Source organism: Lactuca serriola, chromosome 1 (genome assembly GCF_051521515.1).
Source record: "Lactuca serriola cultivar US96UC23 chromosome 1, Lser_US96UC23_V15, whole genome shotgun sequence".
NCBI lineage: Eukaryota > Viridiplantae > Streptophyta > Magnoliopsida > Asterales > Asteraceae > Lactuca > Lactuca serriola.
The window spans coordinates 35,380,787-35,452,875 of NC_136408.1; the positions used below are offsets into that span (position 1 = coordinate 35,380,787).

General features: G+C 35.7%; 5 protein-coding genes and 1 long non-coding RNA gene across 9 annotated transcripts; 3 read left to right on the top strand and 3 right to left on the bottom strand.

Annotated features, from left to right (window-relative positions):
* The first annotated feature begins 24,068 nt into the window (after window positions 1-24,068).
* Window positions 24,069-25,978, top strand: LOC145082867 (elongation factor 1-delta 1-like). The gene is made up of 8 exons (XM_079023342.1): window positions 24,069-24,172; window positions 24,570-24,676; window positions 24,766-24,882; window positions 24,966-25,059; window positions 25,137-25,257; window positions 25,332-25,445; window positions 25,551-25,712; window positions 25,814-25,978. Coding segments are annotated over exons 2-8 (693 nt in total). The 5' UTR covers window positions 24,069-24,172; window positions 24,570-24,593; the 3' UTR covers window positions 25,816-25,978.
* A 2,904-nt stretch (window positions 25,979-28,882) lies between these two features.
* Window positions 28,883-30,362, bottom strand: LOC145082884 (large ribosomal subunit protein uL22y-like). 2 transcript variants are annotated; one of them, XM_079023344.1, is made up of 8 exons: window positions 30,225-30,362; window positions 30,111-30,147; window positions 29,971-30,011; window positions 29,678-29,878; window positions 29,482-29,584; window positions 29,328-29,395; window positions 29,176-29,242; window positions 28,883-29,029 (listed from the first exon to the last, which is right to left on the bottom strand). In XM_079023344.1, exons 1-7 carry the CDS (start codon window positions 30,225-30,227, stop codon window positions 29,207-29,209), a joined length of 489 nt encoding a protein of 162 aa, XP_078879470.1. In that variant the 5' UTR covers window positions 30,228-30,362; the 3' UTR covers window positions 28,883-29,029; window positions 29,176-29,206. The 2 variants fall into 2 exon arrangements, with proteins under 2 accessions (XP_078879470.1, XP_078879469.1); XM_079023343.1 differs by lacking the exon at window positions 28,883-29,029 and having other exon boundaries at window positions 29,058-29,242.
* Window positions 30,363-33,708: 3,346 nt separating this feature from the next.
* Window positions 33,709-39,453, bottom strand: LOC145053595 (uncharacterized). Its single transcript, XM_079001666.1, has 10 exons — window positions 39,318-39,453; window positions 39,147-39,215; window positions 39,045-39,060; window positions 38,583-38,770; window positions 38,232-38,489; window positions 37,994-38,123; window positions 36,837-37,567; window positions 35,688-36,519; window positions 35,302-35,522; window positions 33,709-35,168 (listed from the first exon to the last, which is right to left on the bottom strand). Exons 1-10 carry the CDS (start codon window positions 39,451-39,453, stop codon window positions 33,709-33,711), a joined length of 4,041 nt encoding a protein of 1,346 aa, XP_078857792.1.
* Window positions 39,454-40,013: 560 nt separating this feature from the next.
* On the top strand, window positions 40,014-48,201 carry LOC145082910 (uncharacterized). 2 transcript variants are annotated; one of them, XR_013697419.1, is made up of 5 exons: window positions 40,014-40,653; window positions 40,805-40,898; window positions 40,982-41,041; window positions 42,811-42,906; window positions 48,093-48,201. It is a non-coding gene; the product is annotated as an uncharacterized LOC145082910 (long non-coding RNA). The 2 variants fall into 2 exon arrangements; XR_013697413.1 differs by having other exon boundaries at window positions 40,014-40,898.
* A 1,548-nt stretch (window positions 48,202-49,749) lies between these two features.
* On the top strand, window positions 49,750-52,571 carry LOC145082926 (SWI/SNF complex component SNF12 homolog). 2 transcript variants are annotated; one of them, XM_079023347.1, is made up of 4 exons: window positions 49,750-49,934; window positions 50,136-51,795; window positions 51,951-52,041; window positions 52,130-52,571. In XM_079023347.1, the coding sequence occupies exons 2-3, from the start codon at window positions 50,216-50,218 to the stop codon at window positions 52,012-52,014; spliced, it is 1,644 nt and encodes a 547-aa protein (XP_078879473.1). In that variant the 5' UTR covers window positions 49,750-49,934; window positions 50,136-50,215; the 3' UTR covers window positions 52,015-52,041; window positions 52,130-52,571. The 2 variants fall into 2 exon arrangements, with proteins under 2 accessions (XP_078879473.1, XP_078879471.1); XM_079023345.1 differs by having other exon boundaries at window positions 49,751-49,934; window positions 50,144-51,795.
* A 1,126-nt stretch (window positions 52,572-53,697) lies between these two features.
* LOC145082952 (DNA polymerase I A, chloroplastic/mitochondrial-like) lies at window positions 53,698-59,137 on the bottom strand. The gene is made up of 11 exons (XM_079023348.1): window positions 58,536-59,137; window positions 57,087-57,990; window positions 56,801-56,992; window positions 56,012-56,688; window positions 55,463-55,916; window positions 55,283-55,378; window positions 55,089-55,181; window positions 54,821-55,015; window positions 54,439-54,744; window positions 54,264-54,353; window positions 53,698-54,166 (listed from the first exon to the last, which is right to left on the bottom strand). Exons 1-11 carry the CDS (start codon window positions 58,688-58,690, stop codon window positions 54,005-54,007), a joined length of 3,324 nt encoding a protein of 1,107 aa, XP_078879474.1. The 5' UTR covers window positions 58,691-59,137; the 3' UTR covers window positions 53,698-54,004.
* Between the last annotated feature and the right edge of the window lie 12,952 nt (window positions 59,138-72,089).

A 72,089-nucleotide genomic window follows, 5' to 3' on the forward strand; every position in this document is an offset into this window, starting at 1 on the left:
TAAGTGCTCAGTTGATCACCACTTCGAGACTTGTGACCCACACATTTGCACAGAGCACCGGTGAAAATTTTCCATCTTGGGGTCATACATTGGCGCAGAATAAGAGCTGATCGAGCACCAGCCTTTGAGTGATCATATCCCAGTTGATCGAATAGACGTCGACAGCGTTCAATAGAAGGAAGTTCAGAGAATGGTTCAAAGATAGGTAACCTGAGTGCAGCACTGAGGAGTTCTGCGGTAATAAAGACAGAGTGTCTTCCACGGCCAATAGTCCTGGTGATGACATTGTCTTCATCATTGACTGTTGCGGTGTAGTAGAACTCACAGACTTGTTCAGGGAAGAACTCTGATGGAATGTCACTGATGGCGTATCGAAGGCGGCAAGAGGCTAAGAAGTTAACAAAATCATCGAGTCCAAGACCTCGATGAACATCTGGAATATCAGGGTTGAAAACAACGTTGGTGGCTTTGATGTATATTGGGAGAGGAGGAGAGTTTGGGGCAGGGATTACCCTTCGTGAAGTAGAGGAGAAAGTGAACAGAGAAGCTGCCATTAGAGAGTTTTTAGGGTTCTAGGATTTTGAATATAAGTGAAGGAAGTTTAAATTGTGGAAGGAAAGTTTGAAATAAGAGTGGAAAAAGATTTAAATATGGAATTAAACGGGCCTTTAAAAAGGTAATGATTATCTTCTTCAAAAATAACAACGTATCGTAACAACCTGTCATATCAGAAAAATAGTCGTTGGATAAAAGAGCCGTTGACTGAAGATGAAACGTCAATCAGTGTTTGCGGAAGCGCTGAGATCAAAGTCACAAAAGTTACATGATGAAGATGATTCTCTGTCAATTCAAGGTACAACTTGCTTGATTGAGGCTAGCAAGGAGATTGGTGCGTGTGATAGATACTAGTTGTATTATCTAACCATCGGCACAGAGTGTTGTCTCTTTATCAGTGAGTGGTTTGTCTTATTGAATCATTAGACACTGAATGAGAAGAAGGTAAAGAAAGGATTGTTGCGTGTGATAAACCTTGGTGTTTTGGTCTAACCATCGGCAAAGATTGGAAATTCTCATCAGTGTGTATTTTGTCACACTGAATCATGGAATCAGTGTAAGATTGGTAAGAAGAGATAGTTGCGTGTGATAGATCTTGGTGTTTTGATCTAACCATCGGCAAAGAGTTTCAAGTTGTTATCAGTGTATGGTTTAATACAGTGAATCATTTAACTTTAGTTTAGAAGAGTTGAAGAGGAGAGAAGGATAGGAGATCAAACCAAGTACTCAGTATGCAAATATCACCAGCATGTCATCATCAGCACAATGTACATTAGCTTATAAGACAATACCAAACATTAGCGAAATTAATCAGCAAAATTAATTACAAAGTAATCATTCCAAGTTCTCCAATAATGTAAGCAGTTGTTTGAGAATCTAGTGCCTTGGTGAAGATATCAGCAAGTTGCTCTGAAGTCTTGACATGTTCAAGAACAACCTTTCCCTTCTCAACATTATCTCTGATGAAGTGATGTCTGATTTCGATATGCTTCGTCTTTGAGTGCTGAACAGGATTTTGTGTGATTTGAATGAAACTGGTGTTATCACAATATATGGGAGTCTTTGAGAACTTGATCCCATAGTCTAGAAGCTGATTTTGAATCCATAAGAGATGTGCACAACATCTCCCAGCTGCAACATACTCAGCTTCTGCAGTCGAGATGGCTACTGATGTTTGCTTCTTGCTAGACCAGCTGATGAGACGATTTCCAAGGAAATGACATCCACCAGACGTACTCTTTTTGTCTAAGTTGCATACTGCATAGTCTGAATCAGTGTATCCAAAAAGTTCAAATGCTGAGTCACGAGGATACCACAGTGCTAAGTTTTGAGTTCCTTTCAAGTATCGAAAGATACGCTTGACTGCCATGAGATGAGATTCCTTGGGATTAGCTTGGAATCGAGCACAGATAATGGTTCCAAACATGATATCAGGACGACTTGCCGTGAGATATAAAAGAGATCCAATCATTCCTCAATACAAAGAGTGATTGACATCAGTTCCAGTTGGATCAGCGTGCATCTTGTCAGTCTTGGACACTGGAGTAGAGGCTGGTTTCCAGTCACTGAGAGAATACTTAACAAGCAAATCAGAAATATATTTACTTTGGCAAATAGAAATACCTGATTTTTGTTGCTGAACTTCAAGACCTAAGAAAAAGGTCATTTTCCCCCATCATGCTCATTTCGAACCTTTGAGACATGATCTCTGCAAATTCCTTGCTTAGTTTCTCATTTGGAGAGCCAACGATGATGTCATCGACATAGATTTGAACAAGAACCATGTCTGAGCCTTTGTTTTTGATGAAAAGCGTATTGTCGATTGCTCCTCGTCTGTATCCATTTTCAAGAAGATACGATGTCAGCGTCTCATACCAAGCCCTGAGTGCCTGCTTCAGTCCATAAACAGCTTTGTCTAATCGGTACACATAATCAGGGTGATCTTTGTCAACAAATCCTGGGGGCTGATTGAGTAATACTTCTTCTTCTAACACACCATGAAGAAATGTTGTTTTCACATCCATCTGATAAACAATGAAATTCATGTAGGATGCATATGCGAGAAACAATCTGATTGCTTCAATGTGAGCAATTGGAGCAAAGGTTTCCCCGTAGTCGATGGATTCAATTTGAGTAAACCCTTGAGCGACAAGCCTTGCTTTGTTGCGAGCAATGATTCCATCTTTATCAACCTTGTTGCGATAGACCCAACGAGTTCCAGTGATGGTTTTTCTTGATGGTCTAGGAACAAGAGTCCAATCCTTGTGCCTTTCAAACTCATTCAGTTCTTCTTGCATGGCTTTAATCCAGTCAGCATCTTGAAGAGCTGAGTGTATCTTGTCAGGTAAGATCATTGAGACGAAATTAACATACATACAAAAGTTATTATATACACGAGATCTGGTTCGGACACCATCATGAATATTCCCAATGATTTGATCAACAGGATGATATCGATGTTCAGAAACTGATGCTGATTCCAGAGAATTTGACACTGACGAGTTATCAGTTGCAGGAGAGTCTTCAGCTTCAAGGGTTTCATCAACACCTGAGAATTATTTGATGATCTGCCTTCAATATCTTGATTCAAGGAACTTGGAACTGGAACGATAGAATCAGAAATATCAGCTTCATCTCCAGCAAGAGGAACTTCGTCAAATGGGCAAGAGAGAAGCTCCTTAAAAATAGAGGAAGAATGAGTGACTTTTTCATCAGTGTATGATTCCTCATCAAACTTCACATGAATGGATTCTTCAATGCATTGCCTGTTCACATGAAAAACACGAAAAGCCTTTGAAATAGATGAGTACCCAACAAAAATACCTTTTTCAGCCTTAGGTTCAAATTTAGATCTTGGGTCACGCTGATTTAGAATATAACAAATACATCCGAACACGTGAAAGAAGGATACGTCTGGCTTTCGACTTTTCATCATTTCATATGGTGTCTTCTTGTGAATCCTGTGAATTAGAGATCGATTCTGAGTAAAGCACGCTGTATTGACAGCTTCAGCCCAAAACGACATAGGAAGACCAACATGAATCATTAAGGTCCTTCCTGCCTCAATCAATGTTCTATTTCTTCGTTCAGCAACTCCATTTTGTTGAGGAGTACGAGGAGCTGAGAAGTTTTGCCCAATGCCTTTATGATCACAAAATTCTTCAAGAGTTGAATTCCGGAACTCAGTACCATGATCACTTCTTAGTTGCTTAACTTTGAGACCTGTCAGTGTCTCATTTTTACGAATCAGTGAGATAATTTCCTGTGCAGCATGACTTTTCTTCTTCAGGAAAACCACCCATGTAAATCGAGTGAACTCATCCACAACCACTAGAGTATACTTATTTCCACCTAGAGAACGGACAGGAATAGGTCCAAACAAGTCCATGTGGAGTAAATGAAGAGGGACAGATATACTGGAACATGACTTGGGTTTGAAGGTAGACTTGGTTTGTTTTCCTTGTTCACAAGCTGAGCACATCTTGTCTTTAACAACGCTGAATTTTGGGAGCCCTCTAACTAGATCTTGATTGGATATTTTGGATAGATTCTTGAAGTTCAAATGAGAGAACCTTTTGTGCCAAATTCAGCTGAGATTGGTCTGAGACTTTGTAAAGAAGCATTGCATCAGTGCCTTGTCACAAGAGAACATATCAAGAACATATATATCATATTTTCTACTTGCTGAAAGTACGATGTTCTTGTCAGTGTTGACAACGTTTCCTTCCTTCTTTGTAAAGTGAACTTCATAGTCAGCATCACACAATTGACTGATTGAGATTAGATTGTGTTTGAGACCCTTTACATATGAAACGTTTTGAAAAACTACGTTATTGCACTTGATATTTCCATATCCTTTAGTGAACCCCTTTCCATTGTCTCCGTATGTAACTGCAGGACTAGTTTTCTTGACATAATCTTCTAGGAGAGACTTTGATCCCGTCATATGTCTTGAGCAACCACTATCTAAGTACCAAAGATGCTCCTGACCCTGCAGTGCTGAGAAACTAGTTAGAACACACTGACCCATTTGAGGATGGGTCATTCAAAAAGTTATTTGATAATAGATTATAGCACTCCTTAGGAAGACAGATTAAAGAATTTGACTTAAGAGTCCATTTTTCATTTCTAACTTTAATATTATAGGCTCTTAAAGATAATTTATCAAATGAACAATCAATGATCTTATGAGAGGTATCACCACATCTGTAACAAACTCTAGTACCAAAGTTCTTCTTGGTGAGCAATTTTTTGGACTTAACACATTTTGACTTGTAAGATTTACCAAGAGAGCTTTGTGTCCTTTTGTTTATCATTGAATCACAACTGAATTCAGTGTGAGACAAATTGTGATCAGTGATAGATGATGAGCTATCATCAGAGTCTGATTTGGACTTATTCACAAATGCATTGCAATCAGGAAAATGCTTAAGTTGTTCATGAACAGCATGAAACACTCCATTTGAGATAGGGAAAGCAATAATATTCTCAGTGAGAGGAGTTGGTCTTACAAGATGTGTAGGGTAAGAGGTTGGATCAATTCCGATAATTTCAACATTACACTCGGTAACACCATTAGAGTTAGTAACACAGTATTCATCAATTAGACTCTGATTAATAAAAGAGTTACTGACAAACTTATTTTTGAAATTGTTTTTCATTTCATTCATGGAATAAAATTCAGATTCTTTTTCCTGTGATTTAAAAACTTTTTCAGCTTCTGCAAAATTACCCCCAAGAATTTTCTCACATGAATGTGGAATTTGAGCAGAAATAATATAATTAGCATTTTTGTGAGATTTGGCCCAAGTATGAAGCACAGTTTGTTCTTTGATCAATAGATCTTTAACATTATCAATTTCAGCAGACAAAGATGAGTTTGACAAACTAGTGATTCTAAGATTTTCTTGAGTGGAATCAATAATGTTATTTTTCATGGATATTTCAGTTTTAAGAAGATCAAGTTGATTTTGCAAATCCCTTATTGTTTGATTCTTCTTAGAATTAATAACACCCAAATACTCAAACATTTTGATTTTTTCATTCATTGAGTAGGAAACAAAGTTTTTAACCTGATACATTGAAGGAGAGTCAGTGTTGTGCTTCCTTGAATTTTCAACTGCATCAGACATATCAGCATCAAATGTACTTGTGCCTTCTTTAGGAACATCCGTGTCTTCTATCTTTACCATTAGACACTTGACTTCATCATCTGATGACTCCTCATCAGTCTTCCATTTTTCTTCTTCAGCAACAAGAACTTTATGTTCCAAGTTTTCTGCTTTCAGTTTCTCAATCAGCTTGTTGTACTTCTGCTTCCAGTATTCATCCGAGCCTTGTTTTTTTTTTTGTTTACATTCCTTCGCAAGATGATCAGTGCTCCCACAGTTGAAGCACTGAGCTTTTCCTTTCTTATAAGTACCATGCTTTTTATCAGCTTCTGATCTTTTAGAAAACTTTCCACCCATTTCTTCTGAAACTTTGAGAAGCTTCGGCCTGATTTCTCAAAAGTCTTCACAATCAAAGCTGCACTAGCCACAACCTTTTCAAGATCATCAGTGTCAGTTTTTGAGGAATCAGTGTCTGAATCGCTTTCAGTGTCTGAATCTGACACTAGATTTTTGTTTGAGAACAAAGCTACAGATGATTCATGCTGAGAATCTTTCATCAGCTCCTTTCTTTGAAGCTTGGATTCCTCATAGTATCGAAGATTTCCATAGAGACTTTGTAAGTCCATAGTGTTGATCTTCTCATTATTTTTCAGCACATCGACATGGTTCTCCCAACCTGCACCCAGAGAATCCAAAAACTTCTGCACAAGAACAGTTCTATGCTTCAACTGATCTAATCTCCGTAGGTCATTAACGAGAGTATTGAATCTGTTAAAGGTTTGAGTCAAAGTTTCACCTTTCTTTGCAAAAAAATGTTCATACCTTTTGTTAAGATCATTTATTTGAGTAGCCTTAACTTCTTCAGTGCCTTCAAAAGATACAGTCAGAGTATCCATCATCTCTTTTGCTGAGATGCAATTTTGAACCAGCCCGGAAATATTGTATGGCAAAGCGTAGCTGATTGCAGCACGAGCACGAACATCTAGACCATTTTTTCTTTTGTCATCTGTCGTCCAGTTTTCTCTAGGTGTTTTCTTCATAGCACCATCAGGAACGTTGTTTTTCAGAGGCTGATACATTGGGACGTATGGACCTTTTTCGACGATGTCCAACATGTCTTCATCTACTGACTCCAAAGCATATAGAGCCTTTATTTTCCACATGACAAAATTTGTTTCATCAAAAGGAGGAATTTTAGCGGAAGGATGATTTGATGAGTTTGACGAAGAAGAAGATGAATTCATTTGTTTGATAAAAGAAACCCGCTCTGATACCAATTGAAAAGCTTTTTGATCAATCAATTTATCAAGCAATGACAGTAAATAAGAATAAGAAGAATTCACGAAGAAAAACTTTCACTAAGAAAGATAATCTCACAAAGAAATTACGCCTTTCACAAACCCTAATAGCTGCTTTGTGCACACGGTAATTTCTTTGTGAGATTATCTTTCTTAGTGAAAGTTTTTCTTCGTGAATTCTTCTCATTCTTATTTACTGTCATTGTTTGATAAATTGATTGATCAAAAAGCTTTTCAAGTCCGGACTTTGGTCCGATGCAGGGGACAAGGTCCCAGTCAGTTTCCGGACTTCGGTCCGATGCAAGGGGCAAGGCCCCAGTTAGTCCGGACCTCTGTCTGATGCAGTGGGCAAGGCCCAGTATGTGTTTTATATGTAATTGTATGGTATGTGGTAGTTTGGGGGAGCTCACTAAGCTTCGTGCTTACGGTTTTCAGTTTTGGTTTCAGGTACTCAATTTTCAAAAGAGGAGCTCAGAGAGATTGCAGTGCACACACCATAGTCAGTTAGCCTGGGAAATGTTTTACTCTGATAATGAGATTATGTTTTGAATCTAATACTCGAAAGTTATGTTATGACTTATGATACGTTTTTATAAATATGGTTTTAGTAATGTTTTAAAAAGAAATTTTTAGTTATGATTTTTGGGTCGTTACAAGTTGGTATCAAAGCCTTGGTTTGAGGGATTCGGGCGCACTCCTGAGTGTGTCTGAACTCAAACTAAGGAAGTGGTAAAAAGTTTTTAAAAAGAAAAGAGTTTTAGAAAAGCAAAAAGATTTTTTAGAAAGAAAAGAACTTTGAAAAGAGAAAAAGGGTGTGGTGCATGCAATCAGTCGAGCTCAAGTAAGTACTCCCAAATTACCCATACAAGTTTATGATCATTAGTTTCAGTTTCAGTTTTAGTTCCAGTTTCAGTTTCAGTTTCAGTAGAACAGCATGCTAGTATAGGACTAAGGATCTAGGAGGATGCCTTATGTGCCTGCTTTATGTGTTTCAGCTTGATAAGAATTTCATGCTAGTATTGAGTAGATAGTAGTAGGATAGCCTGTATAGGTTATGCCTGATAGTATGAGCTTAGCATTGTATGCTAGTACAGTTTCTTGTCATGAGAATAGTTTTGCCTGAGTATGTTTCCTTTATCCGAATGTTGCTTGCTTTGTGCTTTGTGGGACTCTGAGTGATGGGAGTTAGCCATTAGGTGAATACGTCACATCACATGTGATCGGGGTTGAATAATCTCAGAGTGCTGGATTTGGCCCTACTGCGCAGCTCTCGTTTGAGTCTAACCGTTGTAGGGACGAGACTTTTACTCGAAGGATTATCCGAGCCTCATTGCATGTGATGGTATTCAGGTGGTGGCTAATTGGCATTACAAGGAGGCCTTCAGCAGCTGAGGACTGGTTTGGGTGGAGTCAGAAGTTCCCTAGGGCAAGCCTAGGATGAGAGTAGCAGAGATCAGTAGTAGAGAAAAGGGGACTTGGTGGAGTTGAGGTAACTCTTGAGGAAAGTACGGATAGATGTTACAGGTAGTATGGGCCCGTACTACTGAAAGTAGAGGATCCGTACTTGATTCAAGAGGAGCCAAGGCAAAACCATGGAACTAGTAGAGTGTGTGAGAGATCCCTCAGCAATAGTGTGTAAATTGATCAGGAATTGTTATATTTTCAGCATGGTGACGTTGCGCGAGATATCAGTTGGCAGTTCAGGTGCCGGGGAGGGATCTGGCTCAGGCTCTAGAGCCGGGCAGCTTGAGGATCAGATGAGGGATTTCATTTCCGCAGAGATCATGCACAACATCATTGATCAGACTCCAGTGATTTTCGATTCGGTTAGAGAGGCCATTGTGGAGCTCATGGACAGTCATCTTGAGGCCTTTAAGGCCGGGATAGTTTCAGGACAGATTGGGGCTCGTCTAGACTCCGATTCTTATGGAGTTCAGGGATCCATCGGGAAAGGAGATCTCATTTCTAGTTTTTGCCATCAGGGGACAGGAGTGAGTGGGGCACCCTGTCTCCAAGAGAGACCTTTGCATGATTGGATAGTTGAGGAGGTTACGCGAGCCATTCGCGAGGATCTGCCCGACATGGTTGTGAGGATCACTGATAGGTTGATTGCGAAGCTCCAGGATCAGATAGCTGTTGTTCAGTCGACGGGCGGTGTCGACAAGGGAACGCAGGAGCGAGAGACGGGCAGGAAATCGGAAAGGAAGATGAAAACAAATGAGACTCAGGAAGCCGCAGGTTCATGCAAGAGGCCTAAGGGGTCGGATTTGAGGACGAGGAACTATCAGAGCCACAGTTGATGCAGGAAGTGTGGTAGGACGCACATGGGTACATGCAGGCGTAGAAGTGGTGGCGATGCTGGATGTTTCAAGTGCGGCCAGATTGGCCATTTTAGCAGAGATTGTACTGTTACCATCGCCCATGGACTTGATCTGATATGTTTCCATTGCAGTCAGAGGGGCCACAAGAAGGCCCACTGTCCGAGTTTGTATACAGCAGGGCAGGTGCCAGCTCCTGCCCTTGGGACTTCAAGTACCGCCAGTGGTTGCCGAGGCCGGGCAAGGGCGCCCACGGCTCGGAGCCGAGTTTTCCGGTTGATTTCAGCAAGGATTCGAGCAGCGCTGAGTGATGGAGGTATGTATCTTTTACCTCCCTGTCAATTATTATTCATGTTATTATTTGTTATGTTGTTGCATTGATATTAATAAGTATATGTGTTGGGGGTATTATATTACCTACTTGTGACGGAGTTTTATGCCATCTGCATACCATGGGATCAGAATGGTGAATTGGAGGTCATTCCCTCTAGATCAGGTTACTTCAGAAGCGGTGACTGTAACATGTATGTGTAAGATTCAGTAGTGCCTTACTACTTGCGGAAGGCATTAGTCGGGTAATGATCAGTTATCTTCTCAGTAGTGATAATTCAGAGTTTTTAGTGGAGTAGCTAGTGGTCAGTAAGGAAGTGGGTTGGGGATGTGCACCCCAAACGCAGGTTCTCGGGATGTAGTCCCTAAAGCAAATACAGTTAAGGATTGAAGGGTGCTCAGTCAGATAGCAAGAAGGGTGTGGATCTGGTAAGAGTTAGTTGGAGCACTGGCAAGGGTAAACGTTGGCGGGCAGCATATCGCCCTTTTAATGGAAGGAAGGTTGGGAATCTTTTCGACCAGTGAGCAGTAAGGAATTAGCTGAATCCAAGTGGGGGAGAACCCTCTGAGTATACAAGGATAAGAGCCACGTAGACCCAGAATGAGTGCGTGGCCTTTGAGAAGAAAAGACAGTAGCACAGTGATTGATGGATTGAGAAGTTCAGAATTGGGAGTTCGAGGACCTTCCCAGCAGTTAGTTCATGTAATCGAGATGGTTAGAAGCTGGTTGGGAATTCAGGATTGGAGGACCACCTGTAGGGCTCAAGTGAGAAGGAATGAGGATCCTGAGAACGATTAGCAAGAGATGCTTTCGTATTAGTAGCCAGTGACAGAGTCAGCATGCAGAATTGTGTAGATTCAGGAGTTAGGAGTTTGGAAACTTCCCAACAATAGCTTCTTGTATCCGGATTAGTAGACGGTTGGTTTGGGAACCAAGCCGAAGAATTCCTCGACGAAGCGCTAAGTATATCAAGGATATAAGATGTCGAGGTTGATGCAGTATTCAAAGACTGAGGGCTGGTTTTGAGAAATCAGGATGAGGAATCCCTAGCAGGACTAGGGATAGTCAGGATGTCCTCAGATAGTAGTAGTAGTAGTAGTGTTGTAAGTCTGCGGGGGTAGCCGTAGCATTCACTAACAGTCAAATAGTAGTAGTAGTGTCGTAAGTCTGCGGGGGTAGCCGTAGCATTCACTAGCAGTCAGATAGTAGTAGTAGTGTTGTAAGTCTGCAGGGGTAGCCGTAGCATTCACTAGCAGTCAGATAGTAGTAGTAGTGTTGTAAGTCTGCGGGGGTAGTCGTAGCATTCACTAGCAGTCAGATAGTAGTAGTAGTGTTGTAAGTCTGCGGGGTAGTCGTAGCATTCACTAGCAATCAGATAGTAGTAGTAGTGTTGTAAGTCTGCGGGGGTAGCCGTAGCATTCACTAGCAGTCAGATAGTAGTAGAGTGTTGTAAGTCTGCGGGGGGTAGCCGTAGCATTCACTAGCAGCCAGATAGTATTAGAGAGTTGTAAGTCCGCGGGCGTAGCCGTGACCTGTATCAGATTGGTAGGCAGCATAGGCACGTTGTTGGACGCAGGAAAGAAGTAGTACCCACCAGTTTGGGGTGCAGTAGTGAGGATATGGGAATCCACGGGTTAGATTCTGGATTTCCCAAATGGTTAAGTTATGGTTAAGTCGGTGATTTGTCAGTAGATCGTCACCACAGTTATGAGATCATAGTAGCAGGGGACCGTTGGGGTTCGGGTATGTTAAGGGCTACCGTCAGTCTGGGAGCCATCATGTTGTTTGTCGTGGAATTGATGATGTCAGGATGTGATGTAAGGACCTGATCGGTGGACCGGGAGGTTGTTAGAGCCACAGTGACAGGATAACTAGTGGAAACTAGTTCCATAGGAAGATTTCGTTCAGAAGTCATGGGAGCGACTAAGTAAGGAGTCCTTTGACTCCACAGTTGAGTTGGAACTCAGTGTTGCAAATAACCGACGAATGATTGGTAACCAGGAAGGTCTTGAGATAATTGGGAAGCAGTGTTTCATGCAGTTCAGTGTTTCAGGTGTATTCAGAGTTTCAGGCATGTTCAGTGTTTCATGCAGTTCATAGTTTCAGGCATGTTCAGTGTTTCATGCAGTTCATAGTTTCAGGCATGTTCAGTGTTTCATGCAGTTCAGTGTTTCGGGCAGCTCAGTGTTTCAGGCGTATTCAGAGTTTTAGGCATGTTCAGTGTTTTGGGCAGCTCAGTGTTTCAGGCAGTTTAGAGTTACAGGCAATTCAGTGTTTGGATAGTTTCAGAGTTTTGGACAGTATTAGTATTTGTGTTGAAATTCAAGTAAAGGCGATATAGTTGGTTGATTTGGAAATGGCAAGTCCCTCTCAGCAGGATCAATTGAGCCTTCTGCCAAGTATAAGTGATCTGTAAGGATAGCTAGGCAGGTAGCTTTTCTTTCAGGATGGAAGGCTCGAGTTAGTAGGAATTGAGTAGTCAAATGAGAGATAAGTAGGCTGGTTCCAGCAGCATCGATTCAGTATGGATGGCAGCATGGATAGAACAGTTATAGATAGTCGAAGTATCTTCAGGAGTCGCTGGGAGCGACTAGGAGATTGCGATGGAGTGTAGTGACCGGTGGGAGTCCGGTAACTCAAATATCGGCAGATTAGTTGGACCAGGGTGGTCTCAGTGCATCCGGTAGGCGGATGAGGGGTAACAGAATTTTCAGTCGGAGGAAGTAATGTTAAGGAAATTATGGAAAAGAGAAGAATTCAGTATGTACCAACAGTAGTGACCAGCACTGTGAGTGGCTGGAGTGATGGTCAAAAGGGTTAAAGTCACCAGGCAGGGTGTTGAGGCAGATTGTAGGTCAGTTGATCATAGAGAACTTCGAGGACGAAGTTTAGTTTAAGTGGGGGAGAGTTGTAACACCCGAAATCAGAAAGGTCAAGAAAGGAAAGGAGAAACCCTAAGTTAAAGAGGGTTGACTCGGAGAGTCTGTATCCCGACTCGTCGAGTAGAGACGGGATTACGAGCACGTGTAAGTCGGCGACTCGACGAGTCCATATTCGGGACTCGGCGAGTCCGCCTGCCAGGAAGAAACCCTAAATCCCCGGGTTTGCTCACTATTTAAGCAATGTTATGTGCCCCAAACTCGCCTCCTTCACCCTCAGAGAGCTTGTGAGAAACCCTAAACCATTCCTTGGATGATCTAAGTGTTTTTGGGTGGATTCTTGAAGGATTGAAGAAGAAAAAGAAGAGAGGACCAAAAAGAGGAAGTGTAGAGCAAAGATTCAAGGCCAAAGTCAGAGTTTATTGAGGTATGTCTCAGAATTATCCTGTTTTGTGCTTAAAACCTCCATTAGAACACCTCTAAGGCTAGTTTAATGTATTTTCCAAGCTTTATAATTGTATGGATACCTTGTTGGGTCGAGATATCCCTAGATATGTTCATTTAGGAGTGTTAAAGCCCTGATCTAGTGCCTTTTTCGAAGTTTCTTTGCTTGAGAACCCTAGATCTAGCCTTTATTATGCTTTTTGAGCCTCTTAATCTTCATGGGTGCATATGGGCACGTAAAGATAGAACCTTTACGTGCTAATCGAACTTAGGGAGCCCAGATCTATAAGTTTTATGCGCTGGATTTAAGCAGAATCGAGTTTAGAGTAGCTGCATGCATGCGACTCGGCGAGTCGAGTCGCGAGACCCCGATTTTTCCCCTTTTGAGTGATGCCGAGTGGGGACCAGTGAGTAGTAGAGTGGACTCAGTGAGTTGGAGGTCAGACTCAGTAATGGAGGGACTCGACGAGTTGTTCATACAACTCGGCGAGTCCAAGGCAATCTTCTTAGCTCAACAACAACACGTCGAGTTGTTCATACAACTCGGCGAGTCGGATGCAGATAGCCTGAGTTCTAGAATCGAAAGGGAACTCGTCGAGTTGATGCCATACTCGACGAGTAGCCGCGAGTAGGGTTGAGAAGTGAGAATAGAGACCCAGCGAGTTGGCGGCCCAACTCGGCGAGTCAGGTCAACTGTAGGTTGACTTTGACCGAGAGAGTTGACTTTGACCAGGGGTAAAAGAGTCATTTTACCCCAATTCAGTTATTAGTATTTGATTGAGTGTGTTTATGGATTTGTAGCTAGGGAGATACCGGAGCAGCAGCAGATGGCTTCCAGAGCCATACACTCAGCAGCCAGTTCACGAGGTGAGTTTCCTTCCAGTAGGAACGGGTCTAAGGCCACAATGCCGACCCGTTTAGCTAGCAGTAGTTTCCGGATTTTAGTCCAATGCAGTAGTTAGTATGTTTGATGCCTTCGTGGCTCAGACAGGATTTATGTGTTATGTGTTCCGGGCTACGGCCCGATGCAGTATGCAGTATAGGTGTGTTCATGCTAGTTGATATGTTTATGTTATGTTCTGTTCAGTTAGTTCCAGACTTCGGTCCGATGCAGGGGGCAAGGCCCCAGTTAGTCCGGACTTCGGTCCGATGCAGGGGACAAGGTCCCAGTCAGTTAGTCCGGACTTCGGTCCGATGTAGGGGGCAAGGCCCCAATTAGTCCGGACCTCGGTCCGATGCAGTGGGCAAGGCCCAGTATGTGTTTTATATGTTATTGTATGGTATGTGGTAGTTTGGGGAAGCTCACTAAGCTTCGTGCTTATGGTTTTTAGTTTTGGTTTCAGGTACTCAGTTTTCAAAAGAGGAGCTCGGAGAGATTGTAATGCACACACCATAGTCAATTAGCCTGGGAAATGTTTTACTCTGATAATGAGATTATGTTTTGAATCTAATACTCGAAAGTTATGTTGTGACTTATGATACGTTTTTATAAATATGGTTTTAGTAATGTTTTAAAAAGAAAATTTTAGTTATGATTTTTGGGTTGTTACATTATCGTCTCACCAATCACTCGTGATACAATTCATGGAGTGATCCAAGTGAGCGTGGGTTTAATCCAATGCTCAAATCATATTCATAAGCACTCATGAACGTTGCAGCAAACATTTTCTTATGTCTAATACACTTTAGACAATCCACACACCAATTCACGACAGTCTTCATTCATACGTACTTCCAACATATGAACGACTGTGGCCCGTTCGAATAATTTGACTGTTCTTAACCAATTAAATTATTAAGGAAGTCAAAACATGCAAAGTGAAACACAAGGATAATACTAATCCCATATGGCCTTAAACCTTTGAGTATAAATAAAACACCTTTTATTTATCACCATATCGATTACTCATTATTTGTCGTTTCGGGTAATCAACTTCTTACTTGAATTATTACACTTGTCCCATGCTCTTAGCATGCACAATGTTTACCTATGGTTCTTACTTTGTGAAATAGATCAAATGAACACATTTCCAATCATACTCATTTCACAGCTCCCAATCCTTTTCACAAGTGAAAGAATATCAAATTCTTGCCACTTATGGAATATGTTAGATTCTAACATTTTATGCAATGATCCTTTCGCAATGTCATAGCACAAAAAGTCACAATTACTATTTCCAATGATATTACAAAGTCTTCTATCAGAGATTGTTACAAGACAATTCCTTAGATATAATGTCTCTCACTTAAAGTACATTCCTTTGAACATCCTTTTGCATAAAAGTTTCCAATCTAGACATAGATTTTCAATATTCAATTCCCAATATGGAAAACTTTCCATACTTACCATATGACAACTCATTCTCAATAGAATCTTATCTATTCATAATAATGTTGATATGTTCCATCCAATACTATACTTCCAACTACTCACAAGTGACCAATCCTCGGTGAACTTTGGATTGTCCTTTGATAGTTGTTTAATTATATTAGTCAAAACCGATTCTTGTCCTTTTCCTTCTAAATGCGCTAGACATTTGGAAAATTTTAGAATGGTCAAATATTATAGCATTTGCAATCGATCCTAAACCCGAAGCGTATGGGACACGATGCATAATGTCTTACATAAAGATTTGATACTTTATCAATCTTCTGCCATAATATTTTATGTGCTACGTTCTCAAAATCCGAACTATGAAGAGGAATGCCGTAATCATAATCGAAATTTGTGAAAACACTATGTTTCCTTGACTAAATTATTAACATTCCACAACCTAAGCCTTTAGATTTGAAATGAAGCATAATATTCTCTCCCTTAATTATAGCAAAACAACTTTTCAACTCTTGCAACTTTGCAAAGTATAACTATTGTTTTCTATAATTAATATTGCTAACTTGCAATACTTGCCTTAAAAATCATACAATCATAACATTTATGCTCCCACTATCAAGATGATTATTATAAGCATAACACTTATGCTCCCACTAGCTTTGACATGTATTCAGAAACAGCTTAACTTTCAGAAAAACAATACTTATTGAATTTTCTTAAGTTCATGTTTCTAATACCTAATGCTTTGATAATCCTTTATCTAAGCTTATACACATTTCCCTTAGATAACTCATATGTGTGTCTAAACAATTCAGACTAATTGCCAAACCTCACAATTCAAATCATGGAAAGGGATACCGTAACCATAATCGAATTCGAGAATACAATTTTCACAATCACTATCTTTTTAAAATCTTTCTTAGTGAAAGCATTTCCTTACAGTCATTTTCATGATGGAAGGAATCTTATGACACTTAGATTTTAATGGTGTATGTGTTCCTATCCATGTGAATTTGTCAAAACCAACGTTTACGACAAATTCAAACTCATATGGACCGAACTTTCTTAATCTTGATTTCTTGCCTTATGGTAACACAACTGCCCACCATGTCTTCCAAGTAGTTAAGTAGTTAAGCAGCTAACTTTTTCCTATCAATGTACTTTTCATTGATCACGGTGCCTGCCTTTTATGCGTTCAAATGAGAACTTATAGAACTCACATGCATAATTAATTCAATTGGAATGGCACAGAAACAAAATAGTGTCAACACGATAGGTTGTACACCTCAACTCGTGTGCTAGTGATGATCGATAAGGTCTATTTTGATTTGTTCTTGAAACCTTTCAAGACCATTAAGACTCCCACTGACTCCTTGACAGATAGGATTCTCTTGTCAATAAACATTTCTTGACAAACAAATATTCAAGAGTTAGTGTAGTTTTTATCAAAACACTTCATAAATTGGTCCTAGTTGGTCTTTGTCTTATCCAAGACATCACAACTTTCCACATTTGATGAATGTTAATACTTTTTACTCAATGTCACAATCTTAACTCTAAGACTTGTTTTGGAACGAAGTATGATTGACTTCATGATCTTAACCATTTCTTCAATTCTTGATTCCTCTTCTTAGACATGCAATTGTACTAAGACTCACTTAGAGGATCAATTGAGATATGGTTCTTAATCATCAAGACTTATCATAAAGCATAAAAGGTACTCTCCCTTCTTCTTAGAATGAAGAAACTTTTATCTTTCTGCCTACTTGATTCTTCTTATTCGTTCTGCTATTGATTTAAACTTTTTCAATCAATTCAGAATTACACTTAATCTTATAAGTATAATCAAATTTACTAAACCTTTAGTAAATCATGACAAATATCTTTGTTATTCTCGTGGTGGACTTGATCAGCACACAACTTTGTGTATTCGATCTCTTAGTCCTTCACTTGACACTTTGTCAATGAATTAGTCTAATTTCCAAATATGAAATTTCTCATACATCATGCAACCAAGTTGCATGATTCCAAGTTTCTGTCCAATTGAAGCTTGGGCGATGAGAAACTCTCCCTATTTGGTAAAATCTCGACATTTCCACAAACAACATAATTAAGAATCAAATCCATTATTGATAATATTAGAAACATTCTAACATCAATTTTTCATACACGCCATTGCAAGGATAAATAAATAATATAAAATCAAAATTTATTTTATTACGGAAAAATTTTGTCCTTACAATGCAATTCATTGAAAAACTATGCTAATACATCTTTCTTAGCAATCTAATTCTAACTCTAAGTAGTAGCTCAAGAATCTAATCTTCAAGTAATGCGATCGAAATCCATTTCTTCACGGTTAGATTCTGCTCACTTCTTTCCTTAAGCTTCCGTTCTTTTCTTCGATCCTACAAAACATCAATTGTAATCTTATCACATTATGTATTAAGAATATAGAATGAATCTTAAAAGAGTTAGTCAATGGATTTTACCTAAAGCAAAGCCATACGTTTTGACTCTCCCATCTCTTAGATCTCTTAGGTAAATATGGCAGCTTCGTCTCCAATGCCCCTTATCTTGGCAATAAAAGCAAATTGACTCTTTTGGAACAGGACATGGAACTACTTCAGACATTGCCTTTCTCTTATGATCAAACTTTTCGATCATATCATGTCTTTCGTTGCCATTGTCTATTTCCATAGAGGTCTTGAAGGCAGATTCACCAATCAACTTTGCTTTTCTATTGCGCCAAATCATTGCTGATTCAACAACAATAAGCATATAGGTGAGATCTATAAGGGTCACGTCGCAGTTCATCATATAGTACTCTCTTACGAACTCACTATATGAGTTAGGAAGTGACTGAAAAACCCAGTCAACAGCCATCTCCTCACAGACAACGGATCCCAACATTCTTAACCTATCAATGTGTGACTTCATCCCTAGGACGTCTGCACACACCGACTTTCCTTCTTTATGTTTACTTGCCAAAAGGGCTTGAGTGAGCTTGAACTTTTCAAGCCTTCGAACTTGTGGGTTAGGGAGAATAATTGGAGGAGGTGGAGGAAGAGAAGCATGATCTCTTGTTCCTCGATCGAATCGTGGAATATCATCTTCATGTGGAATGCTTGTTCCACGGGATTTGGGAAGACCATAGTTGCCATACATTGACATCTACAAAACGGGAGAAAACGAATTCAAGTTAGTTGATTGATTGAGTCCTTAGTAAATCACCCAAATAAGATACTAAGGCTAGGACCCAACACAATACGCTACAACCTAGAAAAGGGATGTCGCAATCTAGTTGTAGAATATTTGAAGGTAAGTGAATGACGATTCACTAATTTCCACCATGAAAAACGAAAAATAAATTTAAGTTTTAAATCTATGAAAACTCCTAGACATGCCCCTCTTGTTTGTGAATGGGATGTCGATGATCACAAAGCGGGTGTGAATAACCATGCAAACTTACATGGTGCCCTCACATGTTACATTCACCTATTCGATGTGCCGGTAAACCACACACGCTCCACCGAACTATGACAAACATTGAGTCACCCTTTGCTACCTTTGCTTAGAACCATTTAGTGTGCCGGTAAACCACACACGCTCCACTAACGTCTTCGCAAGGGCACAAAGTGTAATTTCATGGAATTGCATCAATTCACTTTTGCCTAAGTAACTAAGATTGGGAATTTGTAAAACATTTAGTTACTTTTGTACTTCATTATACTTATAATGGAAGGTTTTTGTCCTATCCTACCCGTTCGGCTAACGACCCTCCACTAGTCAAGAGTGCGGTGGGTAAGAGTGGATACCCATTTAAACATGCCATTGAAATGTTCAATGAATCTCATTCAATCGCCATTTTATAGGCAATTTCCTTAAACACCCCTTATAGACCAGCTTCGTGAATGAGACCTACTAACGGTAAGACTGACTTTTACTCATACATATATATATATATATATATATATATATATATATATATATATATATATATATATATATATATATATATAATGTTAGACTTTTAATGTTATAGTATAGGGTGTATTTTACACTTTTAGAATACTAGGTGGTCAAATTTAACAATTATACTTTTAATTCAATTAAATTGTAAACCAAAACTTTATGGATTTATTAAACCTCTTTTAATTATACACCTTAATTAATTAATAAAACCATAAGGGTGTGATTTGAACTTTTCAAAACAATACTAGGGTTTTAGAATTTAACATTCCTAAATTAAACTTTTAATCAACTTTTAAATTCCAAAACTTAAGGGCAAGTTTTGAAACATTTCAAAACATTTAGGTTTAGAATTTAAATATACATCAAAATTAAACTTTTAATCAAAATTTAAATTCCAAAACTTGAGGGCAAGTTTTGAAACCTTTTCAAAACATTATGGTTTCAACTATTTAAATTTCAAAACTAAGCTTTTGAGTTTAAATTTAAACTATAAAACCTGTAGGGGAAAAATTGAAACTTTTCACAACACAAGGATCAAATAACAAATAATATAAATTAAACAATTAATTTTGTCATTATGTATATTTGACCTAATTTTCACTTACTTGCAAAATAAGTTACCCAATTAATACAAATAATCCAATCTTTATCATATAAGGAAATTATTATCTAATTAATTGGTAATTATCTTGTGTTTTGGCAAGGATATTCATTAAGAAACAATAAAATTTGTATTTTATAGGTTTAAAACGAATATGGTAATAATCCTTAAGCAAAACAACAACAAAATCCGAAGTTTCCTCTGTCTGACGCTCCGACTCGCCGAGTCACACTTTGGAACTCGCCGAGTAGGGCTGACTCGCCGAGTCCAAGTAGTGACTCGCTGAGTCAGGTCAAACAGTAAGCCAAAATTCGATTTTCAGCTACATAATGCATCAATACAATAGAAACCAATCAAGGCTTTGATACCACTGATGGGTTTTAGCTATAAGAACATCCTATGTGCTCATACAAACCCTAATGCTTGGATCTAGGTTTCTCTATTGTACATGCAAGTTATCCAAGACTATAAACCCTAGATCTAGAATATGATAATCAATATAACATATAATTAGGGTTTAGATCATACCTTGATTGTTATGTAGCAATAACAATCTCAAATCCTTCTTGTATTGACTTTAGAAAGCTTAGAGTCACAAATGTCACTCCTCTGATGGTTTACAAACACCAAGAGAAAGAGGATGAAGAAGAGGAGAGAAGGAGGCTACCAAAAACGTGTGGAAACCCTATAGAACAAGTTCACCACGTTTTTGGAGCATAAGGGTTCTATATATAGTGAGGCTATTAGGGTTATCTAACAAGGAAACCCTAATTTGGATGCTTAAGCCCTAAGCAACCCATAGACTCCTTTCCTTAAAGGCCTTGGACGATTTCCAATGGGTTTCCCCATAGAATTCGTCCATCCTTATGATATAAGGCAATCCATGGCCCAATTGCAATTATCTTATAATTACAATTCCAGTCCCTTAAGTTTAATTAATCTCTTTTAGTCACAAACTTAATTCTTATTAATTTTTGACTAATATTAATTAAACTATATGATTTCTCCTTTAATATACTATTCTCATAATATATTAATAAATCATATTTAATCCTTTCTCTCCATAATCCATCCTATCAAGTTGCTTTGGTGAAGGCAACCCAAAAGGACCATGCACCATCGGGTTAAGTACATACCAAAATAGTTATGGACTTAGACACTAATCCAACAGTCTGTACATTTCTTCTAACAATTTTATGATTTAAGAGAGATTATGTTTTGATACTCTGATTTTTATGATATGTTGTGAGATAATGTTTTTGATATCATTGTTATTTGGAACTACTTTTATTTTTATAAAACTGAAATTTTTTATTATGGTTTTTCGGACGTTACATAATAGGGCTTTTGGAGTATCGATTCAAGGTAAAATTAAAGGGATAATGTCACTGTAGCACAATGAACTTTTATGATTTGTCCGACTTGACCAATTATGTTTTTTTCTTGCGCATTAGGTCATCTAACTTTTACTGTACATGTCAATTAGGCCATTATCGTTAGTTTTTAACCATTCCTCTATTAACTAGTTATCTAAATGACACGAATGGCCCCTATGTTTTATTTTTTTCGTAATTGGTTGTTATCAGCCATGTTTCAAATCACACGACTAAAACTACCATAATTCTGAAACTCTAGGGACCAAAGTGTAACATTTCACGACTTCTAAACACGCATTGAATGAAGAACGTGGATGCATTCTTTGACCATCGTCTTTATCTTCTAGGTGATGTTTATCTCCACTCCATTTCATCTCTTTCGCGGTGTTTGATCGAAACCAAAACATAATGTCGTTTGGAGTTATATACCCAACTGCCATTCCACAAACTAAATCCCCTAAAAGAACAGCTCTAGGATAACCACTATCTGCTAAACTATCTGTGCTTAAACCTGTTGAATCTCTATGACATGAAGATAACCAATCGACAATGTCTTTGATTTGTGATTCAATTGGAGTCACACCTAAATGATAATACTTTCCTTGATTGTATAAAGTAGCTCCATGAGATTTCACAAGATCCAAAATGCTCGAAGGGTTGAATCGTCTTTTTCCATTTGTCTTCTTTTGCCAGACTTTTCCTTTAAAGTGCTTTCCAGATATGTTAGGGCATTACCTGCTAAGATACTCCTCGTCCCTCCACCGTCAATCGATAGAACGTAGATTTTGCCTCTCTGGTTCTTAATCGATTGAACACCTTCGTAGTCAGCCGCCGCAACAGAAACTTTCGGAGAAACCTTTTTAGGCTGCCAAAGCTCCCGATCGTCATAACCAAATAAAAAATTGCTCTCGAGGATCGAAAAGATCTCGTAGCTGAGTCTATCGGTGTCGATGCTTGGTTCTTGTAGCATTTCTAATGGTGAATGATTTGAAGCCATTTTCTTCTAATAACAACAATCGATTATTTTTCAAAATCTTCACACACACACACACACACTCCTCCCAATTAGAACCCTAGGCACGTAAACATTAATTTCTAAACAAATACAACTGTTAAACACACATACATGTGTTTCTTCAGCCAAATTTACACGATCAAGCAAATTAAACAAAAGCAAAAGCAAAGGCTCATCAAGAACCTCCTGCCAAAAAACATGAAACTCGAGTTCTTGTCACAATAATACTTAACAAGTTCTTCATCTTTTCCAACAATATCAGACGGTTAAACTTACCGAATCTCAAAAATTATTCCACTCGATTCCAAATAAGAAAAAAGAATTGCAATTAGAAGTGGAATCAAACTATGAACACATCAAATGAGTTGATAAGAAAAATGGAAGGAAGTAGAATGGAAAAAGAAGACAAATAGAGGCCATGAGGATCTAAATCGTCTCAGATGCGTGATTTCACAAGTACGAAAAGCCCTTTCCACCGGATTTAATGGGAAGAATAATGTCAATGTTACAATTTGGTCCTTAGAGTTTCAGAATTATGGTAGTTCTAGTCGTGTGGTTTAAAACATGGCCGATGACAACCAATTACGAAAAAAATTAAAACATAGGGGCCATTCGTGTCATTTAGATAACTAGTTAACGGAGGAATGGTTAAAAACTAACGATAATGGCCTATTTGACATGTACAATAAAAGTTAGATGACCTAATGCGCAAGAAAAAAATATAATTGGTCAAGTCAGACAAATCACAAAAGTTCAGTGTGCTACAGTGACATTATCCCAAAATCAAAGGAAGAGATAACTATAAATCTACATATTATATATTAAAATCAAGAAGCGCTAACGGTGAAGGGACATGGCTTATTTACAAACCATTATTGTTTGATGGGGTGAATAACTTTTAAGAAAGTGCATCCTCACAGTTGAATAGTCGTTTGCTAATAGAAAAAAAAGGGATATGGTACTAGGGGTGTCAATTTATGACACGACACGACAAAAATACACGACACGAAACGAAATCAGGACGAAATCTAAATTCGAATTCGTTTTCGTGTCGTGTTCGTGTCAAGTTTAAAAAACACGATGTCGTGTCGTGTCGTGTTCGTGTTTACAAATCCACACGAAATTGACACGATTGAGCATGTGTTTGTCGTGTTTTTCGTTTTTGTCGTTTTTATCGTGTTATATATGAATAAATATGAATTAAATAAGATAATAGCTATGTAATATTATCTTTGTCGTGTCGTGTCGTGTTGTCGTTTTTCAATTGGTTCGTTTTCGTGTTAGTGAAAAAAAATACGATGTCGTGTTGTGTCGTGTTTGTGTACAAAATACTTTGTCGTGTCGTGTCGTGTCAGACAAAAACACGACACGACGACCCGATTTGACAGACCTATATGGTACTTAGTAATTGGTATCGGTGGGTATTAATTAAATGTACAATTTTAGGTATTGATGAGTATTAATTTGATATCGGGGAAGAAATAGAAAGATGAAAATGGAGTGGAGAAGCCGACAAAATAAAATGGTGGGGGTAACTAAGTATTATGTTTAATGGGGATTAAGTTACATAAATGGTCCATGAATATATAGTATTTTTCCTGTTTGGTTATGGATAAATTTGTCATTTTTGAAAAAGTAACACCTTTGTGGTTAAATTTAACGGTAAAAGGATCATCGCATTATCGACAAAACGTAAGGGATAAATTTTGTCTATTTTTTCTGAAGTTGAACTGGAAGTGACTATTTTCCCATGCCATAGGGACCATTTATGTAATTTTGTCTAAAATAAATGATTGAATTAGTAATAAAATGACAAGTTTACCCTCCTCGTGATCCGGTTATAACTTAAAGCAAGGCTAGGGTTTCAGCTCATCATAGCCGATTACTTTGCTCAACTCAGCTCACAACAGAGACCAGCAACCTGATCTCCCCTCTAGGTATGTAATCCTTAATCGATGATTTAGAGCTCGTCAGTAGTTGTTGTTCGATTTTGAATCTAGAGCAACTGCTGGTCAATTGAATTACTGTATGTGGTTATCTTATGCGCATTTTGTGACGAACCCTTTGAAGTTTATGAGGACAATGTTTCTAGGAAATTCACGCTCGAATAGTTGCTCGTCAGTTGCACTGTTGCAGTTTTGGTACACCGATGTGTGCGCTTGAATTGTAGTCGTTGTATTTTAATTCGAAAGAGATATTGCTAGATTAGAGTATTAGACTCTAAACGGATGAACATCGATGCACGCATAGTGAATTTTCCGATCACATGGAATAAATCAGATTATTGAAAGATATGTTCGGATTTGTAATTCATATATTTCACTTTATGTGCAGAAGAGATTAGACAACTATATAGCAATGGCGCCCACATTTTATGTTGGTTCGGAGGCTGGGCTCAAGAAGCTTGATGAATACCTATTGTCTCGCAGTTACATCACAGGGTAAGTTTCTTAACACTTTTTCTTTCAAATGGATTGATTCAATCCTTGTTTACATCATGCAGATTTAAAATAATGTTAATTTTCCTCAGGTATCAAGCTTCAAAGGATGATCTCACTGTCCATGCAGCTTTCACAAAACCCCCATCACCCCAGTATGTGAATGTATCTCGTTGGTTCACTCATATCGATGCCCTTTTGAGGATTTCGTATGTTCTTAAAACCTTTTATCTTTTTATTACCATTATCCCTTATCAACTACTTGTATTTGATGATTAATTTCCTTTTTCAGTGGTGTGTCTGCTGAAGGCAGTGGTGTTGTTGTTGAGGGATCCGCTTCTTTCCCAGAAGAAGCCATTGCAACTCCTCCTGTTGCTGATACAAAGGCATGTTTATCAACTTATTTATATAAAATATCAATTCTTTTTTGCATAATATGTGACATGAAATATATGAATTTCAGGCTGCAGCTGATGAAGATGAGGATAGTGACGTGGATCTTTTTGGTGAAGAGACTGAGGAGGAAAAGAAGGCTGCTGAAGAACGTGCAGCTGCAGTGAAAGCATCTGGGAAAAAGAAAGAATGTAAGGCTAATTTTGTCTTTTTCAATATTATGTTTCAAATGCAAAATTGACAGTGTTCTTGATTGCTTAATCAGCTGGGAAGTCTTCGGTGTTGTTGGATGTGAAGCCTTGGGATGATGAAACTGACATGCAAAAGCTTGAGGAAGCTGTTAGAAGTGTTCAAATGGAGGGCTTGCTATGGGGTGCATGTATGTTGAATCTTTTTCTTTTCTCTTAAAATCAACTTCTGCCATGTTTTTTAATTTCTGTAATTGGATAAATGATAAGTTTAAAAAAAATGTGTGAAAATGCAGCAAAGTTGGTGCCAGTTGGGTATGGTATTAAGAAGCTCCAGATTATGATGACAATTGTGGATGACCTGGTGTCTGTTGATACCATCATTGAAGAAAGGCTTACTGAGGAGCCCATTAATGAATATGTTCAGAGCTGTGATATTGTGGCCTTCAATAAGATCTGTAAGTTCATTCATGATAAAAAGAAATTAATTATTGTTATTATTATTATTATTATTATTTTTTGCTTATTGACGATGGAATTGGATGTGTTGTAATTGCAGAATTCCTGCTTGATTTGGTGGGACAGAAGAAAGATGCAGGAGGGATGGTTGTGTGGAGTTGTTATTTATGTAATTTGCAGTTGTGTTGATCATGAGGGATCCCTGTTAGTGGTTCTATCAGTGTTGACCTTTTGCTATATATAAATGGTTATGTTTGTGTTGATCTTTGATTGTCTCCTAACATCATATGCAAATCCATAACGAATATCACAACAAAATATAAATTGAAATCCTTTTAAAAACTGTAACATTTCCTAATTATATTTACGGCAGTCCAAAATTTGTTGCAAGATTCTTATAAAATAAGAAAGTAAATATTACTTGATTTTGCTAAGACATTTCCTTCCCAAATCAATTTCAAACCCTTTATATATTTTCTTCTGCTTGAAACTAGGCCTGTCGAAAAAACTCAAAACCTGTTCTACCCACCCGACCCGTTCTGAATTCGGGTAGAATGGGTCGGGTAGAACGGATAACGGGTATGAACATTCGGGTAATAGGTTAACCCGATAATAATATAGGTCGGGTTTTAGGTATGAATATTTATTTTCGGGTATACCCGAATACCCGAATTCGTTTTTTAAATAATATCAAATATACAATGCAGCCACGCACGCACATTTCAAATAAAACAAAACTTTTCGTTTCCTTCTTATGAACGACGGCTCGACAGCCGACGCAAACTTGCAAAGGGAATACGACGCTGAAGCTGAAGTCATGAACCATCATCACAATTCTTAGTTTCTCTCTATCGCACGTAATGGAATTAAAAAAGTACATAACATATTATAATGATTTGTATTGTTATTATAGATGTATTTGTTAACTGTATGGAGTATTTTTCTATCCAATTTTTTATTAAACCAACCAACATGTAAAAAAAATATCAATAAGTGTCATTTAAGAAATTTTCGGTTACACCCGATAATTACCCGACCCGACCTCAAACTCAAATACCCGAAACCCGAATTACAATATAGGTCGGATATCGGGTATTGTTTTCTTAAGAAAATACCCGTTCTACCCAAAACCCGAAAATTTTTACCCGTACGACACCCCTACTTGAAACTGAACAAAAAAAGGTATATATACATAATTAAGGGATAATTTTAACTTTTGATCACAATTGGCCACTAAACTTTTTTTTGTGATGTATTAACCCTTGAACTTGTTGAAGTGTGTAAATGTTACCTTTATGACCGATTTTAGCCGGTCATAAGAGTACATTGTAAACAATTTCAAATAATTCAAGAATAAATAAAACATGAAAAAAGTTCAATGACTAAATGTTAACAAACTTGAAAGTTTGTTACCATTTCAAGTCGTTATCTAATAAATAGTTCTAAATGTTATTAAGGATGAGCACAAGCGGGACATGGAGGTCACAAAAATGAGGATGTTGTAGTAATCGTGTGATATACCTTTATTGTATAAGGTATCAGAAACAACACTTAGAAATGAAATAGGAGAGACTTTAATCATAAAGAAATTGAAGAAAAAAAATATGGTGATTTCAGACATATATTTAGGACACAAGTGACGGTTTTCACTCCAAAAGGTGGAAAGTATCGTTGTAGATCGTGCGAGGAAGAGAGAATATATACTTAGAAAATAGGCGACGATTTTCACTCCTGAAGATGGAGACAGTCGTTGTGAAGATAATACGATGTTAGATTTAAATGAGGTTTTTCTCTTTACAAGGACATGATGTTTGATTAGAGAAAAAACTCATTTAAATATAACATCGTATTATCTTCACAACGACTGTCTCCATCTTCAGGAGTGAAAATAGTCGCCTATTTGCTAAGTATATGTTCTCTCTTCCTCGCACGATCTACAACGACCCTCTACATTCTGGAGTGAAAACCGTCGCATGTGTTCTAAATATATGTCTGAAACCACCATATTTTTTTTCCTTCAATTTCGTTATGATTGAAGTCGATCCTATTTCATTTTTAAGTATTGTTTTTGGTACCTTATACAATAAATGTATTATCACACGATTACTACAATGTTCTCACTTCTGTGACCTCCATATCCCGCTTGTGCTCATCCTTAATAACATTTAGAACCATTTATGGGATAATGACTTGAAAGAGTAACAAACTTTCAATTTTGTTTACATTTAGTCATTGAACTTTTTTCATGCTTCATTTACTCTTGAATTATTTGAAAATGTTCATATTTTACCCTTATGACCGGCTAAAAGCGGTCATAAGGGTAACATTTACACATTTCAACAAGTTCAAAGGTTAATACATCACGAAAAAAAGTTTAGTGAACAAATGTGATCAAAAACTAAAATACGTTACCTTCTCAAAGTCATTATCCCCATAATTAAATAAGAAAAAAGAAAATTTTGACAAAAGACAAAGTAAATTGTTAATAGTTATATTAGTAGAGTGAATACAATGTAGATTTAAAATTTATACATAACAAATGATTGAACAGATATGGTTTGGCGTCTATCATAACACATTTTAACAGTCACTTTGGCACCAATATTTAAGGTGTTTGATATTGGAGGAAACAGAAAAATTAGATAGTTGTTGGGAATACATGAAAGTGAAAAATGTCTACAAAAATTACATATTATATATAAAAGAATGGACTATCACATTGTTTTATCTAATAAACTAGTTTAAAAGTTTTGGTTTATACAAAATAATTTATGTTAACTGTGGTTCGGTACAACTAATAAACGAGTTTGAATAAGTGGTTTCAGTTTAACTTTCTATCTTATTGAAGTTTCATACCATTAACAATAAGCATTTTTTTATATGGAGTGCACAAAATAACTTTTTTTTAACTTACAACTTTATTGTCTTTTGATATGAAATAAACTTTTACTCAGAGACATAAAATAACTTTTTTTTAAGACAAATTATAATTTTTTTGATTCGACTTAATAGTAAATCCAAATATTTTTTCGCGTTATGATAACACAAACCTAATTCAAACACTTTTTTTTTTTTTTTTTAAATTGCGTTATGAAACCACATAAATAAATAAAACACTTTTATGTAAAATAAACATAACCTGTTATAAATCAGCACAAACACTCTAAGATTTATATAATGAAGTTGTGGATTTGTTGAATTAGGCTGATTAAATCAAGGCCTCAAAAGCAAAAAATATGATGGCAAAACACTGAGACATCTCATGTGATTCTCACATCCCTATCATTGAATCGGAAGTACGACTGCCTTCTCATAACTATTCCAAAAAAAAAAAAAAAAAAAAGTAAGTAAATCGCATTTAGCTTTATAATTTCATAACTGAACAATTGATAAAAATCTTCCAAAATCAAAGTACATCTCTTCAAGGTAAAAACAACACTCTTTCTATATAGTCTAGCATACCAAACTAGACTTCCAAAACTGATGCTGCACTTTACTTGGTCTTCTTTGCAGCCAATTGAGTCTCAGGCTGCAAGATTCACAATCCACAAACGATTAAAGAATTGATAACAGGAAGCTTCATTAGGATTATATCAATTAGATCAGTAACTAACCTCCTTCTTAACAGCTTCTTCCTTCTCTGACAAAGTCAGCTCAATATGACATGGAGAAGACATGTAAGCTGAAACAATATTTTCAATACGTCCAATGAGTTTGCAACATTATTTTTAAAATGCCAACAGAAAATAGTAGAAGAAGAAGACTCACGGTTGATTCTTCCATGAGCACGATATGTCCTACGCCTCTGTTTCTGTGCTTGATTCACCTGAATGTGGGAGATGTGAAGGGAATCCACATCCAATCCTTTCACCTATTAAACACAACGAAGAAGAATTTTCTTTTATTTTAATGGAATTACAATTTACAAGAAGAGGGAAGAACAGATAAACAGGTAGATGATTACTTCTGCGTTACTCTCAGCGTTCTTGAGCAAGTCGAGAATGAATTTTGCAGATTTAGCAGGCCAACGTCCTTGTCCATTTGAATGGCGATTTTTTGCCCGTGTGAATGGGATTGCTTGTTTGTGGACAAGAACATCCTCCAAGTATCTTTTAGCTTTGATCAATGGCAACTTACGAATAGCATGTGCAGTTTCTCTAGTGTTTTGTAAGTGAAAAGTTGAAACTATATCAGCAAAAGAAAAAGGAAACACAGTATCTCAAACAGTAACCATGGTATATATTAAAATCAGCGCACCTTAAAATGGCACCTGAGATCTGATCCCCTTGCTTTGCAAGCTGAAGAAGATCAACAACAAACACAAACATTAATCTAAACCCTAACAATCAAACAGCTAATCGGTACTAAAAAAACTAACAGAGAATCAAAAAACTGACATTTGGTAGGGTTGTCCGGTTCCTTTGAGTACTTAACCTGCGATCATGAATAAGAATGTTAACTTCAGTATCAACGCAGTGATTTTCATGGTAAAATTAACGGTGAAAACTGACCATCGCAGTAGCTCGTTCGCCGGTGCAAATGCCGCTGAATTGTGTGTGATTCGGAGTTCAAAGAGTCCAAATTGATGGTCTAGGGTTTCTGTTATAACAACCAATGGCAGTGGCCACTGGGGTTTTAATATGGGTTGGGCTTTTATTACGATATTTGTAATGAGACTGAGAGACTCTATAGTTTAAACTAAACCAGCATTGGTACGTGGGGATACGGGATTAGAGCCGGTAAAAATCGACATAGTTCATCTGTTCGATCCGAATGTAACCCAAAATTAACTGGGTTGAGGTTGACATTTTCAAACAATTTAAATTAAATGGGTCAATTTATTTAAACCCATTTAATTAAACAAATTGGATTAAATAAAAATTATCAACTCGTTTTCAACCCGTTAACCCATTTAATTTAAATATATATTTAATTCAATAATTATTTGAATATTATCAAGTATTAATATATTAATTATAATCTTGTATTATTATTTATGTTTTATAAAAAAGCGCAATCTTAATCTTATCATTTTGCTTAACGTCGACAATACTAACATCACTTTAAAATTAAACATTTTTAATGTTATATGAACAATTTATTTGTATTTGTGAATTAAGATTGTGCCTTTGTCATATTTTGAAATTTTATTTATGTTAAGAACTAATTTAAGTAGTGTAATCTTTAATTAATTAATTTATTTATTTGATTTTAAATGGGTTAACCCAAATTTAACCCATTTATTTAGTAGGCTGGGTCGGACCTACATAAACATGTCAACCCAGTGACAACCCATTTATCTAAAAGGTAGGGGTGGCAAATCGGGTCATCGTGTCGTGTTTTTGTCTAACACAACACGACACGACAAGATTTAATGTAACACGAACACGACACGACACGATCTCGGGTTTTTTTTAACTAACACGAAAACGAACCGATTAAAAAATGACAAACACGACACGACACGACAAAGATTACATGAAATAACAATTAATGTATTTAATTAATATTTATTCATACATAACACGAAAAACACGACAAAAAATGTTAAATCGTGTCAATTTCGTGTCAAATTTTGAAGACGAACACGACACGACGTCGTGTTTTTTTGCACTTGACACGAACATGAATTCGAATTTCAATTTCGTTTCGTGTCGTGTATTTTTGTCGTGTCGTGTCATCAATTGCCACCCCTACTAAAAGGTTGTGTTGGGTTGGAATATCAACCAATTTAAATAAACAGGTTGGGTAGGGTTGAAATCCTCGACCCAATTAATAAATGGATTGAATTCAAACCCAAATCGGATCGACCGATTGCCAGCTATACTCAGGATAAAATCGACAATTTGGATGTGAGCAAAATCGGTATTGGGTCGAGACATGTTTGGTCTCAAACCATATTTTTGCGGGGTTTTCGGGATCTGTTTTGGTGTAGACCATTCTTTCCTACATTTAAAAGACTTGGACCACATAAAAATATTTAAGTTAAAAATTACTAAGGTTTTAGTGTTGGTTTAGTTCATTATTTTTATGATCTTGTTTCATAACATTATTATAACTTATAATATTTTATTAATATAAAAGCATACAAACTGTTTCAAAACATTACATAAGTTGTAACACATAGACATATCATTGAAAGGAAGTGAATATACAAACATGTATAAAAATCTAGTATCCTGGAATGAAAGGACATGAAAGAGAGAAAATGTTTGGAAACGATAAGGTATTTATAAGACCAATTATTATAAAAGAATTAAAAAAATGACTTGTGTAAACGGTTCAAGACTAAAACACGACCGACGGATCAAGACCGAACGAAAACCATTATAAACTTGAAATACGGGGCCGACCCAAGATAGTATGTCTAGACTGTACTTATATTACTCGGTCATATACCCGTCCTGTCCTTTTGCTCACTTATATTGGAGCCTAACCAAAAATTTTGAAAAATAAATGTATTTATCAATCTAAAAGTCGCCTTTTATATTAATATTTCTCAAATTGGTTAAAACCATGTGTAGGTCCTTTTGTGTAATCATATTATAGAATGGAGGATGATAGTTGGATACAAGCACATAAACAAAGTTGTATTGTTGCCTTGTTGGGAGATAAACAAAGTTAGACAATATACAAGAACTTTTTATGGATCGGTTATATGACTATATGTTCATGTTTATATAATTTCATCATTTAGATGGTTAGCTTTGATTAGAAATCATACTTTAAAGTTTAAACTAATCAATTCTTCAATTTTAGGTTGAACACCTTGAAATTAGGTCTTAAATCTTTGATTAAAGATTTTCCAAAATTAACTTTTTTTAGTTAACGATAAGTCAAGATAAATTGGTTGAGCTAACAAGTAAATGTTGTTTATTCTATAACACTCACAGTTTATTCGATGCATAAATAAGAATCTTATGATATAATATGTATAAAAATCGATGAGCAAGCAGCACAACCAAAATTTTAACAACCCCCCCCCCCCCCCCAAAAAAAAAAAAATAATAATAATAAAGATCCGCCCCTAATATTATCGTCCCATTATTAAAACCACATCACCGTCACATCTCGTTGTCTAACACCACATACAACTATTACCCTTTACTTTAAGTCTATCGGTATTTCCATATAAAACCACTAGGTGAAAACCTGTGGGACCCACGAGTGTTAAAGTTAAATAGAATTTAAAATTTAATTATGTAATAAATAATATATCATTAAGTTAGAAAACTTATATAGTATTTTGAAATAACTTTTTTATTTGTAAGTATTTAATTACACAAAAAATTGTAACTATTTAACTACAAATGAAGATTAATAAAACCTTGCTTTTTACTGCTTGTTAATCGTTCATGGTGATTGCACGTTATATTAATAGAAATTGTTGTTGTTTTCATCTGTTTTTTTGAAAACTTTACATTGATTTACTGTGTCATGTGTTTATTTTTTAGGCTTACTAACTATAACATTGAAAGCCGTTCAATGCTACTGTTTTTGTTAGGATATGTTCTCTATTTTTAGTAAATTTGTAAACTTTGAGAATTTAATCACAAATTTAAATCCACATATTTTATAAAAGATATTGCTTTATATAATGCAACATAATTTTAAATAACTACCAAAAAAATCCAAAACAACATCGAAATTGATTTGATACAAAACAAACTATATATGTATCTAATGAAATTAAACTAAAAAAAATGCAATAAATAATTATAAATAAATAAATTATTATGATGGAAGAAATGTGCTTTAGTAAAAATGAGTAAAAGATGCTACAAAGAAGTTGCTTATAAATTACGAAAAACTTCCTTATAAACAACATTGGAAGTTTTATTGGTGAGTCTACCATCTTTATCTAAAATTAATAATTTCAATCACTCTCTGTTTTGTACTCTAGATAATGCAACATACAATTGCCCATGTGAAAAAACCGGATCTTTGAGAAAAAACCAACCTTCGATAACGATTGTCCTTGACTCTTATTAATAGTCATTGCAAAACATACCGCCAAAGGAAACTGTCTTCTTGTGAATTTGAAAGGAATTTTTTTTCTGATGGAGTTAAAGACATTCTTGGAATAAAAGTCTGGTTTCCAATATTATTTCCAGACATTATACGTGCCTCGATAACACGTTTGCCCAATGATATAACCTGTAGTCTAGTGCCATTACATAAGCCGTTTTTTTGATCAATATTTCTCAGTAACATTACTGGAACACTAATTTTTAAAACTAACTTATGATTTGGTAGACCGGATACTTTAAGACCATTTAATACATCAGTCGAGTATAAATTTGCATCAAACTGATCATGGACAAATTCGGACTGACATAGGCTATCTGAACTTAAATATTCAACCTCATCTCCCGAAAACTTCTTAAACAAACGATCGTTTATTTCCTGAACAACTTCATTCTTTGGAGCAAGTATAGCTCTTTCTTGGAAATAATTTGTACTGCTATACTTCTCCAAAATTGAAGGATATACAAACTCAATTAATGAACCTATAGGATCATCTGGATCATTAATGAGAATATCATTCGGAATATCGATAATCGTTTCACCATCGTTCAGACCACCGATTTTGCATTCTCCTATATCCAATAACCAATTTGCAAAATCTCTTATTTTTTCTATATCAGGTTGATCCGTTCCAACAGTTAGCCTCATGTTTTTTGTTAATCTATACACTTTGCAGTGTTGCCATAAATATGAAGAACTCAAAGAAGCATTAACAATATTCTGTCTGCTGCCACCCGGAATAACAGGTAGAATCTGTCTGAAATCTCCTCCAAAAACTATAACTTTCCCTCCAAAAGGAATATTTGAGATGCTAGAATTTCCACACCTTAATACATCTTTCAAAGTTCGATCTAAAGCTTCAAATGCATGCTTATGGATCATAGGTGCTTCATCCCAAATTATCAAAGAGGTTTTTCTTAATAAGTTAGCCAAGTCACCATCTGGATTTATTTTACAAAAAGAATCATCTGTAAGCTCAAATGGAAGTATAAATCGAGAGTGTGTTGTTCTACCACCGGGCAACAATAACGAAGCAATACCGCTTGAAGCAACATTTAAAACAATATTACCGTCTGATCTAATTGCTGCAGATATTGTCTTCCATAGAAAAGTTTTACCCGTTCCACCATAACCATAAACGAAGAAAACACCTCCTTTATTTTCTTTAACAGCACTCATGATGTTAAGGAAAATATTACGTTGCTCATTTGTTAATGCAAGAAACATATGATCAAACTCATTCTTCATAATGGGAATGTCGTAATCTAGCTCCTCAATGATAAGTCGATTGTTCGAAGAAGAAACTGATTCAACATCTGGGTAAGGCATCTTTGTGAAATTTTTGAGAGTGGAGTTGTTTCGAAGTAAAATTTGTTCTATTTCAAACAAAGTTAAGTTCTTAACTTCATCTTCACCGAGTGATAAGTCTGCACCATAAATTTTAAATTAATTATAAAATATAAAATACAATATTTAATAATATTAATAATAATTTTTTAACGGTTGTTGATAAGAAAAATAAAATATTTTAAATATAAATGAAGAAAATAAATTAAATACCTGGAGACTTCAACTTTTGTCGTTGGTTATATAGAATTCCATCCGACAAACATTTCCATGTATTTTCCCAAACAACCTCTGGTTTAGACATACTATCACACATCAACAATGTGGAAAATAAGAAGCGTAGATAAAAACCAGATCCATAATGACTTGCTTCTTTAATTGCATCGATGTATTCTTTGTCATCATCTAATAGCCCGAGTGCATAACAAGTATCTCTAAAAGAAGAATATGTTTAACCATTTACCGTGCGAATTTCATCAAATGATGTCGGACCTTTAACTTTATTTAAAAGAATCCTTAAAAAATAAGCTTCACCAAGATTAGGTGAAACCGAATGAATTCGACCAATGGATTTTCCTACTTTCCTTCTCTTCCAATACCTATCATTTAATACCCAAACAAACTTTGTAGGAAATTCAACATATGTAAGTTCTCGTGCTTCACTATTAATTGCATTACATTCCATCCAAGCTGTGAACTTTGAAGCAGCAACATAAGGTTTGTCCAGAACATCGTCGATATCATCGTCTTCGCCATATACAATTTGTTGTTGATTAGGAAGATGAAAAGGTAGTCTAACCACAGAAGGATACCTGCAATGAACATCATATGAAAAAATTCTCCATGATGCTTCACATGCAGATAAATATCTACAATCGTAATATTCAGCTATTTCATCGACAGTATCATTATTTTCACATTCATTGTTTGTTGGTACAACAACAACTGTAGCTCTATCAGGACCCTTGTTTGTGTATTTTAAGAGATACTTTATATAAGATCCCTGGTTGCACCATTCAACGTTAATATGTGTCTGATATCTTTTTAATAGGTATTTGTTGTATGGAACAACATTTCTATTATCCAACTTGACACCTGATTTTTCTACAAAATGACCATCGTTTCTTCTCCTATATAACGGAAAACCATTTTCATCAACAGACGAATGATGACAAAATTGTTTGGGAAAGTTTTTAGAGCACTTTTTATCCACCATGCATGGACAGTTGATATTTTCAGCTCCACATGGACCATGAATCATGAACTCATTGACAAGTGAATACAATTCAGGCTCTTCAATTTTGTCTGGTATCTCGGCAGAAATTATTGGATCGATTAATTCAACAGTGGGTAACTTGTAGTCAGAATACATAAATAAGCATATATGACTATGCGGCAAACCTCTTTTTTGAAATTCAATGGTATAAACATCTGCATAATATTTGGCAAAAAAATAAAACAAAATATGATTAGACAAAAAAAACATATAAAAAAATATACTATAATAAGAGTAATGTTTTATCAATAATGAAAAAATATAAATTTACTTACATGCTTGAACTTTGCCAAAAATTTTATTCTCCCTTAAGTCTTTAATAAATGCATCGAGCTTGATCTTGAACAACCTACATAATATATCAGGCCTGTCTTCTGGTTGAAGTGAAGTATCCTTAAGAAACCTTTTAATCTCTGGCATTTGGGATTACACGTAAATGTTATGAAAAAATCCGGATATCCAAACCATTTACATAGTGACATGGCATCCAAATAGTTTTGCAACATATAGCGTGCACCACCGGTAAAGGATGAAGGTAATATGACACGTTGGCCGACATTTGAGACTTTAGTGGATCCTTGAGCTTTTTGCTTACGTAAATTCTCGTAAGACTCGCATCTAAGAACATGTTGTTGCCTACGTATGTAATGCAATCTCTTAGTTTCAATCATAGTATAGGCATCTACCAGAAACTGTTGAAACAATCTTTTTGAATTAAGAATGAGCGAGAACGAATGATCTCTATCTTGAATTCTAAAAGCGAAATATTCTCTCATTGTACATTTCGCCCGCTTACTGTTGGTCGTAAATGACAAACCTCTATGAAGAATGTCAACACTGTAACCATCATCTCCATATGGAAACAACAATGGATATTGAAGAGGAAGGTATGAAGGATGCAATTCACTGATACGTTGTAGAAATCCAGTTTTTGTTTCAACAACAATATCTCTCTTTTCAATTGAATCACAAATGTCACCGACAGTTAAAGCGGCAACCTCAGAAGCAGTCGGTAGGTTATATGTTCTTCCATCTCGTTCCCTTCTCCCGATAAGTCGTAGCTTCATATCAACTTGAGGATTTTTCTGAAAGGTATCTCTTACCATCCTATAAGATCTAACCAACACATTATTTGAATCCAACATCACCTTAATATCTTGAATAATATCACTATCAATTGTCGTTGATTGATCTTTTTCTCCACTAAAATAAATGAAATTATACATAACGTTAGTAATATATATATATATATATATATATATATATATATATATATATATATATATAATGAATAAGAAGGCTGAAAAAAATACCCAAAGCATCTTTGTCTATTTGAAATTTCGTTCTCAGTATCATAAATGTATAACTGAGAGAATTTTAGTAACGATCCTTTGCTGGTAAAAGACTTCCAATACTATGATAATTTTGACCACCCAGTCTGAAAATGTAAGGAGCGTTTCCTCTATTGATTGAAGAATCAATTTTACCACCCATCGATGTAAAAGAAAACATTGAATTGTAACGTCTAATGTTTTTCATGAATTGTTTGCTTTTAGAATCCATATTTCGAAACATTCTTTCATAACCGGGGGGGGGGGGGGGGGTGCTTTCTTTAAATCTGGAAGTTGCATTTTGTCGTAACCACAACATAAAGAATAATCTGTGTTCCCTTTTTCTTTACCTCTGATGGATTCATTGCTCCATAACTTTGCATGACATGTTTGATATATAACATTTTGATCACCGTGATCCAAATATTCTATAAAATAAAAAGTGTATAAAAAAATATCAGTGAAATTTATAAGTATATACAACCAATTATTTGAAATGTAATAAAAAATGAAAATGGATATTATTTTTTTATTACCATTTGAAATACCAAGTATCAGGTTTTCATTTATGAGTTGATCAATATTTTCTACATTTTCAGTCAAATCAATCAACAGCATAGGTGATAAATGTGTCGTCTTCCTTTTTAATTTATGACATCCTGAATTTAACTTGATTGATGATGAAGAAGCACTTATTGTAGATGCATTTTTCGATGTCATATCATTTGAAAGTACATAGTACTGTCTTTTGTCTGGTAACTTGGAAGTGACATATTTATCGAAACCGATGTTATCTGAACAAAATAAATAAAATAAGTATATATATATATCCTCCGGATTATAAAGAAAAGTAATAATAGTATATTTTGAAAACAATACATTATTACCATTTGTAATGTTTGATAACGGATTTCTAACATTTGTAATGTTAGATAACGGAGTTCTAACATCTGTAAAGGAATGAGAGTATTGTACGGTTGTATTTTGGATTCTTGGCGAATTAAATGAATTGACATTTTCAGTTTGAGGAACAATGTTGCTTGACAAATCTTCAAAGAACAACAACTTATGAAAACTGAACACATATATGTATAAAACAAAGTAGTTTTTGCAATCATATAATATTCCAGGATAATAAAAAAATATGAGAAAACATTTATTCTATATAAATGAAAAATAAACATAAAACATGGAATGAAATAATAATATGGTTATAAATAATTATATATTTTAAGAGATGCGGTACTGATGTACTTGGAACGTTGGATGTTGTATTCATTATCTTCGATCTTTTATTTTTCAAATATATTTTTCTTTGTCTTCTTTTCTCTCTGGCTTGCAAATGGTACATGTTATTGATGTTTTCTGCATAAGAGATAATATGACAGTATATGAAATGCATAATTACGTAAATAATATGTTTATATAATAATATTGAATAAAAAACGTACCTTTGTAAGCATGGGTCACCAATTTTGAAGCATATTGAGTTGAAGCGGACGAAGAATTTGACAATTTATCTATTTTTTATGTTAAAAAATGTGTATGTTATTAAAATAAATATTATGTGAATTAAAAAATAAAAAATAATAAAAATAAAATTTCCATAAGAAAAAAGTTACCTTTGTAAATTGAAGTTTTAACAACTGTAGGTGTTGAGGCTAGATTTGTTGATGTAGTACCCAAATTAATATTTTTTGTATTATCTAAATAGAAACTATTTAGTTTTATAGTCTTTTTAGAAGAATGTGAATGCATTGTATGTCTGCAATCTTAACAGTTAAAATAAATAAAATTAGTTTTTAAATTAATATGCTTAACAGATAACAATTAAGTAGTTAAAATAAAAATTATCTAGTGAACAAAGAGGTAAAAAGTCAATTTGTAGTCAATATTAAGTATTCTTGTTAAGTAGTAGGAAACACAATACAATTTAATTGTGTCCTTTGTTTGAAATGGTTTATTAAAATGTATATATAAATTATAAAATAATGTATTAATGTGTTATTTATTTATTAAAAAAAGGTCAATTAAATAGATTGTATTTAATAACTATAGAATTTAATAGTAACATAAGGGCAGTTATGGTATTTCAGTTACATATTGTGAGCGGGAAAAGAGCTTGGAGATGTGTTAGCCAATTGTCACGTGGTAATTTTATACTTATTTATTTTTGTATGTTTTCATTCAACTACAAAAAATTATGATTACAATAATCAAACAAAATGTATTTCAAATTTCAACTACACATAGTAATATGGATCGAAGTTGGATCCAAATAATATTCGATACCCACACGCATTCTCACTGGTCAGGTGTCTTGTATTTGCACAAAGAAATCGGGTCAAGAAATGGAAATACTCTCCCCAACCAATCTCTATCCCAACGTGTTCTTCATCACTCCGTCTCTCTATCTTTCTCTGTCTGTGTGTATCTTCCTACCAAAAAGCCTCAAACCCACTTGGTTTCACACCATTCTGTAATTAGCTTTTTGTTTCAATGGACTCCAACCCGTCTTCACGCTCGTCGCCGGTTAACCCTTAATGAATCTCCTCGATTCCCCCACAATCGATGAATCTCCTCGATTGCCCCACAATCGATTGGGTTCAACAACGCAAGGTCTCTTGAAGATGGAAGATTTCATCGACGATGACCACTCCTTCTGCGACATAGTCTCCGCCAGGTGAGAATATACGATCGTAACCCCGAATCTCATTCTTCCACTGCAACCATCAATTCCTTCCCTGTGGAAATCACCAGTCATCATCCTCATTTCCAACCTACAGGTTCTTCTAGTTCCATTTGTTGTTTCCCCAATTTCACCCAATTCTTTGTTCGGATGATCTCAGGGAGTAAAACCCTAGTTCTCCATGGAAGCCCTGAAGATAATTTAGTTTCCAACATCCGAAGGCTAGGTAAAGGCGTAAGAGGAGTTTGCATATAGTCTGTCAAGTCCAGGTCTTTGTTGGCTTGTCAAGCTATCTTTAACCCCCAAAATGCCCTTTTCGTTCCATGCCCAGATGATCGAATTCGATTCTTCTGAAATCTAGGTTATATAACTTATAACCATTTGTAGCTTAATGTTTTCCATCTGAATGTTTTACAACAGGGGGATTAAGGTAATGGGTTCATGTTTGCAGCATCTAAGGTGTATTTGATCAAATATCTTCTTACAGTTAGCAGGAATCAATGTCTGTTAAAAGGTAATTTATATTTTGTCCCTCATTTATGGTTAACTTATAACCCTCTGTAGCCTCATGTTTTCCATCTGAATCTTTTACAACAGGGGTATTAACTTATAACCCTCTGTAGCCTCATGCCTAGAGCTTGAAGATGTTACTGGAAGGTATATAATATTTTTATCAATGTTTTTTTAGTTTGGTTTGAATTTGATTTCAATTCCATTAAAACATTTAGTTGCAAATGAATATAGTATTGTAATCAACATAATCCATTGATTGAAGGAGATTTTAAAAGTAGGTAAAGTCTTCTTTAGTTTACTAATTGAAACTTAGACATCAACACATCCAAATTTGCTAAATAGGTGACCTATTGGTCCTAATAAATTATCGATAAAACGGTGTTTTTATCCTAAAAACATTAATAAGTTTGACTTGTTTTATTCTATATATGTATGACCATGGGCAAAACCGTAATTTTTGTATATTTTGATTAGCTACATATATAGTTTAGAAATTAAGTTGTATAGCAGTTAAGCAGTCAATAAATTAAACAGATAGGTACATATACAGTTAACAAATGACTGTTACATGAAAAAAAATTAAATTATATAATCATAAAATAAAGATACAAATCAGGTATTTTTTGCATTTATACAAAATTTCTTGCATACACATTGAATGACAACAAAATATAATAATTTAATGCATAAATCAGTATATTAAAATAACAAAGCATAAGAAAATTTTGATTTTGATATCATTAGCCATGACATGCCATGGCTGATTAGAAATCAGGTTTCAAATAAACACATACACATATACACACTGTAAAAGATGAGTACACCATTTCCAGAAGTATTAACATACATTGAGTGTTTTGTTGTTAAACAGTAAATTTGCAGTTATAAATTAATAACCAAAGGAATGACAACAAAATATATTAATTTGTCTATGTGTGTGTGTGGCTATATATGTATGACCATGGGCAAAACAGTAATTTTTGTAATTTTTTATTAGCTACATATACAGTTAACAATTTAATTTTTTAAGCAGTTAAGCAGTCAAGAAATTAAACAGTTAAGCAGTCACACACATGCATAAACATTGGAATAATCGAAAGAGTATTAACTATTACATGCATATAAAAAATTAAACGATATAGTCATACAATAAAGATAAAAATCAACTATTTTTTTTTGCATATTATACAAAATTTATTGCATACAGATTGAATGACAACCAGCTATATTAATCTGATGAATAAATCAATATATTAAAATAACAAATCATAAGAGAGTTTTGATTTTGATTTCATTATTAATCACATGCTATGGCTGATTAGAAATCAGAGAAAAAACAAACAGACATACATATAGACACAAGGTTACAGATACATATAAAATGTTTAAAACATTGACATAAAGATTTACTATAAACAATTTATTACATTGATATTTAAAATACATACATATACTAACACTGAGTAATAGATTTCGATAGTCACAGATAGAATGCGACATGAAGATGAACATATTCAATAATTATAACAAATTTTTTTAATAGACTACATAAAAGAACAACGAATAGCGACTTGAAGACTTGATAACAGTGAGAAATACATTGAGATAGAAACAGATATCAGATGACTTCAACATGCACACAGTGAATAACCATCAAAAAAATTTTAATAGCTTACCTTAAAACAATAACAACAGTCGACTTGAAGATTTCCTGCAACGTTTTCTTTATCTCTGAATTTTGGATTTGCTGTGAAGGAAAAGAACCGTGAGAATGTATTTAAGATAAATTGATATTCAAAATTGTGTTTTTTTAGGACTTGATATCACGATATATTTGAAAGAATTTGAAAGATACGCTTATCTTTAGAAATAAAATAATGATTATTTAATTACCATTAATTTGAATTTTGCAGGAAGAAGTCAAAATCAACTCCAGAAATTAAGCACTTGTTTTGTTGTTTGAAGGGTACTATCGGGAAAATCAAAATCAACCCGGGACTTTAATGAAGGTAATTGCATCATTTTTGCCAAGATGTCGTCTTTATTATTTAATTATAAATATAATTAAAATTTATATATAATAAATAAATAAAATATAATATATGTTATTATCCAGGTGATGGCATAAAAATCTATTTTACTGCCCAGATGATGGCATAAAAATATGACATTACGATCTTTAAAAAATGTTATAAATTTAGTCATATTATGTCAAAATATTTTCAAATGATTAAAATGTTTAGTTGTAGACATATTTAATCAATAAAAGTGTAAAACACATTCATTTAACACTCGTAGAAAATTTAATGACATCTCTTGTATTAGAAATCAGTTTTTTTGTTTTTGGAGCAAATTGATTTAAATTTATAGTCCTTTGTAATAAGTGTTAAACTAATTTTTGACCAATTACCTTTAGTATACTTAAATGGATTTAAAGTCACGTGTGATGTATCCTCGACATAAATTTTTCCCACCCATTAAATTTTTTTTCTTCAAAGCTTTTGTCCCATCCAACAAATTATTTCCCATGTAACTTAAACAATGTTATCAATTTTAGAACCGTATTAAAAACAATGATCAACTGTAAATACATAAGATAACGGTTGGGAAATGTACTATAATAAAAGTATAATATATTTTAAAAAATGAACAAACAAATGTAGATTGTAGCATTTTAATTTCATACAGTTCTTTAATTATAGTACCAAACAGAATTAATATCCATTTTATTGTTTTCATTTAAATTGAAATCATATTAGTGTTGCAGTGAAGACCATGAAAAGCAATGGTACCAAACAGAATCCAAAAACACACATACAATACAGCCTTTAATCAATGAAAGTATGTTGTTATAAGTAATTAAATATAAATCTTCCTATCTAAGTAGGAAACGTTAATGTAATACGTGTGAAATTGTCATACCTCTTTAAATCAAATTGAAATACAAAAAATACCCCTAATTTAATTTAAAGTTAGAGTGCATTAATGACCCTATTTTAATTTGAAGTAACATATTCATACCTTATCATTAAAAATGTATATTGCTATTATAGATAAAGAAATGGAAATGCATTACTATAATGTTTATATAAAAACCAAAACAATAAACAAATGAACCAAAATGAATAAAAATAAAATGAACCATTGTCTTAAAATTTGTCCAATAACCACCAACATTTCCAACGACTTTTAGTACCAAATCAAGAAACATTATTGTAAACCAAACCAAAATGAACATAAAATTTTTATTTGTTAAAACAAAAAACAACTCACTTTTCCACTTTTGGAACTAAAAGTGGATTTTCGTCTCCCATTGATAGTCTTTTAGATTTTGTTGAACTCAAATCACCTCCACCATCAACATCATAAACGTCGTGGAGGTTGCGCTTCAAAACACCTGATATTTTCATTGGACTTGTTGCGGTTGATTTATCAGCTGTTGAGGGAGTAAAACTCTTATCCGTTTGTGATATGACATCCTAAACTAAAAAAACATAAGTTGACAATTGGAATAATTAAATATAAATAAAAGTTAATAAGGGAATATAACATACCTTTTGAACATTCTGAACAACATCATCTGATTCCAGGGGTACTTCATTTAAAGACACTGATTGAACACTCTACAAAATAAAATTGAAATATGTAAAACGTTATGTATCTAAATAAAAAACAAATATAAATGTTGAACATCATAACATTATGTACCATAAGTTCTGGTTTACTTTCCAATTCGGAAACAATAGACACATCTTCTGTAAGTTTGACAACGGTGTAGATATTGTTATAGTTGGTGACATTGTAGGATGTAATATCTACAAGAAACGCAAATTTGCGGTTTTTCAAGACGTTCATTTGATTTGGAAATAGTTCCAAACTGTCGTCAGCCTGTAAGAAGGTTGTGTAATATATTAAAACCAATAGTGTTGTTATTAGATATGAATAATATTAATAAAATATTATACCGCTTCATGTATTTTTTTTCAACTCAAATGCACTGATTTCCAACAGCCTTTTTGCTTCTCTATCAAAAAGAGTAAATCTGATGGTACCGGTATGATCTTGGACGTTGATAGGAATTATATACCTAAAAAAATATTAGATTAATACTAATTTCTTTGAAAAATGAAACGATTAAATTAAATAGATATGTGTATACTTTAGAACGGTATGAAATTTTGAATCGTTGCAAGTTGCATTTTTACACTTAATAACAACACTATCTTCCATCTTGCCAGGGGCGGTATAAGAAAGATTGGTTTGGGGCACATTATTTATCCTTCTTCCACATTTGTAGCACGCATCGTAATACCAAGGTAGATTCTGTCTTATATTGACGATGGTACCAACTAATAGAAATTTCATTTCCTATATCAAATAAAATGTAAAATTAAATAAAAATACAATGTTTAAATTAAATTAAAAGATATAAAGTAAAGAAAATATACCTTCAGTGGTTCTGTGATCTCACAAACATTTTTTAAAGGAAAATCCCCTTTAAAATCATCTATATAAGAAGAAGAGTAGCTTGGGAGTGTAGTTATACTTTTTTCAGACATACCTCCATTGTTATCAGCTTTCAATCTGTAATGTTTAAAAATATATGCAAAATTGTATTCATTTAAAAATAATTATAACATAAATAAGTTTAAATAAAAATAAACTAAAAAACTAACTCTTTCTTAAACTCATTAATTTCAACAATGTCATAATTAATGAACATTTTGGTTACATCAAAATGACTTTGGGCTTGACCAATTCCTGTAAAAACAAATTAATCAATAAAAGTAGATTGGAAAACATATTAGCCAATAAACTACAAACCATCCCAAACGTTAAGTTTCACAAACTACATCACTATAACAACACAAGTAACCGTGGTGTTACTTTTCAGGTACTGTGACATTTGGTGTGCCTAACTTCCAAATATAGTGACATTGAGGTGTACAGACCTATATAAAAAATAATTTAATTAGTATGGAAAAATATGATTCAAAATAATAAGAAATTTAAATAAACATCATCTCACTGTAAGTTGCTAATAGTCATCTTTATGTAATGCCTTGATGGATTAGGATTTCTTGTCTCAAGTGGCCTGAATGAGACAATTTGCCCAATAATATCTACAGAATTTTAATTAAAAAAATATATAAGATTAAGTTAAATATGTATATACTAACATTTATAATAAATTACACAAGTTATAAAAGTGAATTGAATAAAATTAAACAACTAACCAAAAAATGAGTCTCTTGGGCATTTCTGTTCGATGATAGAGTTAAAATCAGCAAACACAAAACCATTAACTGGACCAGAAAAATCATCACATTTTTTTACGATACTTTTCCAATCCAAAGTTAAGGTTTGTTTGTGGCCGGTAACACTAAAACCATTTTTAACAGCCGCCATGTTTGGTTTTAAAATGATATAACTTTCACCTTCCTTTAAAAGGTCACGAAATTTGGAAAAATTTTGGTTGAAAACACGATATTGATATTTTGTACCCTGTTAAAACAAACAAAAACAATTATTCATTGAAACAAATGTAATATTGAGTTGGTTTAAAAAATATTAACCAACCTCCTCGTCCATGACGATCATTTCAATTGCTTAAACCTGGTTATTTTTTATGAAATTTCAAATCTTTAACACTCGTAGTTTGAGATGTGAAATAATATCCATTTAACTGTTTTCATTTAAATTGAAAGCATATTAGTGTTGTAGTGAAGACCATGATAAGCAATAGTACCAAACAGAATCCAAAAACACACATACAATAAACATATAATTTTATTGAAACATTTATATTTAATTGGTCTATATGAGTGTGTGTGTTGATATATATTTTTGACCATGGGCAAAAGGGTCATTTATGTAATTATTGAGGTGGTACACATACAATTAAGTAATTAATCAGTTAAGCAGTCAGAAAAAAACATTCATATTAATCTGATGAATAAATCACTATATTAAAATAAGAAATCAAAACAGAATATTGATTTTGATTTCATTATTAATGACATGGTATGGCTGGTCAGAAAAAAAATGAAATGATATAATCATAAAATAAAGATACAAATCAGCTATTATTGAAACATTTATATTTAATTGGTCTATGTGTGTGTGTGTGTGTGGATATATATTTTTGACCATGGGCAAAAAGGTCATTTTTATAATTATTGAGGTGCTACACATACAATTAAGTAATTAATCAGTTAAGCAGTCAGAAAAAAACATTCATATTAATCTGATGAATAAATCACTATATTAAAATAAGAAATCATAACAGAATATTTATTTTGATTTCATTATTAATGACATGGTATGGCTGGTCAGAAAAAAAACGAAATGATATAATCATAAAATAAAGATACAAATCAACTATTTTTTGCATTTATACTAAATTAATTGCATACACATTGAATGACACTAAGAAGTTTTATTAGATATCAGGGAAGATTAAACAAAGTATTAACTGATTGGATATTAGGGAAGAAATCAGAGAAAAAAGAAACAGAGAAAAAAGAAACAGACATTCAAAATTTCATTCTAAAAATGTTTTGATTTTTTTATACATTCGCAATCAATATATAAAGTTTAAAACATCTGATTTTTAATTTCATTATTAATGACATGCTATGGCTAATTACAATCGAGGAAAAAAGAAACAGACAATCGCGATATGAAGATGAACACAATCAATCATTATAAGATCATAACCAAACATCATGACTTTTACATCGATATTTAAAATACATACATACACTAACAGTGAGTAATAGATTTCGATAGTCACAGATAGAATGCGACATGAAGATGAACACATTCAATAAAAGAACAAAGGATAGCAACGTGAAGACTTGATAACAGTGAGAAATACATTGAAATAGAAACATATATCAGACGACTTGAACATGCACACAGTGAATAACAATAAAAAAAAATATTAATATCATACCTTAAAGCAATAAGAACAGCCGACTTGAAGATTTCCTGCAACGTTTTCTTTTTCTCTGTATTTTGGATTCGATGTGAATGAAAATAACCGTGAGAATGTATTTAAGATTAATTGATTAGATAAATTGCGTTTTTTTAGGAGTTGATATGATGATATATTTGAAAGAATTAGAAACATACGCTTATCTTTAGAAACAAAATAATGATAATTTAATTTCAATTCATTTGAATTTTGCAGGGAAAAGTCAAAAAGAAGCGCAGAAATCAAGCTGTCGATTTGGTTTCTAAAGGGTAGTATAGGAAATTAACATTAAAAGAAAAGAGTGGGAAAAATTGTTTTGGGGGGGGGGGGGGGGCTATGTGAATGTCACGTGGCCGAGATTCTACTAATTTATTAGATTAGGGGATTATCCATTTTGTTTTAGTCTCTTGGGCTTCCTGTAGCATGGAGGGGAATCAGGAGATAGTCATGCATGGATAGTTAGGAGATCAATACATTTGACAAAAATGGAATTACCATCTAACATCTCATCTACATAAATAAAACCATCTTCCATCTTTTATCAAATAAAACCATTTTATATGTATTCATGATCTTTACTATCTCAAAATAAAAAGATCATCACATATCAAAAAAAGATCTTACAAAATATGTGTGATGTTATATATAGTTATCACGGTACCTAGATAGAAAATGTATTTTCAATTCCTTTGGTTATCTGGGATGCTCGTAGAATTTTCTTTATATAAACTTTATAAAAATCAAATAAATTCGATGATTTTCCATTTTTTTAAACATTTTTTTATCGAAAAAGTAACTAATGACTTTCCTACATCTTATGTTTTATCCATTTACCTAAAACATACATTCAAATCTACCATAATAAAATAAAATAAATTTTGTCACATGTCACATTCTTAGACCTCTTGCTACATATAATTTTTTGGTATTTTTTAATTAAGTTAATTTCATGTGTAATTTTCTAGTATTTTTATTTATATAAAAAAAATTATAATTAATGCATTAAATGTATTGATTGATTGATTCTATGGTTATTCGATTCCTTTTCCTTATAAAACACATACCATTGTAACAAGTAGATATTTTTTTTATATGTTTCCCTTATATCACGCATATCCATTCAATTATCATTCTCTAACTGTGAAATGCATACTATCATACAATGCACCATGTTATACTATAATCATTAAGGCTATGTTTGACGGACTAGCCGAAAAGTTAGCTGTCAGCTGAAAAGCTAGCTGATAAAAAGTAACGTTTGGTAAAACTAGCTGAAATATATAAAATTACATAAAAGGACATGTAAAAATATGTGTTTCTATAATTAATTAAGGGACGTATTTGGAAAATTTTTAAAAAGCTCCTAAAAAACTAGTCTAATTAGCTTTTCAAAAAGCTAGCATATAAGTTAGCTTATCAGCTACTTTTTGGCTTACCAAACACAACAAAATAAAAAAGCTCGAAAAATAAGCTAGCTTATCAATATAGGATTTTACTGTGGGCAAAACATTTATTTATTATTGTTGGATTTCTTCAAATTATGGGTTGGAATATATATATATATATATATATATATATATATATATATATATATATATATATATGCGGAGAATAAGTTACTTATACTAAAAAAAACAATTTACTTATAAAAATAATTTTTTAATAAACTCGTATAGTACATGGGTCTCACACCTAGTCGGTAATCAATTAAAATAAATGAATAAATAAATAAATTATAGGTATTATTTTTGAAATTTTATTTAACCGAAAACCATAATATTTATACGTATTATTATTTTTTTTTTTAGAAAAAAAACTAACTAGAAAAGAAAAATCTTCTATAATTTTTTGGGTTTGAACGAGGGCACTTTGGTAACTTCGAGAGCTTATTGAAAACCACAACAAGAACGCCACGAACGGCGAACAGACGAGCGGAAAAGATATTCCGGAGAAGAGGGAAAACGATTAAGTAAAAGAAGCAGAGGTTATCGAACGCAGCTCACAACTTGGAATCCTCATCCCCCACAAGGAAACTCCAAATCTCTATCAACATTCGGTGTAAGTCCCAAATTCTCCCATTTTCTCTCGATCCAACAAAATCTAGGGTTTCAAATTCATATATACCAGTGTCTTGAACTCTCACAAGTTGCAATTGCACTGATCCGTGTGTGATTTTTGTTGTTTACTTTAATCTTTGTATACTCATGTACGTAATTAGCAAATTGAATGCTAAAGGTTGGGGATTTTGACTTAAATTAGTGTTTCAGGAAGGGCTCTGTTTGATAGAATCGTGGGAAGTACAGAAAACAGTGATTACGGTTTGTTAGATTGAGATAATAATGGCGGGGGGTGGTAATAATATGAACAATTCAATGAAAAACGTTGGGGGCATGAGTGTTCCAACTGGGTTTGGTAATTCAAGCGCAACAGCTCCTCAATCTATGGCGCCACCTATGAACCATTCGCACCACCCACAACCTCAAAGTCATGAAGGCGGTGAAGCCCATTTTTCCGGTCACTTTCAGCTGTCTGAGCCGCAGGCTCAGGCGCTAGCTCAAGCACAATACGTTCAAGCTCAAGCTCAGGCTCAAGCTCGAGCTGCCCATGCCCGATTTCAAGCTCAGTTACAAGCTCAAGCTCAAGCCCAATCGCTTTCCCAGAAGCCAAATCCAATGGTAGGGATTAATAGCAACACTAACATCGGAGTCTCATCTCCATCACTCATAACACCCATGAATGCAAAAAGATCCGGTCAAAAACCATCTTCTAGACCTCCAAGTTCCTCTGGTGCTGCTAGTGGTTCACCTTTAAAAACCATGGAACTCACCCCTGCAGCCCGGAGAAGAAAAAGAGGGCCACCAGAAAAGCAGATTCCGGACAAAGTAGCCGCTCTTTTACCGGAATCCGCCCTTTACACTCAGTTGTTGGAATTCGAGGGTCGTGTGGATTCTGCTCTTGCAAGAAAAAAAGTCGACATTCAAGAATCCATCAAAAACCCTCCTCGCATCCAAAAAATGCTCAGAATTTACATTTTCAACACATTCACAAATCAAACAAACTCCGGAATCCATACAGAAAACACAGAGCCTCCATCATGGTCTCTCAAGATTCTCGGGAGGTTACTAGAAAACGGAACAGAAACCTCAAATAATCCAAAGTTTTCATCTTTTTTCAAGAAAATCACTATTTACTTAGACCAAAATCTCTACCCGGATAACCATGTAATCTTGTGGGAAAGTTCTAGATCTTTGGCACTTAATGAAGGTTTTGAGGTGAAAAGAAAAGGGGATAAAGAGTTCACTGCTATAATTCGATTAGAAATGAATTACACCCCTGAAAAATTCAAACTTTCTCCTGCTTTAAGTGAAGTTCTTGGACTCGAGGTGGAGACCCGCCCTCGAATTATAGCTGCCATCTGGCAATATGTGAAAATGAAAAAACTTCAAATCCCAACTGATACTTCCTTCTTTACATGTGATCCACCTCTTAGAAAACTATTTGGAGAAGATAAAGTGAAATTTGCATTGGTTTCTCAAAAGATTTCACAGCATTTATCCCCACCACAGCCTATACATTTGGAGCATAAAATCAAGCTTTCTGGGGAGAATCCGGTTGGGAATACGTGTTATGATGTTCTTGTGGATGTCCCGTTTTCATTGGATAAAGATATGTCAAATTTCTTGGAGAATTTGGAGAAACATAGGGAGATTGATGCTTGTGATGAAGCGATTTGTTCTGCAATCAAGAAAATTCATGAACATAGGCGTAGAAGGGCTTTCTTTTTAGGGTTTAGTCAGTCACCAAGTGAGTTTATTAATGCATTTATTGCATCACAGAGTAAGGATTTGAAAACTGCTGCTGGTGATGCTACTCGTATTGCTGAGAAAGAGCATCGTTCTGAATTTTATAATCAACCATGGTGAGTTCTTTGTTTTCTTTTTACTATTTCTAATTCAAGTTTATCTATTATAACCCTAGTTGAAATAAATGGAAATCATCTCTTGTAAATTTATATAAAATAATACTACAATTGTACTTATGTTTTGACTTATTTTGTGTATGTATGGTTGATAGGGTGGAAGATGCTGTAATTCGTTACTTGAACAGAAAACCTACTGCAGGAAGTGATGCACCCTGAAGCACATATTGCATATTATTTCCATGGGTATGCATACCTTATTTTATTCATGTACCAAGATATATTCAGATAATTAACTAATGTTATCACATTTGTTTGATCTTTTTTTGAGCAGTGGGGGGTTGAGGGCAATCTTGGGTTAATGGTAATACGCTGTCAATGAAAAGCAGGCGTTTTTATGAGTTCCCGTCTGTTGGTTTCTTTCAACATGCCCCCCTTTGATGATATGATGCAAGAAAATGACATAAATATCCTTCAATTACAGAAACCTAGAAAATGCCCCATTGAAGAGTTTGTTGATCAATTGATGTGCTGCTCCCTTGTAGTCAATAATTCATGTTGGTAGTTTTGATTAGGATTGATGATGTTCTGTTTATGTTTTTGATAATTTGCTATGAGGACTCACAATAGAGTGTAACTTCCCTTGTCTTTAGCGACAGACAGTTGTTTTAGTTGGGATTAGTAGTATAGCATGTTGTAGTATGAAAATTTAGTTCAATTGTATGATCCATATTGGGTTTCAAACACCAAGTTTTATTTAGATGGAACTAGTTATACTTGTTTGTGTTAACATGGGACTACTTATATATATATATATATATATATATATATATATATATATATATATATATATATATATATATATATATATATATATATATATTCCTGCAAAGTTCAATAGTTTTGCAGATTATTTTCAAATCTCAGTTATCAGATATAAGAAACTAAAACAAAGGTTGTCATTCTCATTCCTTACAAGTGACTAGTTTTTAAAACTAAGATTTTGTCAAAAGCAATGTATTTAGATGGAACAAAACAGGTGTTAAAATTAAAAGGATGTAAATCATTCAGTTATGTTTTTTTGCTATCGGTTTCATGAATTAGTTTGACAGCACATAAAAGCTTTATTGGAATACAGGATTACAATAGTTAAGTAAATAAGATAGGATGACAGTAATATACCCGTCAGACACAAATAACGTTTGTATGGTTTAAGTTGTAACATTTTTGAAAAGTATATGAACATTAATTTGAAAAAGTATTTTAAATTAAAAAGTGTCTGATATTGAGCTGGATAACAAAGTTAAAGAAGGAAACTAGGAAAGTGTTGGGATGATTTTGTTTCATTTTATGAGAAAGCACATAGGGATAAAAAAATTATGGAAGCCTTTCTCTGTTATCAGAGCCAGGTTTCGATCCTGGGACCTGTGGGTTATGGGCCCACCACGCTTCCGCTGCGCCACTCTGATTTGGTGATATGAGAGGCATAAACTATTTATATGTATTATTCAATTTACTAGCATTTCCTTATCATCACACAACGAACCTGAATCTTTATATATAGAACTCTGATTTGATGACTTAGGATACTCAATACAATTGGGACACCGACTACCATATGGATCTCAGTTGGCATGTTAGGCCCAATTGTAGTGAGCGAATTCTTTGATTCATTTTCCCTTTACTTTATTGGTTTGATAATGATAATGAGGTCATGGCAAACGGCTCTACACTCTACAGTCATGCTGTGAGCTCAATTGGCTACTAGTTGAAGATTTTTATTTATTTATTTATTTTTAACGACAAGAAAAAATGGTGGTCAAAAACAGTACAAGAATTCTATGAAAAAAATATATATATTAACTCTTAACAGAAAAGCATAAACAAAGTAAAAACCAGCAGTGGCTTCAACATCTTTTTTACACTTAGAATCATAGAATGCAAAGTTACATAGAAGTATTACCAGCAGCACCTAAAGACCTAAGAAAACTATATATACAAAGCAAATACACATGAATCAATCTTTTGCAAAGTCACTCAAAAACTACTTCTACTTTACAAGGAAGCAGGACCTAAAATCAAGAGTCATATAAAATTAACACAACAGAGGCAGGCAAAACTTCCATCACCAATCAATCATCAACCACTTCACAGAGCAGACACTCCAACCTCTAAAACATGGGGACAGGTGGCACTCTCTAAAGTAGTCTTATTTGGCAGAGTACCAGTTCTTGGCAAATTTAGCATCAACCGATAGCCCAACTTTGAGAATGTTCTTCCCATCAAAAGGCTTTGACATGCAATCCACCACTATCTTTTTTGCAATCTCTGCTGACTCTGTTGGCCCTTCCAATATCACTTCATCATGAACCTGTGTGTGTTCCAAATCTCATTTTATTTCATTTCTTTCTGCTTTTATTACATTTTTCTTAAAATATTTTTTTCAAAAAAAACACACACACACAAACCTGTAGAAGCAGCTTCCACCCAAGCTCTCTCAAACGAGCATTCTTAGATATTTCCAACATGGCACACATAGCAACATCAGCAGCACTTCCCTGTTCATAATAATTTTATTTTAAATCAGACCCTTGTGTGTGTTTGGAGAAATGCATGTGCGTTGAAGGTGGTTAGAAAATGAACCTGGACAGGGGTATTAATGGCAGCACGTTCAATGTGACCTCTGTGAGATGGAGGGGCATTTTTGGTAGACGGAAAAGTGCGTGCACGTCCTAACAACGTATACACACATCCAATTCTGCGAGCTTCCTTTTTACGTGCTTCTTGCCACCTCAGCACTTCTTCTCTACCTCCATACCATCGCGCAACCGTTTCTCTTGCTTCATTAACCGAAACCTTCCAATCACGTGACAGCCCAACAGCAGTTTTCCCATATGCAATGGAAAAATTAAGCATCTTTGCTTTTCTCCTTTCAGAAGCAAACATATCCTAATCATAAACAAAACACTATTAACACACAAAAAAGCACTCCCTAATAATGAGAAAGTATAATTTTTTGGCTTACCTTTAGAAGAGGAACAGGTGGAGTTTCTTGACCAGGTTGAGGATGCCATTCTAGAAGAACTTGCTTACTTTCAATTGCTTCACGAATGTAAGGATACATATTCATTGCAGTTCTTGAATGAAAATCCCCACCAGCTTCAAACGCATCCAGCATGCTCTTACAGTTTGCAAGATGTGCAAGAATCCGAAGCTCCAACTACAAACCATAAATAAATCAGTTATAACTTTTACACGATCAAATGAACTTTATAAAATGAACTCTACTTTACCTGTCCATAATCAGCAACGATAAGAGAATTCCCAGGTGCTGCTATAAACGCCTGGCGAATCTTGTATCTATCCTTCTCTAAAGCAGGTTGATTCTGAAAGTCAAAGATAAGAGATACATACACGACACATGTCAACATCATCATCATATTTTTATTTTATCTTATTATTAAAACAAATGTAAAATGAAAGTAACCTGCAGATTTGGTCTCCTAGCAGATAGACGTCCTGTCTCTGTGTTGATATTCAACGAACAATGAATACGCCCGTTTCTACCAGATATATGACTTCCCTGCGAACAACAAAAAACCAACACATTTTATTAATTTTCCAAATTTGACATGATAAATTATAAGTTGGAACTGATTATTCTAACCTGTAAAGGAAGAATGAAGTTGGAAATCAACGAGTCAATAGAGCAAACTTCACATAATGCAGCAATTGCATGACAAGCCTCCTGTCCTTCAGACCCCCCACCAAACGCCTCATAAGCCGTGCCATAAGAATTTTCAGAAATTTTAGAGAAATTTCCGGGTTTTTTATCGGACAACTCAATAAAATCATCAGTTGTGTTTTCATCCAGCTCTGCATTGTCATCATCTATAAAATCATAATCCATGGATATTTTTCCAGCAAGGGTTTTCAAAGCATCTCCACAAACAGAAGGCCATCCGGATGCTGTGTATGTTTCTGTTTGTAGACCAGAACAAATCGCATGCAGTTTGATTTTACGGAATTTAGTCGCGGTTTTTTTGCCTTCTTCAATAATGTTGTCAACATTTGGAACTTTAAACTCTTTCTCCATTGGAAGAGATTGACTTTGATCTTTGCTGCATAACAAACATAAATTATGCTAACAATCAAAATCAAAGGCTAAAAAATTTACAACATTGAACAAAAAGCTAAACATTCATAAATTTTCTACCTGTTCTCAATGCCACCAAAAAAGAGCTGGCGTAACTGTGTATCACTTCCAACATTCATAAACTTAGCATCTGCACACAGCTTTGATGCCCAGTTTCTAAATCTATCAGCAGCAATCTGTTGTTCCACTTTCGCCACTTTCTCAATTTCCATCAAATAATCCCTATCAACCAGCATCCCTTCGGTTTCCATCTTCACCAAAAGCTCCCCAAAAGGACGCCAATATTGTTCATAGAAATCAAACAATGTCCCCTTTGTAACCCCATTAAACTTCCACTCCCTATTCGATAGTTTACTTTTCAATCTCTCATAAAGCTTGAGAGTACTTATCGAATCCAAAGCAGAGTAACAAACCCACGGTTCCCGTTCTACCCTTTGAAGCTCTTCAACGGGAGGAATAATGACAACTTTGCCCTCCTTACCATCTTTCTTCAGCTTTTTCCTCCCAAAAATGGTTTTCATTGATACTTTCCCGATTAACTCTTCGTTAGGACCTAAATTAGCTCCTGACATGATTCCCTTTGAATCACTAGTAAGTGCTTCTAGAGAATACCCACCCGACATTCTTCTAGAAGAATCCCATAACCGTGCCATATGCATTGTGTCCGCATGAAAACCACCAAGGGTAAGACCGTAATTCTCTATAACATGGTTATCAAAGCTATAGTTGTGCCAAACCTACACAACAACATAACATAACACCTATTAAGGGTGTAATAATATATGCCAAATAAACTACATTGGTGCTATTCTTACCCAAATAAAAATATAAAAAAATGTGTCTACTAACCTTTTTAATAAATGGGTCTTCAAAAAAAGGTGAGAATATATCCAACATGCTTTTACCACCACCATCAAGAACATCAACCCAAATACAAGATTTTCCATTTCCAAAATCAGCTTCATGCCCTGAATAAATGCTGAAGCATATAACCTCTCCATGATCAACAGGTGTCTCCTGCTTCACATCAATTGCAGCCACCTGAAAATTACAATCACAAGTGTGTTATAAGCTTACATATGAGTGTTTCTTTTTGACTTTTAATACAGAAAGAAACAAGATTTTTGATACATGCCTCTGTGTCACATGCATGGACTAGATGACGATACTGAGTTGTAAGCTTTTCAACAACTTGTTTGGCTATGGAGATGTTATCAACTACAAGAACCTTGTCATAAATGCTCGTAAGCTTCTTCTGTAAATGAGAATACTCCTTAAAATCTAATGGAACAATATACGTTTCATTCAAATCCTCCAACTTAGGTTTCTCCAATTTCAGTTCCTTTTTCTGGACACCATTAACAGGCGTATCTTCTGAAAACTTTTGCTTCAACTCTGGACGTTTTTGCCCTTGAGGTGGTGACATGGTTTGCTCCAACTTAGGTTTCTCCAGTTTCGAGTCCTTTTTTGGGACAACATTAACATGTGTATCTTCTGAAAACTTTTGCTTCAATTCTGGAAGCTTTTGCCCTTGAGGTGGTGACAAGGTTTGAGCCTTTCTTAAAGCTCCTTGTATATCCTCATGTTTACAGGGCTCAGTTATGACAGATACTGCATACTGAGCACTGGGTACATTAGGTACATTAGGAACAGCAAGGGTGACTTTATTAGAAAAATATGTGTTTTCTTTAGTGGCTTTTAATACTTCTCTTGCTTGACTCCATGTTTGTGGTTTCTCATCTTTTTTTCTGAATAGGTTTTGTGGATGAGTGTCCAAGACAGGTGTGATGCAAGTGTTTTCCTGGATTCCATCTTTACTGCCACGTGGCACCATTCGAGCATATGAATTGCCACTTTTTGATTCTACAAGAAGCCTGAAATCAGCATATGATTGATTATTTCTTGTGTACGCATATCTTCGGCTTTCATCAAAGGACATGGTACTAACATTTGACCATGAGTTGAATCCAAAGGGAGTAAGAGCCATGGAAGTACTGCAAAAACGATCTTTTGTAGTATGGAGATTTTGAACTTGCCACCTGCAAAAATAGAATGAGATCATGAAATGTTATCATCTTCAAGAAGAACAAATACTGAAATATGTAACTTGTTTTGAATTTTCTAAAGTCATCTAAGGAATATGTATGGATATAGATGCAAAATAAAAAAACAGGTATACTGATAATTGATGATGTTTAGGTTAAACTCAACCAAAACCACACTTAGAAGAATCCAATAATTATCATCCTGAAGAGGTACAAGAGTCCGACCTAATGCGTTATTAACCAACATATTATATTGCTATGATTATTATTCTTCAAGCCTAATTACTTCTAAACTGTCAAAATACATACATATTCCTAGCTTTAATCATCTAATCTTACTATCTTATTCTGATTTGTCAGCTCAGAAGTCAAATCATTGCCTAACATCCAAGAACCCCGTTATAACAACATTAAAAAAATAAATAAATAAATAAATCAACAAGAAAAAATGAACCTATGAAATAAAGCCATAACAGACATAACATTAAAAACCAAATGAACGCTGCAAAGCTTGGAAGAAGATGATAAGGAACGCAAACCTGTAAAGGGACTTGTTAGAATCAGAACTCCGCATAGACCGACAAGAAGAAGATGTCACTATGGAAGTAGTGGAACGAGGGCATGGATGACAAAACCAGAAATAAGACGGGGGTTTCTTGAAAGTGTTGGTTGGTGTAGCGAACGCCATTGCCATTCTTGCTTCTGGAAAACTAAACCCAGTGAGCCACAGCTTCTTGCTGAGTATAATAGTAGCCGTCTTGATTCAGGGGGTGTTCTGTTTTTTTGCCAAATTTATCCAGGTAATAATTATAAAATCCGAAACCTACCCAACCAAATACCAAATTAGAAAACCGACGCCGTTGCCTCCCCGTTTTCTCCTCGTCGCCGTCGCTTTATCGACGACCTCTTACGTGCACAGACACAGTTATAGACGTACCTTCGCCGTCCCCAGTCGTCTCCTTCTCCCTAGCCATCACCGTCGCCGATTTCAACCGTCAACTTCATTCGAGTTTATCTGTAACGAACTCTTTGCTGGTTTAGGGAGAGAGAGAGAGAGAGAGAGAGAGAGAGAGAGAGACCTTCGGCTAAGGTTTTTCTGTCGTGAGAGTTTTCTTTGTAGATAGAGATGAACAGGCTAGGGTTTTGTGGGACGAGGGTTTTGTTTTTATTTCATTTACGTTTTCTTTTTCATTTTCGCCTTTAAAATATTTCTCATCTTATGTACAAATTAACCATTTAACCATTAGGCTAATGAAAAAAAATGACAAAACTACTCAATTATTTTTAAAAAGATAAAATTATATTTTTAAAAGATAAAATTGTAAATTTGCTTTGTAAAATTTGGTACAAAATGTTATGTAGTTGCATTATTAGTCTAAAATAAGCTTTTTTCTTTTCTTTTTTTTTTGTTTATTTCATAATTAAATGTATTTGAAATGATATTTTTGTTATTTATATTTGTTTTATTTATTTTACTAAAACAAATATATATATATATATATATATATATATATAATCTCTCTTTTTTCTCTCTCTCCCTCTCTCCATATATATATATATATATATATATATATATATATATATATATATATATATATATATCCATGGGTAAATAGGAATACATCACCATAGATTTTGTGACCAAACTACTCAGGACAAAGAGTGGTCACGGTATGATTTGGGTAATCGTGGATCAATTCACAAAGAGTGCACACTTCATAGCACCTAACGAGAGATGGTCTGTAGATAAGCTTGCAAATGTTTACGTGAAAGGGATAGTGAAGCTTCACGATGTTCCCTTGACAATTGTGTCAGACCGTGACAGTCATTTTACTTCTAGGTTTTAAAAGAGCTTACAAGAAGAGATGGATACAAAGTTGCGTTTAAATACAACCTACAATCCACAGACTGATGGTCAGGGTGAAAGGACAATTCAAACACTAAAAGGATATGTTGAGAGCTTGTACTCTAGAATTTCTTCGTAATTAGCATGAGCATCTACATTTTGTAGAATTTTCCTACAATAATAGTTATCATTTGAACATTAAGATGGCCCTTTACTGTAACACCCCGTTTATTAAATAAATAAATAAACAAATTAATGAATGAATAGTAGCCCTAAAATCAATAATTATATATCAAGGGTTGGTCTCGAGGAGTTAACTGTAACAATTTTAGAAGTTGGGGGTTAAAAGTGTAAGTTTTCGGGATTTATTTTGTAAAGAATTTTAGAAGACAGGGGGTGTTTGGTATCAGTTGGACCTAATATGAAAAGGATTTATGGAAGCAGGGGCTAAAGAGTAAATTTTGGGCCTAAATTGAAAAGGATTTGTAGAGGGAGGGGCAGCTTGGTAAAATTCAGACTTAATTTGTAAAGGATTTCAGGAGGCAAGGTTTAAATGGTAAATTAAGGATTTATTTTGAAATAAATAAGGGAAGGATGGACCATTTCAGTTATTATGGAAACAAGTTATGGGGCATCGGGGTATATAAACCCGACACCCCCGATTCTAAACCCTAACCCTAAAAAGAGAGCAGTCGCCACCCTCCTTCGTCATCGCCGCCACCATTCACCCCATCCATTCTCCGACCACCTAGCACCATCGAGCAACCTTTGTCATCGGCAACATCGAAGACCGGTGTGGGAGGACATCGTTCAGGTGGAGATGAAGAGAAATAAGTCGATAGCGTCACTGCCACCGCTATCTCCGGCCGACGGCGCCACTGTTACTGTTGTTCCATTGTCGACGACGGCGAGCAGTGGATGTTCTTTTCTGGTGCTTCGTGGCTTCGGTTCCGACGACTACTCCAGCCGCTGCCTTTCCGTTCGAGGACGAAGTCTAGTTCAAGTGGGGGATAATTGTAATGCCCCGATTCTCAGGTAGTGATTTAAATAAGAATTCCATTGATTTCAAGGTCTACTCGACGAGTTGGTTGCCCTACTCGTCAAGTAGCAGCGGGTTGGATCGCGTATTTAGTAGCCTACTCGCCGAGTCCAAGAAGGAACTCGACGAGTAGGAGCTGGCAGATGAAACCCTAAATCTCGGAGTTTTGCACCCTATTTAAAGAATCATAAGCCTCCCTTGGCCTCTTTATAGTCCACTGAGAGTCCAAAAAATCCTAATCTGTGTGGTGCTTCATTTTTGTGTGTCTTAAGCTTTGGAAAGTGAATCTTTGAAAAGAAGATCTTGAAGGGCAAGAGGCTAGAAGCAAGGAAAGTGTGGGAATCAGAAATCTACCTCAGTTAGCATCATATGAAGGTATCAAGTCGTCACCTTTACCTCATTTCTTTCTAGACCTCATTTGGGTGAGATTTAGGGTTATTTTTGCTTGGTTATGATGATACTGTGGGGTATGAGTTATATATGAAGTTGCAACTTCAGATCTGGACCCTTCTTGGGTTCTAGGTTCATAAAGTTTCGAGCTTGGTCATGTATGAAGCCTTCCTTGAGTGCAAAACTCCATTTGTAAGTTTGGATTTGTCATTAAGAGCCTTTTGAGCCATGCATGCACGTAAAGTTTGCAACTTTACGTGATAAGCATGCCTTAGAAGCTTTGATCTGCAATTTGGAGCTTCTGCATGGCTTAAAGAGTGTCTGTATGGCTAAAGGACTGAAGGGACTCGGCGAGTCGCATGCTTGACTCGGCGAGTCATATGAAGATATGCCTGGACCCGACGAGTTGGATGAACAACTTGGCGAGTCCGATGAAGATTTCCGCAGACTTGACGAGTTGTATGAACAACTCGGCGAGTCGGTTAAGGTTTCCCCAATTGATGGATGCGTGTGGACTTGTCGAGTTGCAAGAACGAAAACCCGACGAGTGGCCTTAGAGTTTCGATCGCGAACCTTAGGAACTCAACGAGTCACTCCGGTGACTCAGCGAGTGGGCGAGCATCTCAAGGAACTCGAGGAGTAGCTGAGGTAGTCGACGAGTCAGTGTCAAAATGGACTATTGACCTTGATTGTTGAATGTTGACTTTGACCAGGGGTTGACTAGTTGACTTATGGGGTACCTTTAAAGGTTGGGAACTTACGAGTATGGTTATATTATGATAATAGGTGGTGGAGTTTGTGGCGGTGATCCGAGAGTTAGAGTTTATCTACCAAGTTGACATTTGCAAGGTGAGTTATCCTCACTATACTCAAGGGTCTAAGGCAACAAGGCGGGCCCTTTTATTTTTACTTGGTATGTTATGCTAGTATGATCTGTTAGATTGGTATACTAGAGGGTAGGATAATATTATGTGATATGTAGTATGATCTGTTAGATCAGTATCCTAGAGGGTATGATAATATTATGTGATATGTAATATGATCTGTTAGATCGGTGCCCTAGAGGGTAGGATAATATTATGCAATAAGTGGTATGATCTGTTAGATCGGCATCCTGGTAAATAGGATGGTATTATGTGCTATGCGGTATGCTCCGTTAGACCAGTTGTTGTCTACAGACAGATACGTGACTATCTGTTATATATGTATGTGCACATGTTTGTTTGGCGGTTAAGGCTCACCTGCTTTGTGCGGAGGGCAATAGACCTGGGCATTCCAACTTGTTGGTTGTGGGCCGTGAGTATTCCACCCCGAGGATGATTGGACTCCTAATATGTGGGCATTCCAACCTGTTGGTTGTGGGCTTGGGGTATTCCATCCTGAGGATGATTGGACCCATAGAATGTGGGCAAAATTTGTCCAGAGAGTTGACTTTGACCAGGGAGTTGACTTTGACCAGGGTGAAATAGTCATTTTACCCCCAGTTCAGTTATCCGTAATCTGATTTAGTGTTTATGGGAATTGTAGTCGGAGAGTTCCGGAGCAGCAGTCAGCCAGTTTCAAATTTAGCATCTCAACAGCCAGAGTTACGAGGTAAGTTTCCTTCCAATAGTTATGGGTCTACAGCCACAATGCCGACCCGTTTAGATAGTAGTTTCGGACTTCGGTCCAATACCGGGAGGGTCCCGAGAAGTAGATATGTATGCTTGATGTCTTCGTTATTCATGCATGTTAAGTTCAATTATGTTATGTGCTATGTGTTCCAGACTTTGGTCTGATGCCGATCGGGGCCTGGTATAGTATATGTTTTCTAAGATATAGTTTTATTCTATGTTAGTCAGTTCCGGACTTCAGTCCGATGCCAGGCGGGGCCCGATGCAGTGGGCGGGGCCCAAGCTAGTTCCGGACTTCGGTCCGATGCCGGGCGGGGCCCGATGCAGTGGGCGGGGCCCAGTATTTGCTTATATGTCATTGCATGGTATGAGGTAGTTTGGGGGGGAGCTCACTAAGCTTTGTGCTTACAGTTTCAGTTTTTGGTTTCAGGTACTTCCGCTAGCAAGGGAAAGAGCTCAGGATGATGGCATCGCACACACCACAGCCTCAGTTTTATCCTGGGAGTTTTATTCGGATAATGTTATGATTGATACAATTTTTGTTTAGGCACAGTTATTAAGACATTGGAGTTGTTCATTCTATGGTTTTATTATTTATGATATTCGATGATGTGATTTTTAGTAATATTAAAACAAAACTTTTTGGGTCGTATTTTGGGTCGTTACAAGTTGGTATCAGAGCCTTGGTTTGAGGGATTCAGGCACACTTACGGGTGTGACTGAACTCAAACTAAGGAAATAGTAAAAAGACTTTTGAAAGAGAAATGTTTTCAAAAGAATTTTTGAGAAAGAAACTTAAAAAGAAAGAGTTTTGAAAACGTAAAAAGGGTGTGGTGCATGCGATCAGCCGAGCTCAAGTAAGTACTCCCAAATTACCCATACAAGTTTATATTATGATTATCTGTTTCAGTTCCAGTAGAACAGCATGCTAGAATAGGACTAAGGATCTAGGAATATGCCTTATGTGCCTGCTATATGTATTTCCGCTTTATGAAAATTGCATGTTAGTATTGAGTAGGCAACAACAGGATAGTTTGTTTAGGTTATGCCTGATAGTACGAGCTTAGCATTGTATGCTAGTACAGTTCCTCGTTATGAGGATAGAATTGCTTGAGTAGTTTCCTGTGTCCGAATTCTGCTTGCTTTGTGCTTTGTGGGACTCTGAGTAATGGGAGTTAGCCATTAGGTGAATACATCACATCACATGTGATCAGGGTTGAATAATCTCAGAGTGTTGGATTTGGCCTTACTACGCAACTCTTGTTTGAGTCTAACCGTTGTAGGGAGGAGTCTTTTACTCGAAGGATTATCCGAGCCTCGCCATATGTGATGGTATTCAGGTGATGACTAATTGGCATTACAAGGAGGCCTTCAGCGGTTGAGGACTGGTTTGGGTTGAGTCGGAGATTTCCCTAGGGCAAGCCTAGGATGAGAGTAGCAGAGATCAGTAGCAGTAGTAGTGACTTGGTGGAGTCGAGGCAGTTCTTGAGGAAGGTACGGATAGATGTGGAAGGTAGTAGGGGCCCATACTACTGGAAGCAAAGAATATGTACTTAAATCAAGGAAGGCTGAGATGAGACCGTGAAACCTGTAGTAGTAGTGATCCCTCGAGATATATCAGTGTTTCTGACATTTATCGTAATGTGTTTTTAGAATGGTGGTTTTGCGCCCTAGACCTGATGGGTTTGAGCCATAAGAACTTTCCTATGTGCACATACAAACCCTAAAGCTTGGATCTAGGTTTCTCTAATTGAACATGCAATATATCCAAGACTTTCATGGCTAGATCTAATGTAAACTAACAATCAAAACATATGAAAACAGATCTAGAAGAATACCTTGAGTTACTTGCTTGAAAACTTCTTCTTCTTGGAGCTTAAAGTCACAATTGTCACTCCTCTGATGGCTTACAAACACCAACTAGCAAGAAGATGATTTGAGAGAGGGAGAGGGGTGAGAAATCGGCTCCAGGGTTTCCTCAAACACAGAGTGGTCGTTTTCTCCAACCCTATGGGTCTATCTATACTGTGAGCTCCTAGGGTTTCACCTTAAACCCTAATTGGATAAATTAGCCTCAAAGCAATCCAAAGATCCTTATATATAATGCCTTGGACGATTTCTAGGTGATCCATATCCCTAAAATCGTCCACCCTCATATCCATAAGGATTCTTAGCCCAAAATACAATTATCACACATTTGACAGTTTATGCCCCTTTATTCAATTAATCTCTTTAAGTCACCAAATTAATTCCTAATTAATTTATGAATTATATTAATCAAATAATATTATTATTCCTTTAACATGTTATTCTTATATTACATTAATAATAACAATATCTATTCTCTCTATATAAATCACCCTGTCAAGTTGCTATGGTGAAGGCAACCCAAAAGGACCATGCACAATCGGGTCAAGTACTTACCAAATATAGTTACAGCCTTAGACACTAATCCAACAGTTTCCCACTTGGATAAGTCTAGTAACTATAAATGCAAACACAATCCGATTAGCAATCGTAGCTCTCAAAGACGCTGTCAACTCTGATCTTATCAATATCCTGTTCTTTAGATAAGGGATCGTACAGTCCTCTGTTTTGATATCGTGCAGACGATCTCATGATACATTGTCATACTTATTGTCCAGCAACTATTTTCTCGATCTCATATTTATTTGACATAGAACTTAATTGAACACATCAATTCAGTCCTGACCGGGCCCGACACATAAGTCAAATCAAATCATCGAGCGGCCGTGATATCGCTTTTACCCTCCTATGATGAAAGTAACAGATAAACATCGACTTACATGCATTTACTTATCGACTAATCAACTATACACAACAATGCGTTTTATGACATCAATTTACTGATGCGGTTTCGCATTATCAATGTACAACCAATTAGTAAATAATAAACCATATATCTTGGTTTTAAGACCATATGATATTATCGTCTTGCGATCACTTTAAGGTGATTCCAGCAAGCACGGGTTTATTCCAATGCTCAAAACTTGTTCATAAGCACTCATGAACGTTGCAGCAAACCTTTGCTATGTCTAATACCATTTAGACAATCTACACACCAATTCATGACAATCTTCATTCATATCTACTTCCAACATATGAACGATTGTGGACTGTTTGAATAATTCGATTATTCTTAATAAACTCAATTATTCTGGAAGTCAAAACATGCAAAGTGAAACAATAATTAAACAATTAACATAAGACAATAACTTTACTTATAAATAATACTCCTTTATTTAATCATCAAATGTCAATTACATTTATCTATTACATGTTTCTAAAACAATCTAATCTAAACTAATATCATCCTTCAGCCCAATACTCCTAGCATGCTGCAGGTGCTTAACCCTGCTCAGTCCCTTCGTAAGCGGATCTGCTGGGTTGTCTTCTGATGATATCCTCTTAACCACGAGATGTCCTTCTTCTACTCGATGTCTAATAAAGTGATATTTTCTGTCGATACGCCGAGATCTACCTGATGGGTTTTAGCCATAAGAACTTTCCTATGTGCGCATGTAAAACCCTAATGCTTGGATCTAGGCTTTCTAATTAAACATGCTTTGAATCCAAGACTTCTAATAACTAATTATGTATAATAACAATACAAAATCAGATCTAGAAGTTTACCTTTGAATCTCTTGTTTGATCTTGTTGTCTTGGAGCTCTAGAGTCACAATTGTCACTCCTCTAATGGCTTACAAACACCAACTAGCAAAGAGGATGATTTGAGAGAGAGGTTGGGAAGAAATCAGCCAGGGGTTCTTTTCCTTTGAAGAGATGCCGATTTCCCTTGCTCAAGGGGTATATTTATACTTGTAGACTCCTAGGGTTTCACCTTTAAACCCTAACTGGATAATCTTTCCTTAAAGCAATCCAAATCCTTACCTTAGATAAGCTATGGACGATTTTGAGCTATCCTAAGCCCTATAATCCATCCAACCCTTATCCTTTAAGGATTTACAGTCTAAAGTGTAACTATCAAACAATTGACAGTTTATACCCTCTTATTTAATTAATCTCTTTAAGTCACCAAATTAATACTAATTAATTTATGACTCATATTAATCAAATAAAAATATTATTATTCATTATATTATTCTCATAATATATCAATAATATTTATTCTCTCATAATAAATCATCCTATCAAGTTGATATGGTGAAGGCAACCCAAAAGGACTATGCACAATCGGGTCAAATACTTGTCTAATATAGTTGCAGCCTTAGACACTATTCCAACAGTCTCCCACTTGGATAAGTCTAGTAACTATATGCACAAGTACAATTTGATTTGCAATCGTAACTCTCAAAGACGCTGTCAAACTCTGATCTAATCAATATTGTCCTTTAGATAAGGTATCGTATAGTCCTCTGTTATATATCATGCTGACAATTCTATGGAATGATTAGTCTAGCATTTTGGTTTCTCAATCTCCGATTTATTTGACATAGAACTTAATCGAACACATCAATTCAGTTCTGACCGGGCCCGACACATAAGTCAAATCAAATCATCGAGCGGCCGAGATATCGCTTTTACCTTCTTAGGATAAAAGTTACAGATAAACTTCGACTTATATGCATTTACTTATTCATTAATCAACTATACACAACAATGCATTTTATAACATCGAGTTACCAATGCGTTTTCGCATTATCAATGTACAATCAATTAACAAATAACAAACCATATATCTAGGTTTTAAGACTATATGATATTATCGTCTTGTGATCACCCTTTTATATCATATTCCATAAGGTGATTCCAGCAAGCACGGGTTTGTTCCAATGCTCAAAACCAGTTCATAAGCACTCATGAACGTCGCAACAATCTTTTGCTATGTCTAATACCATTTAGACAATCTACGCACCAATTCACGACAGCCTTCATTCATATCTACTTCCAACATATGAACGATTGTGGACAATTTGAATAATTCGGTTATTCCTAATAAACTCAATTATTCTGGAAGTCAAAACATGCAAAATGAAACAATAGTTAAACAATTAACATAAGAAAGTAACATTACTCATAAATAAAACTCCTTTATTTAATCATCAAATGTTAATTACATTTATCTATTACACGTTTCTAATACTATCTAATATATGCTAATATCATCCTTTAGCCCAATACTCCTAGCATGCTGCAAGTGCTTAACCCTACTCAGTCCCTTCGTAAGCGGATCTGCTGGGTTATCTTTTGATGATATCCTCTTCACTACGAGTTGTCCTTCTTCTACAAGATGTCTAATAAAGTGGTATTTTCTGTCGATGTGTCGTGATCTACCATGATCCCTTGGTTCCTTGGTCAAGGCAACCGCTCCTTCATTATCACAGAAAATCTCCATGAGCTCCTTTATGGCGGGTACAATTCCAAGATCACCGATGAAGTTCTTCAACCATATTGCCTCCTTCGACGCTTCGCTCGCTGCAATGTACACTGATTCGCACGTTGAATTAGCTACGGTTTCCTGCTTGGAACTTTTCCAAGTCACTGCTCCTCCATTCAGGGTAAAGACCCAGCCCGACTGCGAACGGTAGTTGTCCCTGTCGGTTTGAAAGTTGGCGTCACTATACCCTCGCACCTTCAAGTCATCACTCCCTCCGAGGACTAAGAACCATTCCTTCGTCCTCCGAAGGTACTTAAGGATATTCTTTACCGCAATCCAATGGGCTATGCCAGGGTTCCCTTGATATCTACTAACCATGCTCAAAGCAAAGGCTACATCAGGGCGAGTACAAGTCATAGCATACATGATTGATCCAACTGCGGAAGCGTATGGTACTCGGCTCATTTCTGCTATTTCAGCTTCGGTACTCGGACTTTGAGTCTTACTCAACTTGGCATTACTTTGTATCGGTAATTCTCCCTTCTTTGAGTTTTCCATACTAAAACGTTTTAGTACTTTCTCTAAGTAAGTGTTCTAACTAAGTCCTATCAGTCTCTTACTTCTCTCTCTTACTATCCTTATTCCCAAAATGTAAGAAGCCTCTCCGAGGTCGTTCATAGCGAAGCACTTCCCGAGCCAGGACTTAACCTCCTGCAGAGTCGGGATGTCGTTTCCTATGATTAATATGTCATCGACATACAGAATGACGAAGCTTACTATACTCCCACTGGCTTTGACATATACACACGATTCATCTTCGCTTCGTACAAATCCAAACTCTTTGACTTTCTCATCGAAGCAAAGATTCCATCTGCGAGACGCTTGTTTAAGTCCATAAATGGACTTCTCAAGCTTACACACTCTATTCGGATGCTTCGGATCCACAAACCCCTCTGGATGAGCCATGTAAACATCCTCAGCCAACTTTCCGTTAAGGAAGGCGGTCTTGACATCCATTTGCCAAATCTCATAATCATGAAATGCGGCAATCGCTAGCATCACTCTAATAGATTTTATCTTCGCAACTGGTGAGAAGGTCTCGTCATAGTCAACTTCGGGAGTTTGAGTAAAGCCCTTCGCGACCAATCGCGCTTTATATGTGTGTACGTTTCCATCCACGTCGGTCTTCTTCTTGAAGATCCATTTGCACCCAACGGTCTTACGTCCGGGCACATTATCAACCAAATTCCAAACTTGGTTATCATACATGGATTGAATCTCGCTATCCATTGCCTCTTTCCATTTCGCAGACTCCGGGCCTGTCATGGCTTCCTTATAGCTATTAGGTTCATCAAGGTTTATTAGTGTACCATCACTAATATACGTGTCCCCTTCGGTAGTAATATGAAAACCATAAAACTAGGGTTGAACTCTAACTCTTTCGGAATGTCTAAGAGGTAAGGACTCGTCAATTGGTTCAACCAGAGTTTCCTCCTCGGGTTGAGTGCCAGCGGTAAAGGTTCCTTCATCTATCGATTCTTGAATCTCTTCAAGCTCGATTTGCCTCCCACTATCTCCTTGGCCTATGAGTTCTCGTTCTCGGAAAACTCCTCTCCTCGCAACAAAGACAACATTGTCCTTCGGTCTATAGAAGAGATATCCAAAGGATTTCTGCGGGTAGCCGATGAAAATACATCGCTCACTACGAGGTTCGAGCTTGTCGTGAGCATCTCATCTTACGAAAGCCTCGCAACCCCAAACCTTGATATGTGCTAACGAAGGAGCTTTCCCCGTCCACATCTCGTGAGGTGTTTTGGCAACCTTCTTAGTAGGGACTCGATTAAGGATATGGGCGGCAGTCTCTAAGGCATACCCCCAAAAAGAGATAGGTAGTGAAGCACGACTCATCATAGAGCGAACCATATCCAATAAGGTTCGATTACGCCTTTCTGCCACACCATTCAATTGTGGTGTCCTAGGTGGCGTCAATTGTGAAACTATTCCACACTCCTTGAGATAATCGTGGAATTCAAGACTTAGGTATTCTCCTCCTTGATCGGATCAAAGCATCTTGATTTTCCTGCCCAATTGATTCTCCACTTCATTCTTGAACTCTTTGAACTTTTCAAAAGTTTCTGACTTTTGCTTGATTAAATAGATATACCCATATATACTATAGTCATCGGTAAAAGTCATGTAGAAGCGGTTCCCATCCTTCGTGGTTGATCTAAACGGTCCACATACATCGGTATGTATTAGGTCCAATAGACCCTCACCCCTTTCGCAAGAGCCAGCGAAGGGTGACTTAGTCATCTTTCCAAGCAAACAAGATTCGCATGTGTCATCTTCCCTAAGGTCGAATGACTCCAACACTCCATCCTTTTGGAGTTGGGCTATGCGTTTCTTGTTGACATGTCCAAGATGACAATGCCACAAGGATGCTTTATCCATACTATTGGAAGAATCTATGTTCAAAACAACATTTCCTAAGTTATCAACAATCATAACAGTTTCATATATTCCATTACATGGTATAGCTTCAAAATAAAAGACACCATTTAGATAAGCTAAAATAGAACCATTCTTATTATTAAAAGAAAATCTAAAACCTTGTCTAAACAAACCATGAAATGAAATGATGTTTCTAGCCATTTATGGCGAATAGCAACAATTGTTCAAATCTAAACTTAAACCATTCCTAAGCACTAAAGAATACACTCCAATCTTGGTCACAGGCGACGATCTTCTGTTTCCCATGATTAGATTTATTCTTCCAGCCTCCACATCCTTATTTCTTCTTAGTCCCTGCACATTAGAACAAATATGGTAACCACAACCGGTATCAAGAACCCAAGAAATAGCATGAGATGAATCGTTAGATTTAATTGTGTATATACCTGCAAAAGACGGCTTGATCTTTCCTTCCTTGATGGCTTGCAGGTACTCTAGGCAGCTTCTCTTCCAATGTCCTATCTTGTGGCAGTGGTGGCATTCTGCCTCCTTTGGGTTAGGGCAGGGCTTAGCAGGATAAACTTTGGTCCCACTAGAAGAGGCACCATCTCGGGCTTTAATCTTACGATAGTTCTTAGATGAAACCTTCCTCTTCTTTCCCTTTCCTTGTCCAATAGCCAAGACAGGAGCAGCGGGTGGATTAGGAGTTGGTGCAACAGACTTGTCCTTGAAGTTGCTCTCAGCGACCCTCAAGAGACCTTGGAGTTTGCTTAGGGTGACCTCTTCTTTGTTCATGTGGTAGGTCATCCTAAATTGATTATAGCTTGGAGGCAAAGAGTGAAACACCATGTCGATCGCCAAGTCTTCCCCAAAGTCAACATTCAACTTGCGAAGGCGGTCGACATAGCTTTGCATCTTTTGCAGGTGCACGGTAAGAGACTCTCCATGACCCATCTTAGCGGAAATCATGTTAGTGAAAATCTCATAACGCTCTTGTCTCGCGTTTTGGTCGTATCTCTCCAATAAGTCTTGATGCATCTCGTACGGGTACATGTCCTCATAGGAATTTTGGAATTCGGAGTTCATAGTGGCTATCATGATGCAATGTACCTTCGTTGCATCTCGCTCGTGAGTTTCAAAAGCGGTCATTTCAGCCGGAGTAGCGATTTCAGGGTTAATTTTCTCAAGTTTCTCATCGAGGACATACTCCTTATCCTCATTGCGAGCAATGGTGCGAATGTATCTTATCCATTCGCTAAAGTTCGTCCCATCGAAAGTGACCTTTTGACAAAGGCTCATCAATGTGAAAGAACTAGCAGCAGCGTTGTTTGCGTTCGACATCTACAAATAGAAAGGACAAAGATAGATTAGAATATGAATCCCTAATTATAACCC

Coding starts and splice junctions, on each gene's coding strand:
- LOC145082867 (XM_079023342.1), top strand. CDS start 24,594: ATGGCGCCCACATTTTATGTTGGTTCGGAGGCTGGGCTCAAGAAGCTT. Junction 25,060..25,136: donor CTCCTGTTGCTGATACAAAG/GCATGTTTATCA, acceptor TATGAATTTCAG/GCTGCAGCTGATGAAGATGA. Junction 25,446..25,550: donor GGGCTTGCTATGGGGTGCAT/GTATGTTGAATC, acceptor GTGAAAATGCAG/CAAAGTTGGTGCCAGTTGGG.
- LOC145082884 (XM_079023344.1), bottom strand. Junction 29,879..29,970: donor ATCTCAGGTGCCATTTTAAG/GTGCGCTGATTT, acceptor TTTCACTTACAA/AACACTAGAGAAACTGCACA. Junction 29,396..29,481: donor TGCTCATGGAAGAATCAACC/GTGAGTCTTCTT, acceptor ATATTGTTTCAG/CTTACATGTCTTCTCCATGT.
- LOC145053595 (XM_079001666.1), bottom strand. CDS start 39,453: ATGCATTCACATTCTTCTAAAAAGACTATAAAACTAAATAGTTTCTAT. Junction 39,216..39,317: donor TAAAACTTCAATTTACAAAG/GTAACTTTTTTC, acceptor CATAAAAAATAG/ATAAATTGTCAAATTCTTCG. Junction 36,520..36,836: donor TTTGGATGCCATGTCACTAT/GTAAATGGTTTG, acceptor AATATTATGCAG/ATGTTTATACCATTGAATTT.
- LOC145082926 (XM_079023347.1), top strand. CDS start 50,216: ATGGCGGGGGGTGGTAATAATATGAACAATTCAATGAAAAACGTTGGG. Junction 51,796..51,950: donor GAATTTTATAATCAACCATG/GTGAGTTCTTTG, acceptor TATGGTTGATAG/GGTGGAAGATGCTGTAATTC.
- LOC145082952 (XM_079023348.1), bottom strand. CDS start 58,690: ATGGCAATGGCGTTCGCTACACCAACCAACACTTTCAAGAAACCCCCG. Junction 55,016..55,088: donor TCGTTGCTGATTATGGACAG/GTAAAGTAGAGT, acceptor TATGGTTTGTAG/TTGGAGCTTCGGATTCTTGC. Junction 54,167..54,263: donor GGTGGAAGCTGCTTCTACAG/GTTTGTGTGTGT, acceptor GAACACACACAG/GTTCATGATGAAGTGATATT.